General features: G+C 43.1%; 1 protein-coding gene across 4 annotated transcripts; it reads right to left on the reverse strand.

Moving 5' to 3' along the window:
* Positions 1-7,540: 7,540 nt before the first annotated feature.
* LOC141476606 (E3 ubiquitin-protein ligase KCMF1-like) lies at positions 7,541-59,522 on the reverse strand. 4 transcript variants are annotated; one of them, XM_074165364.1, is made up of 7 exons: positions 59,237-59,516; positions 36,366-36,533; positions 24,787-24,926; positions 21,048-21,149; positions 17,610-17,784; positions 10,604-10,883; positions 7,541-8,916 (listed from the first exon to the last, which is right to left on the reverse strand). In XM_074165364.1, exons 1-7 carry the CDS (start codon positions 59,250-59,252, stop codon positions 8,664-8,666), a joined length of 1,134 nt encoding a protein of 377 aa, XP_074021465.1. In that variant the 5' UTR covers positions 59,253-59,516; the 3' UTR covers positions 7,541-8,663. The 4 variants fall into 4 exon arrangements, with proteins under 4 accessions (XP_074021465.1, XP_074021468.1, XP_074021469.1 ...); XM_074165367.1 differs by having other exon boundaries at positions 59,151-59,516; XM_074165368.1 differs by having other exon boundaries at positions 7,542-8,916; positions 24,790-24,926; positions 59,151-59,522.
* Between the last annotated feature and the right edge of the window lie 12,567 nt (positions 59,523-72,089).

Here is a 72,089-nt window from a genome sequence, read left to right on the forward strand (position 1 = left end):
GTCGTCGATGCACTGTGGAAGTAGCAAGTGGTACCTGCTGTTCTTCAACCTTCAGCAATCCTACCACAGAAGGGTCATCTGAAAGGCCAGGTAAGGTAGACAGCTGTGTAACACCCTCAGTCTCTACAGCTGCTATACCAAAAGCCCACCGATACCCTTTCGGGTCTTTGAAATACCCTCTCTTGAGGTAGTCTATGCCAAGGATGCACGGAGCATCTGGACCAGTCACAATAGGATGCTTTTCCCATTTATTCTTATTCAAGCTCACTTCGGCCTCCAGTACAGTCAGTTCTTGAGATCCTCCTGTCACTCCTGCAATAGTGACTGATTCTGTCCCTTTATGGTTCGATGGCATTAGGGTACACTGTGCACCAGTGTCCACCAGGGCTCTATACTTTCGTGGCTCTAATGTGCCAGGCCATCGAATCCACACAGTCCAATAAACTCGGTTATCCCTCTCCTCCTCCTGGCTGGAGGCAGGGCAACCCTAATGCTGAGGACAGCATCTCCAATTGCAAGGTGAGTTCCTGTCTGGACAGGGGCAGTGCATATTCTGAACTGGAGCAGCCATATTCATGTAACCATCCTTTCTTCTGTTTGCTTTACCTTGCAACTCAAGCACTCGTGCCTGCAGGGCTGAAGTAGGTTTTTTATCCCATCTCCTCATGTCCTCTCCATTATTGCAGAGGCAAAGCCACAGGAAACCTCGAAGCGAGTCCTGTTTCCCTTTGGTTGGTCTCATAGGAGGGCGTTTTTTCTTAATGGCTGCAACTCTGGTCTTAACTGCAGCTTGGGTCTGAGCAGGCACCTCAGTCTGAGCTGCAACTTGGATCTGAGCAGGAGCTTGAGCCTGAGCTGCAACTTGAGCCTGAGCTGGAGAAGAGTAAGATTCTCTCCCAATCTCAGCAAGTTTTTCAAGCAGTTTGTGAAAAATTGTCTCGTTTTGCTCAACTATTGCCTTGGTCATTTTCTCTATTGTCTCATTCTGTGTCTTATTCTGTTCAGCCATCTTCTCAGTTTGTTCAGCCACTTTCTCAGTTTGTTCAGCCACTTTCTTAGTCAGGTTTTCTATTGCTGCAACACCGATGGGACGAGAGAGACTATCTTCATACTGTCGCACCCTATCAGCGACCTCATTTACAGTTGGGGTATCAGTATCAGATGTTCCCCAGACCATTGTTGACAAAGTGTGGGAATACACTGATGGTGCACTCTGCACAAACTTTTTCAACAAAGGTCGTTGACATGGCATTTCATCAGGATTTATAGTCACTTGCCAATCACCATAAATCACTTCTCGAATAGCCAGTTCTCTCAGGTATGTAATACCTTTCTCCATGCTGGTCCATTGCCTTGGACGGCATTGGATATCATCCTTAAAGGGATATCTGCTCTTTACAGCTGATAACAGTCGCCTCCAGAGACTGAGAATCTCTGCCTTATTCCCAATCGCTTTATCAATACCTCCCTCTTTGGCCAGATTTCCCAGCTGGCTGGCTTCTCTACCATCTAAGTCTATGGAATTAGCTCCACTGTCCCAGCATCGGAGCAACCAAGAGAGAAGTGGCTCCCCATCATGACGAGTAAAATCCTTCCTTAGATTTCGCAAATCCTTTAAGGACAAAGAGTTAATAATTACATCTACATCTGAGGCATCATCCTGTATTGAGGCTGGTTGAGAAGGACCCTCTCCCCTATCTACCTGAGAAGGGGCTGTTGACTGTGTTGTAAGAGGGTGCTTTCCTTTATCTGCACCAGACGGACCCTGTCCTGCATCTTCATCAGAGGAACCCTCGCCCGAGCTCTCTAGCTTGGGCATGTCCTTGTCGTAAGGGGCAGGGGACCGAGCCAACCTCTTTTTCTGCTTCCTGGTCACCGGAGCAACTTGTGCCGGTTCTGCTGGCGCTGGGGGAGCGGCAGTGCTCGGTTTGGGAGCTGGAGCAGTGACAGCGCTGGCTGTCGGGGCCGGAGCAGCCGGTGCAGCTGCGGGCGTAGGAGGGGCTGGCGACGGAGATGCGGGGGGTGCGGGCGGCGGAGCCACTTTTACCGCCGGCTGCGGAGTGACCGGGGCCGGGCCGGGCTGGGGCGCGGCTTGTGCCGAAGCCGGTGCCGGAGCCGGTGGGGGGGCGACCGCTGCCGCTGGGGCCGGTGTCGGCGGGGCCAGGGGCGTGGCTTTCGCCGGGGCCGGAGCCGGTGGGGGGGCGACCGCTGCCGCTGGGGCCGGTGTCGGCGTGGCCTTGGCCGGTGCCGCTGGTTTGGCTTGGGCCGGGGCCGGGGCTGGTTCTGTTTGTGTCTGCACTGAGACTTTCGCTGGGGCAGCAACTGTCTGCGTCCCTGCTGTGACTGTCGCTGGGGCTGGGGGGGCAACTGTTTGTGTTCCTGCTGTGACTGTCACCGGGGCTGGGGAAGTAACTGTTTGCGTCCCTGCTGTGACTCTCGCTGGGGCTGGAGGGGCAACTGTTTGTGTCCCTGCTGTGGCTGTCACCGGGGCTGGAGGGGCAACTGTTTGTGTTCCTGCTACGATTGTCGCTGGGGCTGGGGGAGCAACTGTTTGTGTCTCTGTTGTTTGAGTAGCGAGGTTGCCTGTCACACAATGCTCATTCTGATACTCCTCAAGTCTAATAAGATCTAACGCCTGCAGCACATTCAGTGTTATAAGTATCAAAATCAGGCCCACATGACAGAGACAATCATAACAATCATTCTCTGTCCAGCCCGTAGGTTTTTCACCCCCTAATTCCGTTGGTATCACTTTGGGATAATCACTAAGAGGCAAGGTAAACTTTCCCCAGCGAAAATCGAAAGTGTGATTAGCAACAGAATCCATCACATGATGCCCAAGATATGCAGGTAGCATAGCAATCCAACTGACCACATTATACATCTGGAGGCACATCCACACGAATACAGCACGCTTGACCCACCGCATCCAAACACAAAAAACAAATAAACCTTTCAATATATTCGGCCAGTTTAACACCACTGTGTCAATGAACTTCATACAAAGCTCTCTAAAAATACCATACACAATATTCTGTAAGTACAACATGGTGAAAGCTGTCGGTTCTCCCTGAGCAAACTGGAATTCAAACTATTCAGGCAATCTTATCAAACCACAGTCGTCGTGCCCCACGTTGGGCGCCAATAAATCTGTCGTGGTTTTGGCTGAATTTACCAAAACCGGACCGGCAGATGGCCCTTCCCCCCCCCTTCCCCCCCCTAAAAGAGGAGAGAGGAGGAGAAAGAGATAAGGAGATTCAGAAGTTTAGAATGAACTAAACTACTTTAATGAAAAATTAATATTAAAATAAAAATAAAGAAGAAAATAATGAAATAGATACAATATATACAAAACCGTATCAAGCTCCCAGGATGACAGTCACATCACCGGCAGGCACTGGGGAAGTCCCAGACTGGACTCAGTGACGAATGGGAACTGGATTCCAGCTCTGGAGTCAGGAACACACGGATCGGGATCAAAGGCAGATGAACAGACAGAGTCCTCTCTGGACGTCGGCCATCGCAGGAAAGGGGCTGACCCTTTGATCCCTCAGCCTTTATACTGAGCATGGGGCAGATGGGATGGAATACCCCAGTTGGTCAGGTTTGGGTCACCTGTCCTGTCCGCTCCTCCCCACCGATGTGACCCCTCTACGTTTTTTCCGTTTCCGACCCTCTAAGGGGGCAAATAACGAAATTGGCTGACCTTGGTTGTTATAGCAATAAGTATAAGCAAGGGCCTCCCTGCACACCATCCCTTGGCATGGAGCACAAACATTGGGCTTATCATTCTGAGAACGAGCAGTTTTCTCCACAATATGCCGTTAATTTCAGAGAGTTAGAGGAGGCCTAGCTAGGATGTAAAGTTACAGAACAGAAAATTGGTTCGGTTTTACTTCAAACCGGGACATGGAGGAAGCTAAACAGTTGTCTCCCTTGCCTGGTCTCTCGGAAGACCCTTCTGTTCTGAGGCTGTTGAGGGTCGAAGAACAACAGGTGCCGATCGCTACCACAACAGTGCATTGGCAGCAATATCGCACTAACCGAGACTGACTGATTCCCATCCAGAACCTGATTCGTCAACTAGAGACTCAAGGAGCGATCAGCAAGACCCACTCACCCTTTAATAGTCCCATATGGCCAGCACGAAAATCTAATGGAGAGCGGAGGCTAACAATGGACTATCGTGGCCTGAATGAAGTCACGCTACCGCTGAGCGCTGCCGTGCTGGATGTGCTAGAACTTCAATACGAACTAGAGTCAAAGGCAGCCAAGTGGTATGCCACAGCTGATATCGCTAATGCATTCTTCTCAATCCCTTTGGCAGCAGAGTGCAGGCCACAGTTGGCTTTCACTTGGAGGGGCATCCAGTACACCTGGAACCGACTGCCCCAGGGGTGGAAACACAGCCCTACTATTTGCCATGGACTGATCCAGACTGCACTGGAACAGGGTGAAGCTCCGGAACATCTGCAATACATTGACAACATCATTGTATGGGGCAACGCAGCAGAAGAGGTTTTTGAGAAAGGGAACAGAATAGTTCAAATCCTTCTGAGAGCCGGTTTTGCCATCAAACGAAGTAAGGTCAAGGGACCTGCACAGGAGATCCAGTTTTTAGGAATAAAATGGCAAGATGGACGCCGTCAGATCCCAATGGATGTGATCAACAAAATAGCAGCTATGTCTCCACCAACTAGGAAAAAGGAAACACAAGCTTTCTTAGGCGTTGTGGGTTTTTGGAGGATGCATATCCCAGATTACAGTCTGATTGTGAGCCCTCTGTATCAAGTAACCCAGAAAAAGAATGATTTTAAATGGGGCCCTGGGCAACGACAAGCCTTCAAACAAATTATGCAGGAAATAGTTCATGCAGTAGCCCTGGGGCCAGTCTGGGCGGGACAAGATGTTAAAAATGTGCTCTACACCACAGCTGGGGAGAATGGACCTACCTGGAGCCTCTGGCAGAAAGCACCAGGGGAGACTCAAAGTCGACCCCTAGGGTTTTGGAGTCGGGGATACAGAGGACCCAAAGCCCGCTATACTCTAAGTGAAAAAGAGATATTGGCAGCGTATGAAGGGGTTCGAGCTGCTTCGGAAGCGGTTGGTACAGAAGCACAGCTCCTCTTAGCACCTCGACTGCCAGTGCTGGTCTGGATGTTCAAAGAAAGGGTCCCTGCCACACATTGTGCAACTGATGCTACGTGGAATAAGTGGATTGCACTGATCACACAGCGAATTCAAATGGGCAACCCCAGTCACCCAGGAATTCTGGAAGTGATCATGGACTGGCCAGAAGGCAAAGATTTCCAAATATTGCCAGAGGATGAGGTGACGTGTGCGGAAGAGCCCCCACCGTATAATAAACTACCAGAAAATGAGAAGAAACATGCCCTGTTCACTGATGGGTCCTGCCGGATTGTGGCAAAGCATCGAAAGTGGAAGGCTGCTGTGTGGAGTCCTACACGACGAGTTGCAGAAGCTGCTGAAGGACAAGGTGAAAGCCAACCAGCTGGCTTTAGACATTGCCAAGCGAGATAAACAGCCAGTACTTTATCTCTATATCGATTCATGGATGGTGGCAAATGCCTTGTGGGGGTGGTTAGCAGAGCAACTGGAAGTGCAGAGGCAAACCCATCTGGGCTGCTGAACTGTGGCAAGATATTGCTGTCCGGCTAGAGAATCTGGTTGTGAAAGTATGTCACGTAGATGCCCATGTACCCAAGAGTCGGGCCACTGAGGAACATCAGTAGAACCAGCAGGTGGATCGGGCTGCTAAGATTGAGGTGGCTCAGGTGGATCTGGACTGGCAACATAAGGGTGAATTATCCATAGCTCGATGGGCCCGTGCAACATATAGATGGGCCCGTGACCGAGGGGTGGATTTGACCATGGACACTATTGCACAGGTTATCCATGAATGTGCACTGCAATCGAGCAAGCCAAGCGGTTAAAGCCTCTTTGGTATGGAGGATGATGGCTGAAATATCAATATGGGGAGGCCTGGCAGATTGATTATATCACACTCTCACAAACGCGCCAAGGCAAGCGCCATGTGCTCACAATGGTGGAAGCAACCACCCGATGGCTGGAAACATACCCCGTGTCCCATGCCACTGCCCGGAACACTATCCTGGGCCTTAAGTAAGTCCTGTGGCGACACGGCACCCCTGAGGGAATTGAGTGGGACAACAGAACTCATTTCTGAAACAGCCTCATAGACACCTGGGCCAAAGAGCATGGCATTGAGCGGGTATATCGCATCCCCCATCACGCACCAGCCTCCGGGAAAATAGAACAATACAACGGACTGTCAAAAACTACACTGAGAGCAATGGGTGATGGGACCTTAAAGCATTGGGATACACATTTAGCAAAGGCTACCTGACTAGTTAACACCAGGGGATCTACCAATCGAGCTGGCCCTGCCCAATCAAAACCTCCACGTGCTGTAAAAGGGGATAAAGTCCCTGTAGCGCACATGAAGAATATGTTAGGGAAGACAGCATGGGTTAGTCCCACCTCAGGCAAAGGCAAACCCATCTGCGGGATTGCTTGCACTCAAGGACCTGGATGCATTTGCTGGGTGATGAGGATGTCCAACATGTACTTCATGGGGATCTGATTTTGGGTGAGAATAGCCAATGAATCAAGTTGTATGATGTTAATTGCTAAATAACCCTGCCACTGTATGTTGTCATTACTACAATTGCCATCAGTTATACTACAGTAAGAATCACCCAAACTAACGACAGATGGACTTTGATGAAATGGAGTAAAGTGCAGCAGTGATGGGATCAGAACTGACCTCAGCAGCTGTCACCCAGCAACTTCCTCGAGATTGACATCTTCAACCTGCAGACCGTAGGCATAAGCCACACCGGATACACCAGCCGCAAGCTCCAAAATACAGCATGCAACAGTCCAGCACCACACACCACCTCGCCTGCCCTGAGAGACTGTTCTAACAGATGGAGCCCAAAGTCATGGATTAAACGAACTCAGTGGACATTTTGGAGGGATGGCCCGTAGACTAAAGGAATAATATCTCTATGTGTATATATGTACATATATATTTATAAAACAAAGACAGGAAAAAGTGGTGGTAATTAATTGGAAAGTGTAAGATCTGGGCATGACCTAGATGGTATAGAATAAGGGGTGGATAATGTCCTGGTTCTGGCAGAGATAGGGTTAATTTCCCCAAGGAGCTGGTACAGACACAGGTATTCCAATACCATGTAATGCCACGCCCAGTCTATAGCTGGGGAGCTGGCCAGGGGCAGGAAGTCACCGCTTGGAGCAGGCTGGGGCTTCCCTGGTCCAGTGGGTGAGTGGTGATACAGTAATTGTGTCTTGTACACTCCTCTGTCAGCATTATTGTTGCTGTTTTCCTCTTTTCTTCGCTGTTCTGTTAAACTGCCTTTATTTCAACCCATGAGTTTTGCCTTTTTCTTCCGATTCTCCCCCACAGCTGTGGGGGGGGGTTGAGCAAGTGGCCGCATGGTTCTTTGTTGGTGGCTAGAGCTAAACCACGACACTCAATTAAAAAGGCTTTATTTGTTTATATCAGAAATATAACCTAAAACCCCAATAAATAAAGGTTGATAGGAAGTTAGCATTAAGAATTCAATTGTAACATTTGGAGATATCTGGGAAGTCAAATCCTCAAGCTCTCCTGATACTAAGGAGTCTCTGCAAGCTATGAAGCAAATACATAAATAACTCAAAATGATAAGGACTGTGAAGGCTTAGAACTAAAACAACATAATCCAGGTTAACCACACCCCCACCCCGACTGTGAATATATACTTTATTTAGGTGTAAATGATTCATATTTAACACAAAAAGGAAAACTTTAAAGAAAGATGAACAAAATTTGGTTTTTCGGGCACACAGAAGCCCTTTGTGGTAGTTTCCAATAGTGGCCCTTGTTTTTTTGTCTCCTACAGATGAATACAAAGTTCAATTCCGCATGGATTTGATGTCTAGCAGGGCAACATAGTAGTCACAATATAGCAAAACGTCACACTCTGGAAGCAAAAATACAGCTCACCGTGGAGTCTGCATTAATACGTGGGGAGAGCACATAAAAAGATCATGTGTTACTCAAAGGCTACTTCACAGCCACAAACTTTAGTGAGCATTATTATTATTATTTTTTTTTTTGTCACATTACCTTTGAATAATGGGAAAGCTTTGGGGTTTTATAATTTTACTCCTTGTACTTACATTTTTTAAATGACAAGGTCACTAAAACTCATGCACGCTGCAAAAAATATCATGCAGTAGTTAAGGTAAACCATCCAAGCAATTTTTATTCATTAATATTCATAAATACACACAGCAGCTTCATTAGAGATTTTTCATTTTTTCCTCTACAGTTTGAATGTGGAGTATTAGGAGAGCTTTTTGCACGTCAAGCTACAGGACGCAGAGCTTTTTTTCTCCGCACTGCAACCTATATTTAACTGCTAAAAGTAAAAATTGGTTAAGTGGAAATGATTATCGTATATATCTTTTCTCTCTTCCTTTGAATGTACACAATGTAACAAGAGTGACAGACCTGAAATTACAATCACCAAAACAAACCCAAGATAGTTGTTGTCCACTTTCATTGGCAAATATAGCACAGAGGACATTGTCTGCAAAGTGGGATGCCATCAAAGAGGAGGCTCGTTTCCTTTATTATTCTCTTTTAAATTTAGGTTTTCTAAAGCAACATCTAGAGGCATAATATCTACACAGCCCATAGCACCAAAATCAGCAATCTCTCCCTGTTCATCCTCATCTGAGGAGGAACTTTCTTCCCGCATCAAAGTGGACAGTAGAAGCTCTTGAACAAACAAGCTGCGGTCTGCCCGTTCGCTTTCCTTTGACTGACGCTCTGCTTCTGACATCTTAGGATCATTCAACCTGCATAGCATCACAGAAAGAGAGAAGACAGGCTTAGCAGTATCATCAACAAAATGGGCTTTCACTAATTCAGCTGGACTGACGCATGCTGAATAACATCTTAAGGTTTGAGAAACAACCTAGGTACTCCTGCACTTCTTTTGACATGTACAGATCTGACAACACCTGGCACTCGTGATGCAAGAATACAGACATTCAACAAACTGTTATGGTTTGAAGAACCCACAACAATTTAGTGTCATTTAGACAACTATTCTATCACCCGATGACCCCTCTGCACCTGGGAAGGAGAATCAGGAAAAAACAAGGAAACCCTAGGGTTGAAATATAAACAGATTTAATAGAATAAGACTAAATAGTTAACATTAATAATACTCAAGAACCAATATTGATCCTGATACCAATATAAAATATCAGATGATTATACTCAGCCAATTATATCAGTAGGAAGCTGTGCACTCCCAGCAGTGGACAGCGAACGTCGGACACTGCGAGCGCTATGGCTTCGGGAGGAAGGGAAGGCCTCAGGGGTCCGGCACCCGGGCAAGAAGTTCTCAGGATCGCAGCCATTACAGAAGAGAAAAACTCCCCAGCAGACTTTCTAATTTATATTGAATATGACATTCATGGTATGAAATAATTCTGTTGGCCAGCTTGGGACAAGTGCCTGGGTCTCGCTCCTACTCATCCCTGCACCTGGCTAGCTCAAAAACACTGAGAACTTGAAACCCACATACCATAGCTGGCTATAAAGTAAATATTTTCACAACAGTATTTTCAGACACTAGAGTCTTCTAAAAACGCAGTTTTCCCAAGCATTAGAAGAGACCTTACTGAAAAGTAAAATTACTGAAAGATAAATTAATCCTGTGTTGCTCAAACCAGGACACAAACTCGTTCTTAGATGCTTCAAAAGACTTCATAGAAGTAGATTCTAAGGCCGAAGGAAAAAAAATGCGATTTCTGAAGTTTCTTTCCCTTCAGAGGGGTTTTGTTTTAAGGGGTGTTAAAATTATCTAGTCATCCCTTAAGTGCTCATTTTGGCCCCAGGACAACTTCTAAAGGCAAGCATGACACAAAATACATTACTACACACATAATGCCCAGAGATTCCCAAAGCACAGTACATCATTCGCTTCACTTATCAGTGCATGCACCATCACCTAGTAGAAGCAAGGAAATTCCTTGCTCCAGTTCTATCCTAGCTCACAAGATCAGTGATTGACATTTGCAGATAGGTATTTTCAAAAAGTTTTGGTTGAGATACTATCACAAGTTTTAATAAAAATCAGCAGGGCAGCAATAACTTGTCCCAACCCAGGTTTCTAGACACAGAAACTGTTTAAATGCCCGTGCTCTTTCTCAACATGTAATTGAAAAACACCCTCCCCCTTGAATCCAGAAAAATCAATATTCTAAACCTCCTAAAAGAGCTGGAATGAGAGTGGGCAACTCTTCTATAGCAGAATGGACTAGATGATCGTTGTAGGTCCCTTCCAAATGAACCATTCTATTCTACAGAACTCTAGAATCTAACTGTACTTTCTGAAATAGATATGTATTCTGCTTATTTATAACACATTCCTTATTTGCCTTTTTCATCCAAAATACTTCATATAGTAGTTTCACTGAACCATAACAGGACCAACAGAAATGGCAGAAGAGTTAAAACCACAGAACAAGTTACCTCGTGAGAAGGAACTGGGAATTCTGTAGAGTTTGCTGATTGTTTTCTGTGTTAGATGCATTGGTTGTTGCTATAGACTGTGTAAGAGTGGTGGGGATGCTGCTTGTGTTAGTGCGTCTAGTTGCATTGCGTGCAGTCTCCAGTTGTTGTCTTGCTGCCTGTGCATGCTGGCGCTCCAACTGCAGTTGCATCTGCAGCTGCTGTAACTGAGAAGCAGAAGGGCCAGAAGAATTGAGCTGCCCTGCAGAACGTCTCACGCCTGATAACTGAGATAAAAGCTCTGCCAGAAGAGAGAGAAGTTTCTACAGTGAAATCTGCTTAAATACATATCACACAACAGCATAAATATGTCCTGAATACCAGTATATCAATTCCTTTGCTTTTTAAAAGCTTTCATCAATTAAATTAATGAACAAATTGGATTGATTTGAAAAGCTTCATGGGCTATCCATTAAAAGCATCCCATGTCTCAAAACCCATAGGGTAAGGAAGATTAAGAATTGTCTAAAGTAAAGAACTGTGCATATAAGAGAGTCAAAGCTTAAAGCTTTTTAAACCAATAAGAGTCAACCTTTGGGAAATACCATATAAGCAGTATCCTGTGCAACAATTCTCTAAAAATTTATCTTCAATTCAGAATAGTTATTGACTAAGAAACCACTTCAATTGTGACTTCAATTGGTGGCTTTATATCCCCCCATGCACCTTCAATGCATATCCCAGAGGGAAACTGGACAGCAGAAGAAACAAATATTACAGCATCATTTTGGACATTTTTAGAAAATATTCAGTTCAGAAAGGTTTTTCAAATGTTGTATTATATGAAAAATATTTGAAAAATATATGAAAAATATAAAGCAGAGCTTTTTTGTGAGACTTTTGACCTCTGCTGGAAAAAGATAAATTCTAATGATAAAAAAATTTAAATAAAAGTCTAGCCTGCATTCCTTTCCTCCAAAGTTCAAGACTGACAAATTCTGTCCATGCTAAGCATTTCCCAAAATAAATGTTAATATTAAGTTATAATCTGTAGTCAAAATCACTGAGCAATATTCTACACAAAGCTGTGAGTACTACTTTGTTGTGTTTAATGCAAGGAGGGCAGTAGTAGATTATTTTTTTCCCCTATCCATCCAACCCCCATTAAAGCTGCAAGTTGTCATTACAGGTCATAAAAAAATTCTTTCCATCTTACTTTCAAGGCATAATCCTTCGAAACTAGGATTTTTCTTAGGGGAATAAAGCACAATGCAGTAGTAAAGAACAGGAACATCAGGAACACTTGAAATACCAACAGTAAATGCTCAAGTCACTTTTAATCAGCACAGCTAATCATATCAAGATTAACTACCAATAATATTTTATTTCACTAATTACTGATAACCACCACAAGGTGAAAAATAAATAAATAATATTTACAGGTCTGTTACAAGCACAAGTTCTAACTTCTGGTAGTATGTACTAATTATTACCCCAAATAAAAAGGAAGACTTATAACACTGCCAGGTAAGACAAATGTATTTATCCTCACTGATTATAAGATCACTTTAAGTACAGCTTAATAGAAGCCTAGTAGCAGATGCAAATTTGAGACACAGCCTTGGCATGACAGACACCCAGCCTGGCTGCACTACATTCTCTGAATGCAAAAAACCACATTGCTTCCACCCCCCGGGTGGGGGGGGGGGGGGGGGGAAGAGACTCAAAGGAACACCATTTTGTTACACATACTCCTAAATGGGAAGGCCTTGTGAGGCTGAAAAAAATCAAGGCAGCCACTTCACATTTAACTCAGCTGAACTAAAATCCACTATAACAGGAAGAGGAAGTCTTGCACTCCAGGACAAACATACTTCCCTTCTCACACCAACTCTAGTGCTTTACAGACCCATGACCTAACTTAACTCACTAAGATGACAAAGTTTTTCATCCTCTTTTGGTGGGTTATTTTTAGTAGTAGGAATGCAGCCAGCAGGTCCTGGGAAGTGATTCTTCCCCTCTATTTGGCACTGGCAAAGCCACATCTAGAGTGCTGTGTCCAGTTTTAGGCTCCCCAGGACAAGAGACACATGGACATAACGGAGTGGAGGGCCACCAAGATGATCAGGAGGCTGGAACACAATACATGAGGAAAGAGTGGGAGAATTGGGTTTGTTCAGTCTGAAAAAGAACACTTTGGAAGATATCTTATTGCTGTCCGAGTTAAATCACCTCACAGAGGGCCTGAAGAGCAGCCAGCACAATAGAGGCAAAGTAACTATGCTTATAGAAAGGGGGAGTGGGGTGTGGAGCTGCAGCTTTCTCTTTCAAAAGCAATGCACTCTTAAGTTGGTCCACTGCCTCTCAAGAAACCATAGCCTAACAATAAGAAGCTCATTCACACTCCTCCAGGATCTGAAGCAAACACAGATAATAGCAGGAACTTAAGTGCAGGAAGTTCTGAAGTTTCTCTGACACTTATCCTTCACTATGAGTCTTGATGTCTTAAGATTTTACATTAGGACAAATTATAGCTCTTTTAAAAATCAACTTCTTGGTAATTTTTTATTTTTATCTCTACAAAGAGAACTTATTCTTGAAAATCACAAAGCTGAAGAAATACTTGCAGATTTATATTTAAATCCTAAAAAAATACTTGTATGATTAAGTTAAAAGTGAGACATCTTCCCCTTGGAAATTCTCGTAAACCTGACCAAAATATAACTCAGAAATCAAAAAATAGTTTGGGTTGGAAGGGACCTTTAAAGATCATCTAAGTCCAACCCCCCTGCCATGAGCAGGGACATCTTTCACTAGATCAGGTTGCTCAAAGGCCCATCCAACCTGACCTTGAATGCTTCAAATGATGGGGCATCCATAACCTCCCTGGGCAAACTGCCCCAGTGTCTCAACATCCTCATCGTATAAAAATTTCTTCCTTGCATCCAATCTAAACCTACCCTCTTTCAGTTGCTCCTTGTCCTGTCGCTACAGGCCCTGATAAAAAGTCTCTCTCCATCTTTTTTTATAAGCCCTATTTATATATTGAAAGGCTACAATAAGGTCTCCCTGAAGCCTTTTCTTCTCCAAGCTGAACCATCCCAACTCTCTCAGCCTGTCCTCATAGGGGAGGTGTTCCATCCCTCTGATCATTTTTCTGGCCCTCCTCTGGACCCATTCTAACAGGTCCATGTCTGTCTTGTACTGGTGACCCCAGAGCTAGACACACACTGGATGCAGGACCTTGCACTTGGCTTTGTTGAACTTCATGAGGTTCCCCCGGGCCCACTCCTCAAACTTGTCAAGGTCCCTCTGGATGGCACCCCTTCCCTCTAAGTGATTCAACTGCTCCACTCAGCTTGGTATCATCTGCTAACTTGATAAGGGTATACTCAATCTCATTGTCTATGTCATTGATAAAGATATTTAATAGTATTAGTCCCAGTACAGACCCTTAAGAGACACCACTCGCTACTAGTTTCCACTTGAACATTGAGTCATTGACTGAAATTCTGTAGACACAGCCATCCAGACTTTTCAGACTATCCAACAGTACTTTCATTAAACCCATCTCTCTCCAGTTTACAGGCAAGACTGTTGTGAGGGACCATATCAAAGGCCTTACAGAAGTCCAGGCAGATGACATCCATAGCTCTTCCCTTGTCCACTGATGCAGTCCCTCCATCGTAGAAGTCCACTAGATTAGTCAGGCATTATCTGCCCTTGCTGAAGCCATCCTGGCTGTCTCTAATCACCTCCCTGCCTTCCATATACCTTGACACATCTTCCAGAAGAATCTGTTCTGTGATCTTCCCAGGCACAGAGGTGAGGCTGACAGGCTGGTAGTTCCCGGAGTCCTCATTTTGACCCTTTTTCAAAATGGGTGCAGTGTTTCCCTTTTTCCAGTCACTGGAGACTTCATCTGACTAACATGACTTTTCAAATATCATGGAGAGTGGCTTGGCAACTACAGCAGCCAATTCCCTCAGGGCTTCGGGATACATCTCATCAGGTCTCATAGACTTCTGTATGTTCAGGGGTTTTTTTCCCCCCTTATTTATTGGGACTGCGTACATCTTTTTATCTTTCTTTTCTGTCCAACATACCTGTAGAAGCCCTTATTATTCTTCGCACCCCTTGCCAAATTCAGCTCCAGCTGTGCCTTAACTTTCCTGGACCCATTTCTACACATCCAGGCAGCATCCCTATATTCTTCTCAGGATACACGTCCCTGGTTCCACTGCCTGTACATTTCCTTCATACACTTTAGTTTGACCAGGAATTCCTTACTCAGCCATGCTGGTCTCCTGCTTTCCTTACCTGGTTTCTTGCATATGGGAATTGAGAGCACTTGTGCTCTAAGAAAAATGTCCTTAAACATCTGCCAGCTCTCTTTTGCTCCTTTGTCCCTAAGGGCAGTTTCCCAAGAAGTCCCATCCACTAGTTCCTTAGACAACCGAAAGTTTGCTCTCCTAAAATTCAGGGTCCTTACTCTACTCTTTACCTGGCCCATTTCCCTCAAGATTGTGAATTCCACCAGGGCATAGATCACTGCAGCCCAGGCTGCCACCAATCTTGACCTGTGTTGGTAAGCAACAAGTCTAGTAATGCTTGATATTTCTCCTCTGGTCAGACTATCTATCATCTGGATTTTAAAGTTACCCAAATTTTCCAGTAGATGTCAGGGTGACTGAAGTCGCCCAGCAGGATCAGAGCCTGCAAGCATGCTTCCTGCAGTTGAAGCAAGAACACTTTGTCCACAGGCTCCCCTTGATCGGGTGGCCTGTAGTAAACACCAGCCACAAGGTTTTCTTTGTTGGCTTGGCTCCTAATTTTTACCCATATGCTCTTAACCTGTTCATCACTGTTTTTCAAAGGCAGCTGTGTGCAGTCTTTTTTTTTTTTTAAAAACCACACACAAATAGGATAGAGGGCAACCCCTCCTTCCTTGCCTTTCCCTTCTGAAGAGTTTATAGTCATTGATTGCAGCACTCCATTTGTACAATTTGTCCTACCATGTTTCAGCAATAGCTATTACATCATAGCTTTCTAGCTGCACAGTGGCTTCCAGCTCCTCCTCTTTGTGCATTGGTGTAGAGGCACTTCAGCTGGGCTATCAGCCTTGTCACCTTTTTAAAGGAACATACCCTAATTACTTTGAGGCTTTTCACAGACATTTTCCCTGTTGGTTCCTAATACATTAGCAACCCCTGGCTCCTGTCTGGTGCTCAAAACTCCATCCCCTTCCCCCACTAAATCTAATTAAAAGCTCTCCTTATAAGTCTGGCCAGCTTGTTGGTGAAGACCCTCTTGCCCCACTTAGGTGAATCCCATCAGCTCCCAAGAGACCCAGCTTCTCAAAGGTAGATCCATGGTCACAGAAACCAAAACCTTGAGTATGGCACCAGCCATGCAACCAGATATTCACCTGTTCGATTCGTTTCCTCCTTCCTGAACCCCTTTCCTCTGACCGGGAGGATGGAGAACACCACTTGTGCTCCAGATCCTTTTAAAATCACTCTGAGGGACAGATAGTCTCTTTTGACGGTTCTAAGTTGCCTCGTCACAGTATCATTAGACCCTACATAGAATAGTAGGAGTGGATTATAATCTGTAGGGTCCACCAGGCTCGGCAGCCTCTCAGTGACATCACAAATGCGAGCTCCTGGTAGGCAGCAAACTTCTCTAGAGAAACTGTCTGGATGGCAAATGGGTGCTTCTGTGACTCAGTAAGGAGTCTCCAATTACTAATACTTTATGTGCTTTTCTGGTGGCACTGGTTCTAATGCGGTTGGGTGGTTGGATCAACTTTGCATGGTCAGCTTTTCCTGGATCCTGTCTGTTACTCATGCTCTTCATTCTCCAACCCCAGAGCATCATATCTGTTACATAGAGGCATTTTAGGGGAAGATTCTTTCTTCTCCCCTGAGCAGAGACAAGAGTTCAGTCTCCTTCATCTTGTGAGTTACTTGTGTCAGTCAGCTCAAGGTTGAATTCAGGCTTACCTTGCCTCCTTACACAGCCTTAAGGCCAGGCTGTCGCTCAGCTCTATATAAAATGCTTATTAAAATAGTTATTTAAGAATTTTAAAAAAGGAGTTAAAAGACCTCCTAAAAATCAGCAAGCCTGTCATCCAAACTGTAATCTGAAAGTAAACTGAGCACATTTTAAATGTCAATCAGTAATCTTCCCATTGAATCATTTTAATGAAGTACAGCACTTGGTTTGTGCTAAAAAAAAAAATAATAAAAGATTCATCTCTAACCTCTATGCACACAGCAAATTAAAGTGAGATGCACTGAAGTAGGTAATAGTGGTTAGAAACAATTACATTAAAAAATATATACATACATACCATATGAGGAGAGGCTAAGAGACCTGGGACTCCAGCCTGGAAAAGAAAAGGCTCAAGGGGGAGGAATCTTATCAGTGTATATAAATACCTGATGGGAGGGAACGAAGGAAAGGGAGCCAGACTCTTCTCTGTACTGCCCACTGACAGGGCAAGAGGCAATGGGCACAAATTAAAACAAATGAAATCCATCTGAACACAAGAAAACACTTTTTACTGTGAGGGTGGTCAAACAGGTTGCCCAGAGAGGTTTTGGAGTCCATCCATGGAGATACTAAAAATCTGACTGGACATGGTCCTGGGCAACCTGCTCTAAATAGCCCTGCTTTGGGGGGTAGTGTTGGACTAGATGATCTTGAGATGTCCCTTCCAACCTCAACCATTCTTTGATACCACCTGTGGACAAGCCAGTCATGGAAATGATCCTAGAAGCCTCTAAATTTAAAAGCACAAGCTAAAGGGACAGTTTTTTTCATTTCAGAAGTTCCAGGTTCAGTCCCTGTAGGCAACCCAATTAAGGATACTTTTAATCAGTAAACACCCATCAATTATGACATTAGGAAGTTGGTTTTTTTCAAAACACAGAAAAACAAGGCAACTATTATCATCTTGGATTTTGTTTCAAAGTCTATTTAAGGACTCTGAGCTAAACTCATTCGTGGTTACAGCTCTTACCAGCTATAGGATCCATGGTTTCTCTATTGCTTGGAGAATATGAACTCTGAGAAGATGAAAGTCCACCAGTGGAACTGCTAGTAAAGTGCATGTTTGATCTACGTGCACGGGGGCCTCCCAAACCCCGGCCTGGGTGAAACATTCTACGTACGTGCCGAACACCACTAGATTCATCGTAACCAAGCAGTTAAGAAAAGTCTTTTGCTATCAAGTAATTAAACAGCAAAAACATTTACTAAGTGGAATAATCAGGCAACACACTACTCATTCATAAAACAGTGATTCAACTTTATAAGCGTTAATCATAGCTATGGTGCCAGTCAGACCCATAGATCTGAACCTAAGGCACCCAGGGCTGCTTGCACCAAATTCATCTTTCCTAGCCTTTTTATCATGTCTAAAAAAACGTCAGGATGGGTTTCCTGCCTTCTGGATCAAAGTTCTCTACTAGGTAATTTAAACTGATGATGTATATTCAGCAGAATACATTAATCAGACATAAGGATTTTAACATCAAAATTGGGAAAGAAGGGTATTTAAATACTGAAAATAATCTACAAAGTTTTATTGCCATTCTTACTAAGAACACACAGTAATTATTGCATTTTATACTTTTATCCAAGGAAATTTCACCCACTCCAGTCTTCAAGGAATTGCAGGTCAACAGAGGATTCAGCACTTCTCTCATATCCCTTTACTTCATCTGCCCTCTCTTTCTCCATGCAAATTCCATTTGCTCCAACTACAAGTGAAATGGCTTGGTTTTGTATTTCCCACATTTCTTAGATGTCTATAAAAGCTATGATATAAAATATAAGCTTTCATACATACTGAGACTATCAGAAAATCATTTAAAGATGATCTTTTCCAGAACAGTGTTAATATGAGTTCTCCCAAGACAGTCTTGCTAAAGCTTCCTTTTATCTTAAGAAGCACTAGTGCAATTAACTACTAAACTAGGAAATAATGTACTTGGACATATCTTATTTTTCCAGTTTTTAATTAGTAGCTTTAGCTCACATTATCTCCAATTTTCTTATTTTAAAAAATACGATGTTTATCACTTATATAAAATCTATTATTTGTGTCAGACTGGTGCCTAATGTACTTATTCCACAACGTACAATTATGGTGCAGAATTCCTTTCCTCATGATATCACTGAATTGAGAAATTTAAGACTGAAAAATTATTAGACTTCTTTCAAATCCATTATGCTTAAAGCATAAAACATTTCACTTGCAGAGTTTAGGAGGGGGGAAAATTTCTCCTTTGGGACAGAATATAGGTGTCTAGCATAGATTGGTTAGTTCCTCCTTTGAATCTATTGATATTGGATACTGGTAGCAACAGTGTTCTGTCACTAATATTTTACTGATTGACTACTGCTCTCATGCAGTTTGGGAAGCTTTCCATAGCTACATCTGACAGAAAAATGCCCCCGTTCTGGGATTGCTTTTAAAGTAAACTTGGGAAATAACATAACTGGAACACCCTTAATATAAATCCTTTGAAAAATTCCAGCCTTGGTCTCGTTTAGAAGAGAATCTTAGTAGCTTACTAACTACACCTTTCAAAGTGTTTTTAAGATAAACAACATTATTTAAATACTAGTTAAGAGTATATTGATATCTCACACAACTGTGCTGGGGTTAAAAAAGCATTTGGAAATCAAACTCATTGCAAATATATACTGAAAACAACCAAGCTAGAATCATTTACATGGTCAAGACTAAAGTCATGTTTTAAACAGTAAAACAGTTGAAAATTGTTTAAGAAAAACTGGAATTTAAAGAGCTGTCCAGAGTCTCCAGGGATAAAGGTGATATCTTGCAGCATCTGTCATCTCGTCATTGGCCAATCCGGCCCAAACCACAACATGGCTACACAGGATTCTTCACAAGAAATACGTGCAGCCATTTAAAACAGCTTAAGAAAACCCTTCTAACTGCTACACAGAAGACAATATCCTTTCCCAAACTGCTAGCAACTGGGCGGGGAGAAATCTCTCCCCCTTTTTCTTCTTTTTAGTCTTAGCTTTTAGAAGACAAAATAGCACCCAACGTGGAACAGCTAGTCCAGAAAAATTTTCTCTATCAAGTTTTGTGCACTTGGCAACACTGATTGCTAAAGCAACGCTGTACAGAAACTTCCACATACATTTTCTATAATTATTTATAACATGATCCAATTTATAAAGCTTCCCCCCATCACTTTTGTGATGACTGACACTGTCGCCTTACTCAGTAACTGAAGAGATTATTCTGATTTCTCTAGCTCTTATGTAGCTAGTAATAACTTCTAATTGGGAAATGTGTGTTTATCTGACATCACTGATGTGGGAGGGGGAAGAACAGCTCCAGAAGCACGAATTCTAATCCAACACCTCATCCACTTCAATAGGAAGTTAATTTCACTGTGTAATTGGGACTGACAATTTAAATGCTAACAAATTTAAATGTAAATACAGATCACAACCAAAGTGAAACCATTTTCTCTAATGTCGCTAGCAGTAGATATAATGAATTTGTTAGGCCTTTTTTTTTTTTCCTTCTTCTAAGAAGTCTTGAACAAAGAAGCCACTATCAAATTACACTAGGGGAATATTTTTTTAAAATAAGATACAGAAAGATAAATAATTTATAGAGATCTTCTAATGAGAGTTCTGCATGATGGTCTGTACTTCATGGAAGCAAGAGTACCTTCTGAAACGTTGTAGGTATTTGTACAGCAAAAAACAAGCCACATTACTATTCCTAAGACCAAGTAACACAAAAGAAAACTGAACTTAAAGTGCAAAGAAACTGACAGTTTGAGCTCTTCAGTCATCGAGAGTAGTTACATCACTACAATCTGCAGATAACTGAAAGACAGCCCTAATCCCTAGGAAGTCTTCTGATAGCTCTTCTAGTTATAACTTTAAAAAAAGGCAATAAATAACAGACTGAAAACACCCTATTGAAATACAGTGATAAAACTAATCAAACACTTAAAATCACTCAAAGTCCAAAGCATTCTAACAGGTTTGCTTCTGGTGAAATTTACTGCTTTCAGTCTTGTAATTATAGATAATACACTATTACATCTGGATTGCTGCTTTCCCATACACAAAATGGCATCAGAACTAATGACCAAGAAGGGTAAAAACTGCAGTGCTGAAAGAAGCAGCTGGGCATCAAAAACATCTTTAAAAGATTTTGCTATCAGGAATAAAACACTCCCCCACATTGTCAAGTTACACCTAAAGCCCATTAACAGTCTGATAAATATATAATATATAAATATAAAAAATTCAGACCTACAGACCCCCTATAAATAAACATCAATTCTAAAAAGTAAGCAAAACTGATGTAGCCACTTGACTATAGAAGTCAAAACAAGCAGTTACAGCTATCATAAGGAACAGTCTGTCTCTTTTCCCACAACTTCAGAAAGGATATTAAATCTCTAGGAGCTCTGTGTTCCAGTGTAAGATGAGCTGCAAAGTCATCTGTGACATGATTAGGATCCCCTCCAGGTAATGCTGCACATATTGGACAGATCTGAAACAAAGCGGAAAAAAAAACCAAACACAACCAACTTCACACAAATCGCAAAACACAGAATTCAGAGTTGATTGCTTGACATGGACTCTTATACTTTAAATATCACGTTCTAATCCTATATCTAAACATCCACAGGTTTAAAACAGTGTGTTCAAATGAAGCTGTTAATTACAAAGAAAAGTAGGTCTTAAAAAAGATACTGAAATTATGCTTTTAATACTACCATGGAAACAAAAAAGTAAAATGAAATCCAAGAGATGATTAAAAAGCCTTAAGCCAGTTCAGCTCCAATCATCACAGTTGACTCGACAGTTTCTAGATCTGTTCTCTTATTACCACCATTTATACAAGTATACTGGCTTTGGCTGGGATAGAGTTAAATTTCTTCATAGCAGCCCATATAGTGCTATGCTTTGGTTTTGTGTCCAAAAGAGCATCAATAACACACCAACATTTTAGCTACTGCTGAACAGCTCTCACACAGCATCGAGACCTCTTCTGTCTCTCACACTACCACAACAGCAGATAGACTGGGGATATACAAGAAGTTCAGAGGGGACGCAGCTGGGACAGCTGATCCCAATTTGCCAAAGGGATATTCCATACCATATGCCATTGTGCTCAGCAATAAAAAAATACAAGGAAGAAAGAAGGGGGGGGGAGGAAATGTTCAGAGTTATGGTGTTTGTCTTCTTAAGTAACCACTACACTTGGAGCCCTGCTTTCCTGGAGATGGCTGAAAATCTGCCTGCCAATGGGAAGGAGTGAATGAATTCCTTATTTTGCTTTGCTTGCATAGGCAGCTTTTGCTTTCCTCATGAAACTGTCGTTATCTCAACCCACAAGGTTTTGCACTTTTACCCTTCTTATTCTCCTCCCCATCCCACTAGGGGCAGGGGGGAAGTGAGCAAGCAGCTGTGTGGTGCTTAGTTGCCAGCTGGGGTCAAACCACAACCAGCATTTTTGGCACTCAATGCAGGACTCAAAGGGTTTGAGACAATGACCAATTTGATCAGAGCCTATTATAGGGAATATATAATTATTGTAGCTGTTTAACCATTGCTGACCACAATATTAACTTATCTGTTCTTAATATTATTTTATCTGATCTGTGCCATGCTCCCTTTTTTGCTGTACATGTTAAAGACTTTTTGGCTTGAAAAAACACCAGAAGCTGCCCCCATGGCCAACAGAGCCAGTTCCAATCAGCTCCAAGACAGATCTGTCCTGGCCAAAGTTGAGCTAATTTGTGATGGTGGTAGTGCCTCTGAGATAACAAATTTAAGAAAGGGCGAAAAAGCTGCACAGCAGCAGCTATGATAGAGGAGTGAGGAAATGTGAGAAAAACAACCCTGCCTACGCCAAGGTCAGTGAAGGAGGGGAAAGAGGTACTCCAGAAAACAGCAGAGATTCCCCTGCAGCCTGTGGAGAAAGACCATGGTGACAGAGGTTGCCCTCCTGCAGCCCATGGAGGACCACATCAGAGCACATATCCACACTGCAGTCCGTGGAGGACCCCACACCAGAGGATGTAGATGTACCCTGAAGGAAGCTGCAGCCCACAGAGAGGAGCCCATACAGGAGCAGATTTTCTGGCAGGAACTGTGACCCCATGGGGGACGCACACAGAAGCAGTTTATTACTGAAGAACTGCAGCCTGTGGGAAGGACCCATGCTGGAGCAGTTAATGAAGGACTGTATCCCATGGGAGGGACCTCACACTGGAGCAAGAAAAGAGTGTGAGGAGGAAGGAGTGGTAGAGACAACATGTGATGAACTGACCACAACCCCCATTCCCCTGTACTGCTCAGTGAGAGAGAAGGAAGTAGAAGAGATGGGAGTGAAGTTGAGCCTTGGAAGAATGGAGGGGTGGGGGAAAAGTGTTTTTAGATTTGTTCTTCTTTCTCATTCTCCTACTCTGTTTAATGGGCAGTAAATTAAACTAATTTCCTCAAGTCACATCTGTTTTGCCCATGATGGTAATTGCTGAGTAACATCTCCATCCTTATCTCGACTTATGAGCTTTTCGCCATATCTTCTACCCATCCTGTTGCTGGGGAGGGAGGTGAGATAGAGCAGCTTGGTCAGTCTAGTTGCTGCCTTACTAAATACAGAATGTATCCGCTAATTGTGATTAAGTAGCAGAAAACTGATGCCTTCATTCTGAAGCTTGATTCAAGTATGAAATGCAATGGCACTTCTTAGTTTTCTCAGCTGCAATTCTAGAAAACTTCTACCTGAATGCTGTATTTTATGTTAATCACTCCACCCTACTGAAACCTAATAGCAACAGTAACAATCATCATAATGCCAGCCACATCCATCTGCACTTGCCCTCTAATGCTGACCATTATCCTTGATCATTTAACAGAGAAATAATAATTACTGAGTTTTTAGTTCTAAAAATAAATAAATATACGCCAATAGTTCATACATTCTTAGGGAAGAACAGAACACCTTTGAGTCTCAAAACAGGTTGACCAATTTTACCTCCTCTGCTACTCCTTCACATAAGGCCCTTAGCAGGCTCTAAGGAAAGAGATTCTCCTTCTCCCACATAACTTCTCAAAAAGTGAAGAGAGCTTAAAGGTCAGAACAAACAAGTTCAAAATCATGAGTCATTTCTCCACAATTTAAGATTTTAATAATTTTCCTCAAGCATGCACATTTTTATAGGAATCTACAGCAAAAAAGAACTAGACAACAGTTCCCCAAATGTCCTCCTATAATCATATATTCCTCAGGCATAAACAGTATTCACACACAAACATGAATATATTCCCCACTGCTGGAAAGATACCCAAACTTCTTGGTCAAAAATTTAACACACAACCGTTGAATTAGTGAAGTGGGCTTTAAAAATAAATACAAAACATACCCCTGCACCATAAAGGGAAATCTAAAAACAGGGCTACAGACTTTTCTGAAAAGAAAGTCTGAACACTAAGCAGTGCAAGCATGTAGTTTCTCAACATTGTAATGAAGGTTAAGAACAAACCATTTCTAATACTATCAAAATCCAAGTTAGTTATTTTATCATTTACATAGCAGTTACCTCGCATTTCAGAAAAATTTCAGATGATCTGATACAAGCAACAGTAACATCTGGATATAAAAACTTGAGGAGATCAGAATGCTTACTGACAAAACCAAAAGCAAAACAATTGTTCCATTAGTCTATTATACAGTGTATAATTGCTCTACTATACAGTAGTACTGTTGAAATCATCAGGAAAATCAAGTGGTAAAGGGAAACAGCAAGGGCCACTTTTTATAAAGTAAAAATAAATAGCTTTTAAAATATATTGACAAGTGTTTAACCCTCTCTGTAACACCAAGATTTAGTGGTCTGCGTACCAAGGATCCAGCTGCATAACCTTGACTCAGACTGCTGAGAGTGCACTGTGAGAAAGTCTGTAGAGGGGTAAAGGTGGATGTAGGATCGTTGAATTGTGGACTGTTAGTAGCTCAAGGAGTCAAGAAGGAAAACACCAGCATAGTGTGTACGTATGTATGGTATGTATCTTCCTAATCAGCATTTAAATAAACACATATTTCAAGAAAAAATAATACTCATTTTCTGGCAATTTTCATATACTTTCATTGAAAAAAAACAAACGCTGAAGTGGCTTACCACCTCTGTTGATGTTTCTGCATGTTCAGAAGCAACATGTTCTTGAAGAGATGTTTCCGTGTAACCCATCTTTCCACAATAAGGACAAGTAAAGGACTGTGGCTGCTCTACAGAGAAAGCTTCTCCACCATAATACAAATCTGTAGAGAGATGATATTTTAGGAGGGATTATTTTCAAGCAGCATAGCTCCTTATTTATATAACCTCTTTATATATATATGCCTATGCACATATAATCACTGTCAAATTCATTAGTTAATCAAAATAAACATTTTAATTCTGCACAAAGCGCATATGCCAGTATTCTGAAGTTGTTCAATGACTCAACTTCCAAAAGAATAGACAGACAATTTTCACTAGCAAACAACATAACTTTCTAATATTCAGAAAGAGCAAAGTCTAATGGTGCTGCTGAATCATCACTTTTCCCCCCCATCCTTGTTTTTACCATAGGTGAGCCTGTACTACAGATAAGATCACTGTAGATGCACTGTGCTCTCATAGCCATACTCACAGCAAAACTATGTTAAATATTGTAATTTAAAATGCCTCAGTGACACCAGCACTCCATGTGTTGATATTGGTGCCATAGCTGAACCAGCGTTTAACAATAAGGGGAAATTTTAGTGAAGCAAAAGGAGACGTTACTTACCAGTTTAAATACTGCAGCACTTCTTGACTACCAGAGTAGCAGCCTCTCTTAAACTGCTAATTTAGCAATTAACATGAGCCAAACCGATCATGAAAATTTAACAAACCGTGCTAAATTCATACTAAATTGCATCACTCCAGGAAAAGTTCCCTTCACTGCTTGTAGAGGAAGAGCACCAAGATGATGCTTCGGCTCAGAACGCTCTCTAAAAGGGACTTGATGGCATACTAAATCAGATTTCAAGCCTAAGGGTATTTGAAAACTATAGTATTTCCTAAAGAAAATGGCTTTAGGACATCTGATGATCTCAGTGCTTCATTGACCACAGAACTAGCACATTCTTCTCTCTGATTGCAAACCTCCTGGCACTCATTCAGAAAAAACACTAGCATTCCTCAGAAAAAAACCCCAGTATTTCAAGGAGCTGATTCAGAACTAAAAGTAACAATTTACCCTTATAGACCGAGGAGACATATTACTTTAAGAAGGTACACAGAAGACAGAGGAATTTTAACAACACTAATTTACATACAAGTACTACATAAATTGAAATTAACTAAAAATGTTGACATCATACAAGTAATATGCTGATTTCACACTAATATTTGAACTAAAAAGTTGAAGAAACTGAATGCTGACAAGCTTTTTGCCCCCCCCCTTTTTTTTTTTTTTTTGAGGTGGTACTTCAACACCAATATTTAAGCTTCATTATTCAGAACAGTATTACCCTTAAAGCTACTGCATCTTCCATTTTGCTTCACATTTTCTAACTAAAAAGCTTCCCAAGCCCTCTGACTAGGCATCCTGCCAAAAGCATAGAGAAACAACGCATACTACTTTACATCTCCCCCCCTTTGTAAATACTCAGATAAAGACATATAATAATATAACTACATCATTCATATAGACTCTAGCATTTTGTCAAACACCATCTTTTGTCCTGCTTTACTGAATGGAGCAATCCAATCCCAACAATTAGAATTTCTATTCACCTTATTTAGAACTCCAACAGAAACCTCCCTCCTTCAACAGACAGGCAGCACAAGAGCCATGTTTGCTAGAGTAAAATGAAAGTTTCTCAGAGTCTGAAAAAAGTTGCTGATTACTTCCATATAGCACATCAATATTTCAACCTTTTTGAAATATCTCAGCGTATACCCATGTCCAGTAGCAAGAAACAGCATGTTCTCTGCTTTTCTTCATACAAATTCATCTGTTTCCCAGTGTTCAGCTACAGAGCTAAGTAGTGCTTGTTGGGCTAACTACTTGAGAATAAGAAACACTATGCTGGGTCTGACAGAAACGCCATTGCAGGGATTCAGTTAATTCATCCAGCAGTAGCTGGACATTCTGTTGTTGATACCACATACCAAAGCCATGAACACACACAGGTGATGATGCAGATTACAAAGGATTTGATGCCCAGTTGTCAACATCTAACACCGTCAACACAGCTGTCACTACTTGACTTAGCAAGACACACAAGACTAAATGGATCATCTTCTAATAGTTTAAGCCTGGTAAAGCCCCAAGCTGAATTCTAGTCAACCTATCCAGACCTCAGACTCTGTATTTTAAAGCTTAACTTCATGTAAGAAGCTCATGTTTTTGCAAAAGGTAGCTGGAAGGTTTTGATCTTGTACCCTATAAGCACCTGAGCTGAACTTACAACTGGGGACTTAAACAGAAGCAACACAATTATAAGTTCTTAATACAATTTTCCAGGAAAATCACATTACTCACTTTGCCTAGTCTAACCCCTTGAAAATGGCAGGGATAGCAAGGAAACAACATGCTTCCACACAATACAAATCATAAAGCATCCTAACAGCTTAAAATTTTAGAGTTTGTGGCTCACTGCCAGCAATTCTTTTTCAGGAACACCAAAACTAGAAAGTCTACTCTGAACTTCTATCCTGTTCTAGCAAAACATATAATTTCTGAGATATGCACATCACTATTCTTTAAATAGACTTATTGCAATGCTTTCTGTCCTTTGCTATGACGGCATACCAATGTTTGCACCCATTCAGCATTTTAAAGTTTATGTCTAACAAGCATCTTTTTCCCAGCATCACTCTAGGAACTGAAGAACAATACAACTTTCACTGTTCAGAATTCCACCTTCCTCATTCAGAAGAAACACTAGATGGTACATTGACTTACAAAAGTGAGCCAACTAGGCTCATAAACACAAGCACAGGTGAAGCTGGAAGTCACTAGTGCTTCTTATTCATTTCTAACAGTCTCACATGAGTTCCTATACTGGTCCAAGTCTCTGGAAATTCAAGGCCATGACTAAAGCTCCTCCAAGAACCTCTCATTATTATTATTTCACAGCATTTTAAGGCTCCTAAGCACTATAATAATTGACCAGGTGTGGCAGGTTGACCTTGGCTGGCCACCAAGTGCCCACCAAGCCACTCTCACTCTCCCCCTTAACAGCACATGGGGAAGAAATAAGATGGAAAAGCTCGTGGGTTGAGATAAAGACAGGGAGATTGCTTACCAGTTATTGTCATGGGCAAAACAGACTCTTACATGGGGAAAATTAAGTTAAATTAATTGCCAATCAAAAATAGAGTAGGATGGTAAGGAACAAAGACAAAACAAAAAACACATTACCCACCCCCCCCCCAGCCCAACTTCACTCATGATTCTTGTAGCTCCTTCCCCCTAAGCAGCACAGCGGGGTAGGGAATGGGGGGCTGCAGTCAGTTCATAACACTTCATCTCTGCCATAATTCCTGCTCACGCTCTTCCCCTGCTTCAATGTGGGGTCCCCTCCCACAGGATTCAGTCCTTCACCAACTGCTCCAACATAGGTCCTTTTCCACAGGGTACAGTCCTTCAGGAACAGACTGCTGCGGCATAGGTCCCCCATGGGCCACAAATCCTGCCAGAAAAACCTGCTCCTACATAAGCTCTTCTCCACAGGCTGTAGTTCCTGCCAGGAGTCTGCTCCAATGTGTGGTCCTCCACAGGCTGCAGGGGAACCTCTGCTCTGGAGGCCTGGAGTGCTTCATCTCCTGCCTTCTTCACCAATCTTGGTGTCTGCAGGGTTGTTTCTCTCACATTTTTCTCACTCTTCTCTCACAGCTGCTGCACAGTGTTTTTTACTCTTTCTTAAATATGTTATCACAGAGGCACCACTGGCACTGCTGGATTGGCTCAGCTTTGACCAGTGGTGGGTCTGTCTTGGAGCCAGCTGGAACTGACTCTATCCTACATAGAGGCAGCTTCTGGTGTCTTGTCACAGAAGTCACATCTGCAGCCACAGACAGCCTGCCCCCCTCCCCCCGCTACCAAATCCTGGTGTATTGAGTTTACATGGCAAGTATTCTTACAGAGTTATACAACTGCACACTAATTTCATTAGATGTCCAAGCTATCCTTGACACCTAGGAGAATCTACTTGGTTCGTTGCCCCATCACAATCCAGAACTTGAACAAGGTTTCAAGCACAGATTACCACCACGTGTTTCTATATAGAAACAATGCTGCCTACTGGGTAACATGCTGAATGGAAGTAGATACTTAGGTCCTTCCCTTAGGTCCATCTTCATCATCAACTACAGATGGATCTTGAACAATCATTCTTGTGACACATCTTTCTCCCCCCCTCTTTAAGGGGGGGGAAGGGGATATTGACCTCCTCTGAACTTTCAGTTTTGCGATTAAAATAAATAGTCTCCTGCCTCCCTCTTTACCACAAAAACTAAAGTGTTCATCATCTTGCCTACTGTCCACTCCCAAACTTCATCAACTAGTGACAACCACAATGCGTTTATGCCCATTAAAACAGTCTTCACGCGTGCACAACCCTGCATCTCTTATTCAAATCTGACTGAAAGCAATAATTCTGAACTTTGTCAATGGAAAGGTATTCTAGTAGTTATACATCTACCTCCATTAACAGTCTTCCATTCTATGTTTTTACTTCAGGTGTTTCCCTCCCAGTGTTCTTTATTCTTACGTTTCCCACTCATACTTCCATAGACAGCAAATGACATCTCCATCCAGTTCCATCTTCTTTCCATTTAGTTTTATACTGCTGATGTTTCCTTTCAGGATGTTTTCTTTTAACCTTCTTGTACATCTTTGCTTCACAATTTTTAGTTTCACTGGAACAGCTAACCTGACAACTCTGAAACAAGTTTAAACTAACTCCAGCATTAATTATACTTTTTCCTTATCTAGTAAATCCCTCTATGTTCGTCTAAGTCACATAATCTCTTTATTTATAAGATGCCCCTTAAAAAAGTTACTACACTTTCTCTAGGCATCTGATTTTTAACCACACTGTACATACTCTCTTACCTTACATTCCATACAGAACTGTAACACAAGACAAATATTTTCAGAATGAAGTCATAACCCTTCCTAAAACCTAAGCAGAAAGATATTTAAACATTCTTTATTTTACTCTGCTGCATAAATCAACAGGGTGACTTGTACTATGGCGTTCTCTGCCATTAGCCCTTGTTGCGATTCAGAAAACAGTGACATGCTTTCCCCTCATCCTGTTCCAGGTTTAATAAAACAAAAAGTCTTATTGAAGGGCCAAGCTTCAGCATTTTATTCTCCTCTTAGTAACACTGGTTTCTAAGGGAACAGTATTCAAGTATTAAGCCACACTAGAATATATTTTTAATTTTTCTTACTTAAAGAAGCTATAGAAACAGAAGTGTCTCCTATGCTCCATAGAAATGAAACAATTTGGAAGTAGTAATTTTGGATTGGTCCCTCTCCCTACTTCACCACAAAGTTTCCTCCACCTTTCTGGCTTGATTCTTCGTGCAGATTTAAAATAGAATAGACTATTTCAGTTGGAAAGGACCTACAACGATCATCTAGTCCAACTGTTTGACCAATTCAGGGATGACCAAGTTAAAGCATATTATTAAGGGCATTGTTCAAATGCCTCATAAACACTGATAGGCTTGGGGCATTGACTACCTCTCTAGGAAGCCTGTTCCAGTGTTTGACCACCCTCTCGGTAAAGAAATCCTAATGTCCAGTCTAAATCTCCCCTGGCGCAGCTTTGAATCATTCCCACATGTCCTATCACTGGATACCAGGGAGAAGGGATCAGCACCTCCCTCTCTACTTCCCCTCCTCAGGAAGCTATAGAGAGCAATGAGGTCGCCCCTCAGCCTCCTTTTCTCCAAACTAGACAAACCCAGCATCCTTGGCTTTGTTGCCCTCCTCTGGACACATTCAAGTACCTTAACATCCTTCTTAAACTGTGGGGCCCAGAACTGCACATAATACTAAAGGTGAGGCCACACCAATGCTAAATACAACAGGATAATCTCCTCTTTTGACCAACTGGTTATACTGCGTTTGATGTACCCCAGGATACAGTTTGCCCTCTTGGCTGCCAGGGCACACTGCTGACTCATATTGAGCCTGTTGGCGACCAGCACCCCCAGCTCCCTTTCTGCAGGGCTGCTCTCCAACCACTCCTCTCCCAACACTTGTGCCCAGCATTACTCTGTCCCAGATGCAGAATCTGGCATTTGGACTTGTTAAATTTCATCCCATTAATCATTGCCCAATGCTCCAAATCTATCTAGATCCCTCTGCAAGTCCTCTCGTCCCTCAAGAGAGTCAACAGCACTTCCCAGTTGGTATCAAACTTGCATTGCACTACAACCCTTTGAGCCCTGCCATTCAGCCAGTTCTTCACCCAGCACACTGTGAAGTCGCTCATTCCACAGTTGGGCAACTTGTCCAGAAGGATGCTGTGAGGGACAGTATCAAAAGCCTTACTAAAAATCCAGAAAAACTACATCCACTGCCTTCCCTTCATCCACTAGGTGGTTGACCTTATCATAGAAGGAAATCAAATTAGTTTAACAGGACTTTCTCTTTGTGAACCAATGCTGACTGTGCCTGATGATCGCATTATTCTTTAAATGCCTTTCAATAGTACCCAGTATGATCTTCATAATTTTTCCAGAAACTGAGGTTACACTAATAGGTCCGTAGTTTCCTGGGTCTTCCCTCACACCCTTTTTTTGTAAAGTAAAATAACACTGGCTAGCTTCCAGTCAGGCGGCACCTCCCCAGACTCCCAAAACCTTTGGCAGATGTCGAGAGGGGTCTTGCTGTAAGATCCGCTAGCTCCTTCAGTACTCTGGGATGAATCCCATCAGGCCCCATGGACCTGTGAACATTCAGCTGATATAATTGGTCCCTTACAATTTCAGTGTCCACAAATGGAAAGTCACTGCTCCCACATTCATAGCCTCAGACTCAGGGGACTGGGCAGCCCAAGGTCTATCAGTATTATTAAAAACTGAGGCAAAAAATGCACCGAATGCCTCTACTTTTTCTTCATTCCTATATTAGTCAAGTGACCATCTTCATCAAGTATCAGTCCAATGTTTTCTTTAGACCTCCTCTTGCTATTAATTCACTTTTTAAAAGCCCTTCTTGTTGCTTGACACAACACTAGCCAGTTTCAACTCTAATTGAGCTTTGGCCTTTTGTGTCTTCTCTCTGCATAAACAAACTACAGATCTGTACTCTTCCTGTGAAGCCTGGCCTCGCTTCCAGAGGCCATACAATTGCTTTTTCCTCTTGAACTCCACGAGGAGTTCCCTGTTCAGCCAAGCTGGTCTTCTGCCCCATTTGCTTGACTTTCAACACAATGGAATTGGCTGCTCCTGTGCTTTTAAAAGGCAGTTCTTAACTGACCAGCACTCAAGGACTCCTAAGCCCTCAAAAGCAGATTCCCAGGGGACACTGCTAAATAGCTCCCTGAATAGCTTAAAGTTCGCTCTCCTGAAGTCCAGGGCAGCAACTCTGCTGACCTTTTTTCTCATTACACTGAAAATTTTTAAACTCAACCATTTCACAATCACTGTGGCCAAGACAGCCACCTACCATTACATCCCCCACGAGTCCTTCTCTATTCACAAATAGCAAGTCTAGGAAGGCATCTTTCCTAGTTGGTCACTAAGTACTTGTGACAAGTAGTTATCCTCCACAAACTTCAAGAATTCCCAAGACCTGCTCATCACAGCAATACAATATTTCCAGTTCATGTCTGGGAAGTTGAAATCTCTATAAGGACAAGGACTACCAATGCAGAGATTTCTCCTAATTGCCTATAGAATAACTTTATCAGTGCTTGCATCCTGGCCAGGCAATTGATAGTAGACACCCACTACAACACCTGTTTTGTTTCCATCCCCCTAGTCCTTACCCAGAGGCTTTCAACCACAACACCACTATCTAACAATCAAAACTCTCTCGTGTATAGCGTGACGCCTCCACCTTGCCTGCCCAGCCTGTAGCCCTCCATCCCAGCACTCCAACTGTGGGATTCATTGTGAGGACCCGACAGAAAAACAGCATGTCTCAAAGGTGGCTTGCTGCAAGATATCTGCCACCTGTGTACATGATATGACAACAAAGGAGGTACGTCCTTGGTTCTCAAAACAACTATATCTTGTTTACCCCCAAAAAACTCATTTGCCATGCAGGGCACAGCACTGCCCAGGGGGGCTCACACAGCAACTGTGTCAGACAATAATTGGATGAGCACAGGTAACTGTCACATTGATTAGTCAAACTATGAGTTGACAGGGACTATAAATTACCGTTGCCCCCCACTGCAAATGGGACCCCTCACCACCATCGACCCTTGCCATTGTCACAACTTGAGAATCACTGATCAATGGGACGCTGTTGACTCCAGAGGACCATCAGGATGTTGCACGGACCTAACATCTTGTTGGTGGTGACTATTCTTGCTGCACTCCATAATACTGCTTCTCTTTTCCTTCTTTCCTATACCTCTGCCTTTGTTCTATCGCCATCTAGTGTTATTTTCAGGTAACAATAGTAAAACTATAATAAACAGCATCTGACCTTGTTTGTGTCTTAATCGCACCCTCAGAATCATTACGAGCCCCTCACGGACCAATCATCAGACCAGGACCTAACACCCATTCCACCAAGTCTCACTAATACTAATGACATCATAGCTCTGGGAACTGACCAACACTTCTAGTTCATTCTGTTTGTTTCTCATACTGTGTGGATTGGTGTACAAGCATTTCAGATACACTCCTGAGCCCTTGGTGCTCCCAGGAGCAGCATAAGCATTCCCACTAGCATTACCACACTCAGGCAGTGCCATGCCAACCCTTGGCTTACCTACCACAATTCTGTTGGTATCCCCTTCCCCCATAAATTCTAGTTTAAAGCTCTCGATCAGCCCCACCAGCTTACACCCAAAGACCCATTTTCCCCACAGGGACAGGTGCATCCCATCAGGCCCCAGCATACTTTGTGCCTCGAAGGCTCTTCTATGGTTTAAAAACCCACAGTTTTGGCACAGGCTCCAGTCCTGAAGCCAGGTATTGATATCCAGGGCTTACCTGTTTCTTCCAAAGTCTCCCCCCATTACTGGGAAGATTGAGGAAAATACTACCTGAGCTTCCAAGATTTTTAGCATTCTTCCCAGGGCCCTGAAGTCTTTCAGTTGACCTCAGGCTTTTTGTTGTGACATCATTTGCACCCATGTGAAAGACCAGGAATGGATAGTACTCTGATGGTTGAACTAGGCTCTTCAGACTTGTAGTGACATTCCTAATTTGGGCCCCAGGGAGGCAGCAAGCTTCCCTGAAAAGAGGGTCCAGTCTGCAAACGGGTACTTCCATTCCACACAGGAGGGAATCACCAATGACCATAACTTGCCATTGTTTCTTCTCGGCACTGGTCTTAATGCAGGTTTTGTTGCGAGGGGTTGGTCTCTCTGATCTTCTCAAGACTGCTTGTGCAGGTTCCTCCTCCTTCTCATTATGCTCTTCATCTATTACCCTTACAGAACAGGTATGAGGGCCTGGGTGTATCTTAGAGGGTAAGGAGGGGTTTTCTCTTACCACTCCATGTCATAACCTTCTTCCGCTCCTCCTTATCACTTGTGACACTGCCTTCCTCCTGGCACAAAGCAGATCCAGGACCTGCCTCTGTAACGGCCACAGAGTTGGCTTCTATGCATCACAGATGCCAGAGTACGGCTCCATTGATCAATCTCCTCCTCAGACTCTCAAATACCCCTCAGTCTGCTCACCTCCTCCTGCAGCTCAGCCACCAAGCAGAGCAGTTCATCAATCTGGTCACACCTCCCACAGGCTTGCTTGCAATTACTTTCCACTTCTAGGAATATCCCTTCACACATCCCACAGCCAGAAACCTGGGTGGTCACATGCTTAAACAGGAGCTCTGTGCGGCCACACTGGTTTTACCAGGTACCAGAAGCTCAGGAGAAGCAAAGAACACTGCTTTTTGCTGGGTGGTCACCATGCACCTGCCTGCTGGGAATATATATGCTTGTCCATTGCAATCAGCTGGGCTGATTGTTTTTGCCTGCTGAAGTCTCCCATGCTGCCAGGTGCAGGCTCCACCCCTTGCTGTCTCTTCCAATCAGCAGGTTCAGGGTCAGTTGCTTGGGGAACGCCCCCTGTTCAGACAAGCCTTTACTTGTCCACTTGTATCCCTCATGGGGTTTTTAAAATTATGTAACACACCCTAATCCAAAGGTATATTTACTTAGAGGCTTTCAAAGAAAAGTATTGAGGTTTCCAGGAAACAAAGTGTTTTCTAGATGCACAGAACATTCACGAGATTGGTTGTAAGTCATTTATCTTCTTAAAAATCCTCCCAATAAATTTTCCCATTGTATTAACATTCAGTGCTAACAGTCTGAAGGTAACTAATGGCTCCATAGCAAGCATACATCAGTCCTCTTTTCCCTATGAATCATGTACCCTTAATGTTTTATGATGCTGCTGCCATTTAACCCTATATGTAATATACAAGAATAACTGTCATCGGGGACAAATAAGTTTGAACCATATATCTCAAATAGCGACTAGAACAAATATTTTTACCTCATGAGTAAGCAAAAAAGTGAAGCCCAAGAAGAACTATCAAGAAACTTAAGTGACATGATTTTCAAAAATATATTTGTATATTTAAAATTGTCTTTCCAAACTCTGGATTCTCAGAGCACAAATTTCAAAGTCATTACAAGTCAGGCTTAGGGCAAGCAGCTACTTGTGAATTACACATGAATGGAATGCTTCTCTGCTCAAAGAGAGCTCCAAGAAAGAAGCTGTATATTGGTATATTCAGCTGTTCTGAGCTTTAAATGCATATAGGAACTTACATACTTTTTTTTTTTTTAAATCGAAAAAGTAAAAAAAAAAAAAAAAAAGACTAAGAGCTAAAAAGTTCAAAAACAATACAATCACTACAGTTTTTACTAAAACATTAGCCTTGTGGGCTATAAAAAGAAATAAGCATCCAATGGCAACATCATCTTAATGCAAATATCTGCTATGGAAGTATCTCCTGAATTACAACACTGGTGTTATAAATGTGATAGAAATTACTCAGGGAAGAGAAAACAGCAACTAAGAGGACTATTTCCTAGCCCTTGCCACTAGTCTTCCACATTCAATATAGCCTACCACCCCTACTGCATTAACATCCCATGATGTAACTAGAAAACAACATTTTCCCCAAACTCTCACCATTATTTCTCCTCTTCACCATGGTACTTTCTGGTGCAAGATACTGGGGGAAGGAGGGTGGGGGAGGGGGGGATGTGCATGTAGTTTTGTTGCACCTTTTGAATTGGAAGTTAATTTAAGAGTAATACTTTTTTATCAGATATATATTTAATAGTCTGATAACTTGTCATGTGCCAAAACACTTAACCCAAAAGAGTCAAGCAGATTTCATATGTTAGAACCAAAGAGAAAATAAGCTTTTTATCACAGAGATAGGAGCTTGCTATAATTTTCAGCATACTATTTGGGGAAAAAAAGGTTTTAAGTAGTGAAACAAAAATACAAGTTAAGCTACTGCAAAAAGCTCTAATATGAATTAAATTATTACTTACCGAAATCTACTCTTGTTAGTATGCACTGCATTGGATGGTCAGTTGTATGTCTTGTTGTTGTTGCACCACTTTCATAACAAGTTGCACACAAATCGTAATCGTAGCAAATTAAACACTTGTATCTGCGACCTCGAAAATTTCCTTTTAAACATGCATCACAGCTGACACCTGTGAACAAAGAAAATTGCTTGAAAACAACAATAATTTCACATTGTTTTAATGGCACAGATTTGTTGCTATTGCAACAAAAGGAATTAAGCCGAGAAGCTTTTATGCAGCTGATGCACAATAAGACCCAATTTTAAGCATATTTATATCGTTAAAAAGACAATAATCATCCAAAGTGAAAGTCTAACTCAAAGTAAAATAAAACCAGTCAAGCACTCAAAATGATAACTGGTTAGGCTATAAATTCTTTTTAATTGCTTTCTTCCCCTGTTCAGAAGCTTGGTTCAAAACACTCTCAAGATTAAATAGTACAGTGGTTGATCTGGAAGTTTTGTGAAAACAAGCAAACAAAGAAAAAGCCCACAGCAGACCATCCTACAAACCACACACACACACCCCACCACCACCACATAACACCCTCCCTTCCTGGCTTTTGTGTTTATTTTTATACTTTCTAATAGTTCAATTCTGAAGAATGCCACAACAGTTTTTCACAACGTATACATATCTGGGAGCAGAAATTTGGGTCTTCTATTTTGAAGTACAGAAGAACTTTAAATACATTTGAATTTTATGTTGCATCAGCTCTTCAGCTTCTTTTTGGAAGTTCAATCTTTGCACTGTAAAGCAGTCACACTGCCTGTGTGAGGAAAAGGCTTCATTATCTTCTAAAGGTTTTTGCAATTTTTTTTGTCATTTCAGCTCTCTGCTGTTAATTTAGATAAGGGCAAAGGAAGCATCATCATCTTTTCACGCATCAAGGCCCACAAAAACTTCTTTCACTTGCAGTAGGGCCTTCACAAAAATAACTAGTGTGTACAACACATGCGATATTTTGATCTAAGTCCTCTTTCAGGATCAATTTAAACAAGCTTTTCATACTTCAGTACAAATGCAGAAAACATTATAGAAACAATGTTATTGGAAGAAAGTACTGGCATTGACTCCAAGAGAATTAGCAGAGGAAGATCAACAAGGTCTCAAAACTGCAAATATCCCAATGATCGTTTCCTAACTATAACTTCTATGATCAAATAAAAATCTAGTATTAACACAAGTCACCACTACTACTTGCAATGTGAGGTTGAGGACAAAATTAAATTACATAGAGAGAATTCTCTCAACATCTCTCCAACCTAGTATTTCTTCATATCACTCTAAATTACCATGTTTCAATTTGATAACCTGACAGCAGGTGACAAAACACACTGCTTCCATATCCTTTAATGTAACAGGAGAGGAAAGTGCCAAGAAAAATAAAAGCCACATAAGTTCAGCTCTCTTCTTTTTAACCCACACACGCACCGTTAATTACAATTGTAGAAGTCTGCCTCTCTGCTCCTTAAAAAAAGGCACAAACCAAACCAACAATCCCACACTGAAAGATAACAATGCCAAATTGAACTAGATGCATCCATATTAATCTCAGGTTCTGAGGAAAAACACACACTCAGGAAGGGTTCCATTATAAGCATGGAACAAAAAGAGCAAAAAAATAAACAAGTTGTGAGAAGAATTCAGATTCATCACAAAGTTCTGATTTACATGACGCGTTAGTGACTTTTTAAAAGCTTTTCAAATTTACTCCTATTCCATGGAAACTGTTCTCCTGCATCTTCTCCAGAACGACCTTATGGAAATGATCACAGAAGAGAAATAATCCGGTTTATTTTTTAAATAAAGGTTTTTGATGCATTTTACCTTACAGACTAGCAAGGAGACTTTTTCAGTTTTTCTACTGTCAATTATCAATACAGAAATGCACATGTAGACTGATAAACCGGCCCAAATAATCACAGAAATATAGAATGGCTTGGGTTGGAAGGGACCTTAAAGATCATCTAGTTCCAACCTTCCTGCCATGGGCAGGGACACCTTCCACCAGACCAGGTTCCTCAAACCCCCATCTAACCTGGCCTTGAACACCTCTTCCAGGGATGGGGCATCCACAACTTCTCTGAGCTCTAGTGCCTCACCATCCTCACAGTAAAGAATTTCTTCCTAATACCTAATCTAAGTCTACCCTCTTTCAGTTTAAAGCCATTACCCCTTCGCCCTATCACTACATTCCCTGATAAAGGGAAAGATGGGGAGTGACTCTAAGTACTAGAAGACCACAATAAGGTCTCCCCGGAGCCTTCTCTTCTCCAGGCTGAACGACCCCAACTCTCTCAGCCTGTCCTCACAGGAGAGATGCTCCAAACCTCTGACCATCTTTGTGGCCCTCCGCTGGACTCGTTCCAACAGGTCCATGTCCTTCTTATATTGGGGGCCCCAGAGCTGGACACAGTACTCCAGGTGGGGTCTCACCAGGGCAGAGTAGAGGAGTAGAATCACCTCCCGTGACCTGCTGGCTACACTTCTTTTGATGTGGCCCAGGACGTGGTTGGCTTTCTGGGCTGCAAACACACATTACCAGCTCATGTCAAGCTTCTCACCAACCAACACCCTCAAGACCTTCTCCTCAGGGCTTCTCTCAAACCATTCTCTGCCCAGACTGTATTTGTGCATAGCAATTCCCCAACCCATGTGCAGGACTTTGCACTTGGTCACGTTGACCTTCATGAGGCTCACACAGGCACACTTCTCAAGCCTGTCCAGGTCCCTCTGGATGGCATCCCTTCCCTCCAGCATGTCGACTGCTCCACACAGCTTGGTGTCATCAGCGAACTTGCTGAGGTTGCACTCAGTCCCACTGTCCATGTCACCAACAAAGATATTTGTCCTTGTTTGAGGTAAAATAGAACCAACTTTCTGTTCAGTAATTTTACATCCTAGCTAGGCCTCTTCTAACTCTCTGAAATTAACAGCATATTGTGGGGAAAGGTGTTCGTTCTCAGAATGTTAAGACCTATGTTTATACTTCATGCCAAGAAATGGTATGCAGAGAGGCTCTTGCTTATACTTATTGCTATAACAACCAAGGTCAGCTAATTTCATTATTTGCCCCATTGGAGGGTCGGAAACAGAAAAGTGTAGAGGGGTCCCACCTGCAGGTAGGAGGGGACAGGACAGGTGACCCAGAACTGACCAACTGGGGTATTCCATCCCATCTGCCCCATGCTCAGTATAAGAGTATCAAAGGGTCAGCTCTCTTTCTTCAACAGCTGACATCCGAAGAGGACCCTATCTGTTCATTTGCCTTTGATCCTCATATCTGTGTGTTCCTGACTCCAGAGCTGGAATCCAGTTCCTTTTCATCACTGATTCCAGTCTGGGATTTCCCCAATGCCTGCTGGTGATGACATCCTGGGAGCTTGATACAACATATACAAAAATCATTATCTATTGTCATTATTTCCTTTTTGGTTTATTATTAATATTTTATTAAAGTAGTTTAGTTCCTTCTAAACTCGTAAGTCTCTTTCTCTCTCCTCCTCCTCTCCTGGGAGGGAGAGGTGGGGGGGGAGAGCATCCATCACCTGTAATTGACCAATTTGGCCTAAACCCCAACAATGTTGAACAGCACCAGTCCCAATACCAATCCCCGAGGAACACCATTCATCACTGGTCTCCACTTGGACATCAAGCCACTGACCATAAGCTCTTTGAGTGCAACCATCCAGTCAATTCCTTATCCACCGAGTGGTCCATCCGTCAAATCCATATCTCTCCAATTTAGAGACAAGGAAGTCATATGGGACAGTGTCAAATGCTTCGCACAAGTCCAGGTAAATCATGTCATTATGTCATTGATGTCATTAAACTGACATTTATACCATGTACCCTCTCCTCACAATCAGAATAACTGGGGCTACCAGGTCTATTTAAAAAAATTCGTTGCTCATGGACAAAAACATGCTCGCTTTTTAATGCGACAGTATTCCATTAAAGGATAGCATTGAACTAAAAACCTAAAGATTTTTAACTCGTTATACCTTTTAGTGATCAAATCGCACTCCTAAAGGCATCTTCAAGGGTATTTCCTTCTTGGTAATATCAATTTTTACAGATAAGCATTTTGAATTTATGGACAAATCAAGAGATGCATAACAACCCCATGAATAGAAAGAAAGGGAAAAAAAAAAAAAGTTGTTTAACACATTGGACTCACTATTCTGGTATGTCAAGTTAACCACACATGCATGGTGTGCCTTACTCTTATGCCAGTAGTGAGTACACCTGTGGGAGGTGCACCCAGATAGAGGAACTCCTCAGCTTAGCAACAGAGCTCTGGGAGAAGGTAAGTTGAGGAACATCAGGGAGTCACAGAGAGATAGACTACTGGAACCGCACCCTACCATCCCTGGGACAGGCCTGTCAGGCAGACAGAACACACGATACAGAGGATTCCCTATCCTCTCTCCACCCAGCAGAATGCAGTGACTTAAGGGATGGGGGGGAAAATGGTGAAAAGTTCCTGCCCAGCACAGCAGGCACATCTCCATGACTACCTCACCTTCCCAGGTGCCCTTGCATAATAGGTACGAGGCTCTGCAAGCAGAACCAAACAATGAAGACGACAATGGTTTATCTAGGTTGGAGGCATCTCCAAAGTTAAGTCAGCCTATGCACTGTGTCAAAACCACATTTATAAAGTAAAAGAGATGAGTTATTGTCATAGGAGACTCTCTTCTGAGTGGAACAGAAGGTCCAATTGCTTAGGGAAGCCTTGCTGCCTCCCTGGGGCCCAGGTTGAAGATGTGACAAGGAAACTTCCTACCCTGGTACAGCCCTCGGATTATTATCTATTATTGCTTTTTCATATAGGCAGCAATGAAGTTGCAACAAGAAGTCCAAGGGCAATCAAAAGAGACATCAGGGCCTCGGGACAACTGGTTAAGGGATCAGGAGCACAAGTAGTGTTCTCCTCTATCCTTCCAGTTGCAGGGAATGATGAGGGAAGAAACAGGAAGAGCCAGAAGATCAATAACTGGCTCCAAGACTAGTGTCACTGGCAAAATTTTGGGTTTTTTTGATCATAGGTCAGTCTAAATGACACCAGGCCTGCTAACAACAGATGGGGTACACCTGTCTCAAGGGGGGGAAAAGGATCTTTGTGCAGGAATTAACAGGGCTCATTGAAAGAGCTTTAAACTAGATTTGAAGGGGGCAAGGGACAAAACCAGGCTTGCTAGAGATAAGCCTGGGGGCAGCATGCCAATGTTTGAAGGACAGTGTGCCAGCGAGGTCCTTCAGTATGCTCCATGATGTGCTGAGTACACTGGAGCACATTTGAAATGTCTCTGTACTAATGCATCCAGCACCCTAGCCATCTCAGTGGAGGCAGGGGATGGAGATCCACATGACAGCAAAGATGCAAGGATTGTTCATGTGTTAGAAACCATAGAAGCGCCTGAGAAGAGTCACACAGAAATTAGGGCTTCTCCCCCAAAAAAGGTGGCAGGATAAATATCCCATCTGAAGTGCATCTACACTAATGCATGCAGCATGGACAACAACTAGGAGGAGCTGGAAGCTATTGTGCTAGAAAGCTATGATATAGTTGCAATCACAGAAACACAGTGGGATGACTCGCACAACTGGAATGCTGCAATGGATGGCTATAAACTCTTCAGAAGGAATAGGCAAGGAATGAGAGGCAGTGGGGTAGCCCTGTATGTTAAGAAGTGTTTTGACAGTCTGGAGCTTGATGATGGTGATGAAAGGGTTGAGTGTTTATGGGCAAGAATCGGGGGAAGGACAACAAGGCTGATATCATGGTGGGAGTCTGTTATAGACCACCCAACCAGGATGAAAAGGCAGATGAAATATTCTACAAGCAACTGGGAGAAGTCTCACAATCACTAGCAAAAAAAATCCATCGTGGCATCCCTCCAAGCCAGAACTCAGAGTTCTGTATCCTCAACTAATTATTATTTCAAAGTTGTATTTTTACATATGATTCTCAACAATCTTATCAGAGATGAGTTCCTTATTCAGCTTTCTGGTCATGCTGCTTAAATCACTCCTGTTTCCAGGCTACAAGAAACAAGCTCTATATTACAAGGAACCAGTATGTGAAAACACCATTTAAATATGATTTCTTTAATATGCTGCTGTGTGTTAAGCCTAGTAACTTGTGCTCTGCAGATTCCCTGTTCCTTCAGACAGCTATCTGGAATAACATCTATAGCAACACCTATCACTACTAGTTTGACCCATGAGGGAACTACTCTAAGAACATCCTTTACTTATAAAGCGCTGATCTGCTTGACAAACCTGATCTCCTTCTATAAGGTGACCCGCTTAGTGGATGAGGGAAAGTCCAGGTAAACAACATCCACAGCCTTTAGTAAAGCCTTTGACACTGTTTCCCACAGCATTCTCTGGGAGAAACTGACTGCTCATGGCTTGGACAGGTGTACACTTCACTGGGTAAAAAACTGGCTGGATGGCTGGGCCCAAAGAGTTCTGGTAAACAGAGTTAAATCCAGTTGGTGTCTGGTCATGAGTGGCATTCCCCAGGTCTCAGTACTGGGGCCAGTTCTCTTCAGTATCTTTATCAGTGATCTGGATAAGGGGATTGAGTGCACCCTCAGTAAGTTTGCAGACAACACCAAGTTGGGTGGGACTGTTGATCTGCTTGAGGGCAGGAAGGCTCTACAGAGGGATCAGGACAGGTTGGATCAATGGGCCGAGGCCAATGGTATGAAGTTCAACAAGGCCAAGTGCTGGGTCCTCCACTTGGGTCACGACAACCCCACACAGCACTACAGGCTTGGGGAAGAGTGCCTGGAGAGCTGCCCAGCTGAAAAGGACCCGGGGGGTGTTGATTGAATGCTGGCTGAATGAGCCAGCCATGTGCCCAGGTGACCAATAGCATCCTGGCTTGTATGAGAAATAGTGTGGCCAGCAGGACTAGGGAAGTGGTTGTACCTCTGTATTCAGCACTGGTGAGGCCCCACCTTGAGTACTGTGTTCGGTTTTGGGCCCCTCACTACAAGACAGACATTGAGATTCTGTAGCGTGTCCAAAGAAGAGCAATGAAGGTGATGAAGGGTCTCGAGCACAAGTCTTATGAGGAGTAGCTGAGGGAACTGGGGTTGTTTAGTTTGGAGAAAAGGAGGCTGAAGGGAGACCTTATACTTCTCCACATCTACCTAAAAGGAGGTTGTAGCAAGGTGGGTGTGAGTCTCTTTTCCCAGGTAAAAAGCAACAGGACAAGAGTAAACAGCCTCAAGTTGCACCAGGGTAGGTTTAGATTGGATATTAGGAAAAAAATGTCTTCACTTAAAGGGTTGTCAAGCATTGGAACAGGCTGCCCAGGGAGATTCCTTGGCAATGTTCAAGACCAGGCTGGATGGGGCTTTGAGCAACCTGGTCTAGTGGGAGGTGTCCCCGCCCATGGCAGGGGGGTTGGAACTCAATGATCTTTAAGGTCCTTTCAAACCCAAACCATTCTATGATTTTATGGTTGAGTCACCATCTCTGGAGGTATTTAAAAAAAAAAAAAATATGTAGATGTGACACTGAAGGACATAGTTAATGGTTGGACATGGCAGTGTTAGGTTTATGGTTGGACTTGATCTTAAGGGTCTTTTCCAACCTAAATGATTCTATTTCAATTGGCATGACTTAAAGCAGCCACGTGATGAATATTTTCAAACCACATGAAAGATGTCTCAAAGATCAATTGTTATCTAGAGTGAAAAGCTCAAGATCTAAGCTGCCAAAACTATAGAGCAGTGCTAACTTCACTCTTCAATAGACTAAGTCAGGACTAGAACTCAATAGCTAGTTTTCTTATGAAGAATGCATGTCATGGGGAATCATACAGTGAAACTGAAATATTCAGTTGCTTCTTGCTGTGCCTCAAACATTCTGAAGCATTGCACATTTAGCAATATTCTGGGATATTTAACTTTTAGAAATACCAGAAGGAGAAAAAATTATCCCCTAATCACTATAAGATCTACTTCAAATGGACATGAAACCTGCATCTGAGGTATTCAAGTAGAAAATATTCCTGGCTAAGAAAGCTCAATGAGGACAGCAAGATTTAGCTGTGGATACAGTACCTCAAGGTTAGAAAAACAACTTAGACTAAAACCTTTTAGTTATAGCAGGACACTGAAGCAATGTGATGTTTGTGGGTAGTTCCACTAATATAACATTCCAATTAAGTGTTCAAGAACTAGCCTTCCAGCCTGTAACTTGATTACAGTCCTTCATTAATACACAAAGTAAGGATTACCAAATCCTTTCTGTATCCTATGTACATACAAAACTAGCCTAACAACAATCTCTTCTCCACAAGAAGAGTGCCAGTTACCTAAACTTTTCTCCCTAACTTATACAGAGTGCTAAGCAGGTTGATCCTTCTCAAAGGCTAATGGAATTACATGCAAGAATACCACTGAATTTCAACATGCAACATCACCATACAGCAGCATGAAAAAGGAACCAGACTAGAGTGTTTCCAAAATTAATTGGTTGGACTGAGGCTGCAGTCAAAGGCAAGGTAGATTTGTAGTTGAATAGAAAGGAGGAAGAAAACCAGGCCTATAGTAGGCCAGAATGGCAGAAGAGTTATTGTTCTCCAAATGAGATGCCTCTTCTCTCCTCCACTCCAACCTGGAGTAGAAGCAGATCCTCAGATCTTGTTCTGTTATCAACAAACTTGTTGAGTCCACTGCTACAGCATCTGATACTTGTCTGACCCTATTCTAAAAATATGAGCACCACCCAGTGCTGCTGAGTTTCAGCTCTGCTCATAACACATATGGGTATAAACACAACATTAAAAAGAGTTGTTTCACTTTGCTTTCCCACCCCAGATTCTAGAAGTCGCATAAAAAAGTGCAAGTCATCTAGAAAAGGGGGGGGAAGGAAAATCACCTCCCTTGACCTGCTGGCCATGTTTCTTTTTATGCAGCCCAGGATACGTTTGGCTTTCTGGGCTGCAATCACACATTACTAGCTCATGGCCAATTTTTTATCCGCCAGTACCCTCAAGTCCTTCTCTGCAGGGCTGCTCTCAATCCATTCATCCCCAGTCTGTACTGATATTGGGGATTGCCCTCACCCACATCCAGGACCTTGCACTTGGCCTTGTTGAACTTCATGAGGTTCCCATGGGCCCACCTCTCAAGCCTGCCAACGTCCCTCTGGATTGCATCCCTTCCCTCTACCAAATCAACTACACCATTCAGCTTGGTGTCATCTGCAAACTTGCAGAGAGTGCACTCAATCCCGCTGTCTACATTGTTGATGAAGGTATTAAACAGTACTGGTCCCAGTATGGCTCCCTGAGGGACACCACCTGTTATTGGTTTCCACTCGGACATTAAGCCATTGACTAGAACTCTTTGGACACAGCCATCCAGCCAATTCCTTATCTCTTTAACAGTCCATCTGACAAACCAACCTCTGTCCAGTTTAGAGTCAGGACTGTTGTGAGGGACCATATCAAAGGCCTTACAGAAGTCCAGGCAGATGACATCCATAGCTCTTCCCTTGTCCACTGATGCAGTCCCTCCATCATAGAAGGCCACTAGGTTGGTCAGGCGCAATTTGCTCTTGCCAGAGCCACGTTGGCTGTCTCTAATCACCTCTCTGCCTTCCATATACCTTGACACATCTTCCAGGAGGATCTGTTCCATGATCCTCCCCATCTGGCATACTGTGTCTGGTTCTGGGCTTCCCAGTTCAAGGACAGGCAACTGCTGGAGAGGGTACAACAGAGGGCTAAAAACACGATTAGGGGCCTGGACCATCTCTCTTACGAGGAGAGGCTGAGGGACTTGGGTCTTTTAAGTCTGGAGAAGAGAAGACTGAGGGGGGATCTGATCAACACCTATAAATACTTAAAGGGAGGGTGTCAAGAGGATGGGGCCGGTCTTTTTTCAGTGGTGCCCAGTGACAGGACAAGAGGAAATGGGCACAAACTTGAACATAAGAAGTTCCACCTAAACATGAGGAGGAACTTCTTTACTTTGAGGGTGGCAGAGCACTGGAATAGGCTGCCCAGGGAGGTGGTGGAGTCTCCTTCTCTGGAGACATTCACAACCCTCCTGGACATGTTCCTGTGCAACCTGCTCTAGGTGGACCTGCTTTGGCAGGGGGGTTGGACTAGATGATCTCCAGAGGTCCCTTCCAACCCCATATGACTCTGTGACTCTGATCTTACCAGGCACAGAGGTAAGGCTGACTGGTCAGTAGTTACTAGGGTCCTCCTTATTACCCTTTTTTAAAATGGGTATGATGTTTCCCTTTTCTCCAGTCACTAGGCACTTTACCGCCATGACTTTTCAAATATGATAGAGTGACTTGGCAACTCTATCAGTCAATTCCCTTGTGATCCTGGGATACAACCCATCAGGTCTCATGGACTTCTGTGTTTTCAGATTCCTCAGGTGGTCTCAAACTTGATCTTTTCTTGTGATGTGAGGGTCTTTGTTCCCCATCTCTGCTTTGAGATTCAAGGGTTTGAGAGATGTGGGAAGGGATATCACCAGTGAGAACCGAGGCAAAAAATAAATTGTTGACTACCTCTTGAGTACACCTATCATACCAGGAGAGGGCATGCCACAACTAACACCAATGCTACAAGCCTAAGAGTAACCTTGCAACCCAAGTATAAACACCAAATGCTTAATTTTTCCCTTTTATATCACTGAAACAGTTTCACTGCCACGTTAGGTGGAACAGTCTGTTGGCCAAGGTTATTTTCTTACAATTCTAGCCAAATGTCATAACATAGATTACTAGTAGATCCAGGGAATGCAGTTTATTTTTAAAACGTATTCAATACAAGGTTGCATTCAAACAAGTGATCAAGTTCACTGAACTTTCTGCCCCCCACCTCCACAAATCACTAAGCTACTGATGTTATCAAGTTGATTATCACAAGAACCAAGCCACTGAGAGGATACAAGTACTTCTACAGGATAAAATATAAACATTATCCATTTATACTGAAGTAGACCAGAATAGGTCAAAACACTCTAGATATAACTCGAATCAGTTTCTGCTATTATTAAACATATACTCTTTCTCAATATGCCAAGAAGATAAATCAGTTCTAAGGATTTACATGCTAATCTGCAGATACTTTCAGCTTTTCAAGTATAACTCTAGAACACCAAGCACATGAATCAGACTCCTCTAGTTAGACGCTTTCGAAAACTGGACCTGCTCTCTACACAGCATTTGACACACACCCCTCCCTCCCCCCAAATCATTATGTGGCCTAGAGTCTAATACAACTATCTTCCTGACCAGCCATGATGAACACTTCCCAGTCTCAGCTCTAGTGAAGAGCAAACCTTTATCCGCTTTCAAGAGAAAACACAGACAAAAGAATTGGACACCCTTATGCCAAATTCAGAAAGCAACCATGGACAAGATGACAATTCTAATATGCTTATAGGACTCCCAGGCAACTCATCTAGATAAGATAAAACAACTGCAGAAAACTCTCTTCATTTCAAGAATGCTTTAGTTTCAGCAACATGCAATTGTTTAATTCACATTATTGGAGAAGAACTGTTATTGCTGAAACTTCCAAGAACAACACATTTTTTAGCTAGCTTTACAACTTCCAGGAAGCACTGCAAGAGAGACAAACCACGTTTTCCACAAAGAACTTCACACTAGTAATACTGACCATCCAAAATGTATTCTTTATACCTGATGCTCTAATCAGTCTCTTTATGATTATAGTCTACTGTTCTCTTAGTTAAAAAGCTATTAATAAAGCACTTCCCTCCTACAGCACACAGATATGCCTGTATTCAGACTACTATGGACCTTTGCATCTCAGAAAAAAGTTAGATATCTTTTCAAAATATTACATTTAACATATTTAAACATTTAGAAGATAACAGAAGTCATAAGCTGCAAGCAAAACTTATTTACAATAAAAGGGGTTTTTCATACCTGATAAGTTTTTGTAATTCTATTTTATAAAGTTAACAGACAATGCAAGGACTTGTAATCAGACTGTTTTAATTAAATATCTGATGTTGTCTCTCAGTAGCCTTATCTTTCAATTAAGATCATTTAGTCTTCAAACACCATCACAACATGAAAGCTTGCTTAACTACTACAAATACAGTAATTTAATTAAACAGCAATGCATTATATCAGCACAGAAAGACTTATGTGGCAGCATAAGAATTGGCACTGTGCGTGGTCTTACTTTTCTGTTTGTTTGGAAATTGGTAAGCAGCACATGAATTTTATGAACAGAGAATACTTGAACCAAGGAGAGGTCTAAACAGTAACAAGTGCAAGAAAATATTAAATAGCAGCACCCTAACCTTGCACTCATTAAAATCAATGGTAAAGTTTCTCATTTAATAGCATGAGGATCAAGGTCCTGAAGTTTTTGTAGTTGTGAAAAGGACAATAAAGATTCAGCTTGGGAGAACACAGGCTGAAGGGGAAGAAGGAATCACCTGAAAATTAGTTTTATAGTTAGAATAAGTGTGAAAAGAAGGAACACAGAAAATCCTAAGAGTAGACAAAACAAATTAAGAACTGACATTTCTCTGTTAAGTCCTGCAAAGCTTAGAGGTTGTCTTCTTGAAGAAAAGCTTTGAAGGTTTTTAAGAACTTGCCTTAACACACAACACACAGAGTGACAAAGAAAGAAGAAAACAAACAATGGGAACAAGTGATATACCTGACTAGGCTTTAGAGAACTAAGTAGTATGGGCTCAGTTGAGGAGACAGACTGCCTTCACCTTAACTCATAATTTTATAGACTTAACCAAGCTTTTTCTTTCAGCCACTGATTATTTACCACATCTGGCAACAGTACAACTCAATTTTCCTTGTAAACTCTTACCTTCACACAAGGCTAGGTGGAAATTTGTTATTCTATTTAAAAGGTACACTCTGTTAGGAGGTGCTGAAGCTGGTAGCTCAATAAAGGCAATGCTACCACAGTGCCATACCCCCAGGTCCAAAGAGTGCATGAGCATATATTTCCAATAGGCACATGTGCACACAATACATACACACAAAGCCAGCCACACAGATCAACACTGACAGAAAGATACAGCAGCACTCACAAACAGCACCAATATCCTGTTCCTCTGTCTCACTGATCAGGATGAAAGCCCATTAATGGAAAATACATACGTATCTACAATATGAATCCCTCCAGTAGCTGGCCCCTAGATCCCTAGTCTCACCCATTCCTGGCAACTAGGCATGTGAACTCCCAAGGCCTGCAGCCCCACTCCAGCTGCTGGTACTCAGACCTCATGCATGCACACATACTGTGGATTCCTCTAGTAACTGGCCTTAGATAATCAGTCTATCCAGTAGCTGGCCCCTAGATCCCCTGATATTCCAGTTGCCTCACATAAAGACAGTTGCTGGAACCTCAGGCTCATGAGCCCCTATAATTCCATGGCCCCTTCTCTAGTTGCTGACATTTAGACCTCCATACATACACATGCATGCAAAATAGAGAACCACCTCAGCTAGGAAAAATAGTTAGGGAGTTTAATAAGACAGGACAGACTGCATTGATCAGGCACAGGGCATGGCCAGACAAGCATACTGATCAGCAACCTGTTTACATGTGACTGGGCCTTTTATCCCCTTATCCCTCTATTTTCCCATGCTTATTCCTCTCCAATCCACCCTGATACCTCCCCTCCCTTTGGGCCTTTCCCTAAATACCCCATACTGTCTTGCACAATCCCAAAATGCTCTTCCCCTGCATCCTACATCCCGGAAGGCAGAATACACACACCCCCATCCCCCCAGAGTCTTCTTGACTCCTCTCAGCAGGTCTCACACCCAGACAATGGGCTAACTTGCAAAAATAAGGGTTTCTTTGAACCCAAATTAATACAAGTGTACTGAAAAAAATTATAGTAGAACATTAAAAAAAACAAACTATGCTGGATCATTTTAATATTACCCGTGTTCTACCTTGAGGAATTCTCAAACATTTCTTAAAATGGAAACATAACAGAGAATGGCTTCACAACCACTCCCACTCACCATCACAGAGAATCTCTTCAGTCAGATAACACACCCACAGAAACTACAATTGCTTAGAAGGAAAAGCAATACTAGGAAAGTACTGTCTTTAATATGGGAATTGTACAGTCTCTATAATAAAAAGCCTCAAGAACTTTCATACCTACTTTAGTCAAGCTTTAAACATGTTCTGTTCCTCACCCCCCCCTTCTTTCATTCACCACTGCACATGCTTCTTAGCTATTAGCTTGTACTTTCCCCAAATACACAACCCAAACAAGTATCTGCCATACCACACATCCATCTTGCTTTCTCATGGTCTCATAAGCAAGGGTCACACCATTAGCTTCACGATTCAAAGCTTCCAATTTCTCTCCTGTTGGCATACACAGGAAGTATCCAAAATATACCACAATATGCTCCCCTTCTAGTCTCACATCATTTTTACATGCTTCAGACCTATTTCTCAACATAAAGTGCCTAAACATTCTTCCCTAACAGTACACAAACACAAGGAAAGAAGAGACAAATGACAAAACTTTACATATACCAATAAAGTCTTTAAGAGCCATCACTGACCTATGGATCACAGTCGATGCAATCACAGAATAACTTATGTGGGAAGGGACTTCTGAAGGTTTCTGATCTAACCCCCTATTCAAAGTAGAGCCAATGAGAGCAGATCGTGCAGGGCCTTGACTAGTTGAGGTTTGAATACCTCCAAGGATGAAGATATCGCCACCTCTCTGGGACCCTGTTCCAGCAGTTAACCACCCTCATGGGAAAAAAGGATTTTCCTTATATCTAATCAGAATTTCTCATGTTCCAACTTGTTGCCCATTTCCTCTTGTCCTATCTTTGCACACCTCTGAGAAGAGACTGGCTCCATCTTCTCTACTCTCTCCCATTAGGTAGTTTTAGACAGCAATAAGATCTCCCTAAGCCTTCTCTTCAAGACATCTGGGTTTGTTCTGCCTCTCTTCACATATCCCATGTTCCAGTCCCCAACTACTCAGTGGCCCCCACTGGACTCACTCCAATGTCATAAAATGGTTTAGGATTGGAAGGGACCTTTACAGATCATCTAGTCCAACAACCCCCCCCCCAATGAGAAGGGACATCTTCAACTAGGGTAGGTTGCTCAGAGCCCCGTCCAACCTGACCTTGAATGTTTCCAGGGATGAGGCATCTACCACCTCTCTGGGCAACCTCTTCCAGTGTTTCACCACCCTCATCGTAAAAATTTCTTCCTTGTATCTCGTCTAAATCTACCCTCTTTTAGGTTAAAACAATTATCCCTTGCCCTATTGCAACAGGGCCTACTAAAAAGTCACTCTCCATCTTTCTTATAAGCCCCCTTTAAGTACTGAAATAAGGTCTCCCCAGGGCCATCTCTTCTCCAGGCTGAAAAACCCCAACTCTCTCAGCCTGTCCTCATAGGAGAGGTGTTCCATCGCTCTGATCATTTTTGTGGCTCTCCTCTGGACCCATTCTAACAGATCCATGTCTTGTACTGAAGATTCCAGAGTTGGATGCAGTACTCCAGGTGGAGTCTCACCAGAGGGGAGGATAGGGGCAGTATCATCTCCCTTTACCTGCTGGCCATGCTTCTTTTGATGCAGCCCAGGATACAATTGGCTTTCTGGGTTGTGAGCACACATTGTCGGCTCATGTCCAGCTTTTCATCCACCAGTACTCCCAAGTCCTTCTCAGCAGGGCTGCTCCCCCAGCCCATATTGATACTGGGGGTTGCCCCCAACCCAGGTGCAGGACCCTGCACTTGGCTTTGTTGAATTTCATGAGGTTCACATGGACCCACTTCTTAAGCTTGTTCAGGTCCCTCTGGATGGCATCCCATCCCTCAGGCATGTCAACTGTAGCACATCTGTGTCAGTCTTATACTACAGAGCCCAGAATAGGACATACAAGATCACACCTGGAGTCCCAAGTGCTGAAGAAAAATGAAAGAATCTCTTCCCTCGACCCGCTATTACACTCTTGCTAACACAGCCTGGTATTTGGTTGGCCTTCACTACAAGGGCATACTGTTGTCTCATATTCAACTTGTCCACCAGGACCCTCATGTCCTTTTCTGCAAAGCTGCTTTCTAGCCAGTGTTCAGCCTGATCTGGTGTGGGGTGTTATACCTCCCCAGGTGCAGAATTTGGCATTTGTCCTTGTTGAAACTGCATGAGGTGCCTGCCAGCCTGTTTTTCCAGCCTGTTGAGGTCCCTCTGAATAACAGCCCAGCCTTATAACATATTGACTGCTCCTCACAATTTGGTCTTATCTGCAAGCTTGCAGAGATAGGACAAGTTGCATTATCCAGTTGTTAATAGACATTAAACAGTATTGGTCCAAATATCCATCTCTAAGAGATGCCACTAGAAACTGGCCACCAGTTGGACTTTGCAATGCTGATCACAAGCAAGTCCAGCAGTCTAGCTAATTTTCCACCCACCTTATCATCCACTTCACCAGATTTGTGATATATGGAGACCACATCAAAAGCCTTTCTGAAGTCAACATCCACCATTTTCCCCATAGCCAGTCATCAGAGAAGGCAATCAGGCACAATTTACCCTTAGTAAATCCATGCTGGCTGCTCACAATCACCTTCTTGCACTTCATGTTCTCAGACGTGACTTCCAGGAGGATTTGTTCCTTAACTTTTCCAAGGACTGAGGCAAGACTAACCAGCCTGTAGTTTCCCCAGATCCCCTTCTTGAAAATGGGAGTAGCGTTTGTTTTTTTTCCTCCTCAAGTCATCAGGAAACTCTTCCAATCACCATGGCCTTTCAAAGATGACAGAGCAGGCTCACAATAACACAAGCCAGTTCCCTCAGCACCCTCAGATGCATCCCATCTGGCTGCATGGACTTGTGAATCTGCAATTGGCTTAAGGGATCCCTAACTTAATCTTTGTCTACTGTGGGCAACACTTCACTCCCACAGACTGTCAATAGGCTCTGGGACCTGAAAGGCCAGAAGGCAGACATTACCAGTGAAAACCAAGACAGTGTCATCTAGTACCTAAGCCTTTCCATGTTCATTGAGCAGAAAACTGAGCCTTTTGTTGACAACATAACCCTTCCTGCTGTCCTCCACATCCCTCTCTAGTTGTGACTCCAGCTGGTCTGGGGCTTTCTTAACTTCATCCCCGCATGCTCAGACAGTGTCCTGGGCTCCCTACACCTCTATAAAAAACCTCTTGATACACTCAAGATCACTCTAGCATTATCATCAGTGCCCACATGCATGAGCAAAAAAGGGGTAATATTCCAAGGGCCAGATGAGTCTCTACTTTCTGCAACTGCCCCAATCCAAGCCCCTGGTAAGCAACAAGCCTCCCAATACTGCAAGTCAGTTTTACAGATGGGCACCTCAATCCCCCACAAGAAGCCTCTAACTATCATCACCTACCACTTCCTCTTAGTGAGGAATCTTTCATAATTCAGTTTTTCACTTAACACTTCAGTGAAACTGCTATGCTTTTTAAATTAGAATATGTGCAAAAACCCATCCTCTGAAAATAAAAATCTGTTCCACAACAAAAACATTATGCAGCTTCATTTTTAGTCTAATGCAGCTAGGAGACAAGACATCACTGACTAGAGTTGGGAAAAAGCAAATTCATATTTCTGTCAACACCAGATAGCAACAGATCAACATACTGTAGAGAACAAATAAGAAATACAAGTTTATCAGCCTCACTATTACAGTGCCATACAATCCAAATCACATTAGGAAATTTCATGACGAGAGAATTCACTTTTGTTTCTACAAAACAGAAGCACATACAATTTAAAAAAAATAATCTATTTCTGCACATTTAGAAATTAAAAACACATTAAGATCATCATTTAGAGCATTTATTTTTTATTTGGGGACAATGACTCCAAAGCAGTTCCCTTAAAATAGTCACTGTGGGTTTACATAAACCCCTTTCAAAAAGCTTAGTACAGGATCTCAAATTTAGTAATTGACTAACTGAACAAGACAAACACCAAGATAAGATTGAGATAGGTATACAGACATCATCACTAATAAAGCAGTTTAGAGCATGACTATCCAGTTGGATACCTCCAAGACACTTATGTCCAGACCCCAAATAATACTGAAGGCTTTTAGCACACTTGCACATGCCCATATATTTATTCAGAGGCTACCACCAATTTCCTGCCACACTACCATAATTCTATAGAGCAACTCGAATATTTTGCAGAGGTAGAGAAAACAGCTTTAGTTTAAACAACAAACCTAGTCACTTGTCAAGGTACCTTGAGGGTTTTATTTATGTTAAAAAGGGCTCCAACCTTGAACCAAAGACTGCAAAAGTTATGAGTCAAGCAAGTGCTTGTACTCACTTCTGAGATTCAGTTCTGAACTCTATGAATGAAGAGCACTTATGCAAGTGATAAGAAGAGTTGAAGGCACTTCTATGAGGGGAAAAAATATTTTATCTTTGTAGAGGTCTCACTTTTAGGCTCTAGACAGTTGTTGAGCTTACACAAAATAAAGCTTCATGAAATAGTTCAAAAACAAAAAAATAATTTACACATACTGGAAACCAGTGAAACAACTGAGCATGTCACTATACTCTGCACTGAAAGAAATTCAAAATTACCTTATTTCATTGTTACTTAATTATGATAACACTGTAATAAACTTTGAAACAAATGTGTTGTGGTGAGTTAACCTCAGCTGGCTACCAGATAGCCACCCAGACACTCTCACTCCCCCCTCCTCAAGAGGACAAGGGGTGGGGGGGTGGAATAGGATGGAAAAGCTCATGGGTAGAGATAAAGATAGGGAGATCACTTACCAATTACTTTCAGAGGCGAAACAGACTCGACTTTGGCAATAAATTAATTTTCCCCATTAAGAACAAATTAGGATGGCAAGAAACAAACCTAGAAAATTAAAACACCTTCCCTCCCTTCCCCCAGGCTCTACTTCATTCCTTCATTCCTAACTCTTCTATTTCCTCCCCCCAAACCAAGAGGGGCAGGAGGGATGTGAAATTGGGGGTTACAGTCAGTTCATAACAGTTTGTCTCTGCCGCTCCTTCTCCTCACACTTTTCCCCTGCTCCAGCACAGGTCCTCTCTATGGACTACAGTCCTTCAGGAAAAGACTGCTCCAGCACCGGGAGCACCTCCCCCTCCTTTTTTCTGACCTCCCTGTTTGCAAGATTGTTTCTTACACTTCCCCTCCCCCCCTTCTTATACACACACCGCTGCACAGCATTTTCACCCTTTCTTAAATTTGTTTTCAGAGGTGCCATTGGCTTCAATGACTGGCTCAGCTTTGGCCAGCAGCGGGTCCTTTACAGAGCCAGCAAAACCAACTCTGTCCAGCACATGGGCAGCCCCATGTCTCTTCTCACTGAGGCTACCCCTGCAGCCCCCTGCCACCCAAACCCAATACATGTCAATGACATTAAGAATCATATTTACATAAGAACATCAGAATTAGCATGAGTTCAGAACAGAGATTCAGCTGATTATTCATGGAAAGTTGTAGGAACATCACAGAATATCAGACATAAGATTCTCTACAACAACCTTTTAGTCTCAAATAGTTAAGAGACATGAAATACAAAGTTTGAGACAGAATCCAAAGTTTTAATCCTTCAAACTGGAAACCAGGTGTTATAATTTTTTCTGTGAAAGAGTATTGCACAGTCTAGTTACACACTGTGTGAAAATGCACTTCTATTAATCAGTTTTGAATCATCTGCCTCTTTAATTTTATAACCTCCTATTCTTGTATTATAAAAAAAAAAGTTTAGGCACTCTTCATCTATATTATTTAAGCTATTCCTTCTTTTTAGATTCTCTTTGACAACCTCAAAGATAAAGATTTTTTCAGTCTCTATTAATGCAAGAGTCCTTTGTCTCCTTTCCTTTCCCTTCCCCCCCGATTCACATTGCTTCTTGAGTTCTTTGGAGGGGATTCAAGCTGCATACAATAGTTTATAACACTCATATACTGAAATCTGACAGTGCTGCCTGAATTTAACTGTTTGTTGGTCTTCTCCTTATGACTCATTTTCACAGCCTTTAACTACCACATTTGTCCACCTAGTTAAAGTTCCCTAGGCCAAGAATGCATTCTGTTTGTAAGTTTCAGCCAAAACATTTCCAAGAACTACAATAGGAAAAAAGCCACTAATTTGCAGGTATTAGAGTTGCAGCTGTGAATGCCCAAAGTTTTCAGTTGGGCCTTCATGAAACAAGAAACACACAGATAGTAGCCACCTGTAAACTCTTATCCAAATGATTTGCCTGGCACTTCCTAAGAAGCCTGTAGAAGAGGCAGGATTGAATCCAGCTTTCCACAACAAAATTCAACTATCAACATCACAAAAATACTTTCTTTCTATAATGCCTCATCTGGTCCTCCCCTACATACAACAACATCCTTCCCTATACACCCTTGACAAGGCAGAGTACAACAGAGAAGAAAATATACGGCTACGTAATTTCACAGTACATGTACTCAAAGAGTGCTGACTTAGGTTTCTCCACACAAGCTAGTTCTGGCACTAGTCAACAGTGTAACATCTTCTAATAAACTGTTGATGGTAATAACTCCCTTCATTTTTAAAAACATGCAACTTCAAAGAACATTGATATACCCATTTCCAATTTTTAACAAAACCACGCTTAATGTTATTTCCATACTTCGATTTCTGCTGATGAATAGAAAGACTGAGAAAAAACATTTTTCTCCATACTACAAACAAAACCTAACATCCACTAGAAAAACCTCAAAACATAACCTCTATCAGTCAGAAACACATTTAAAAAAATGTTTTGATAATTCTTCTCCTTTATTAAAGCATTGCAACACTGAACAACACATCATACAATTTTTGTAGCTTTAACCAGTGCAATCTAAGAAGTCTGCATCCTACTACCCTGCTTTAAATAGCATACCATAGTGCTCTGTAAACTGCTGCTGTGATACCTTTCTCCAAAGCCACAAACAAGAAGGTTTTATTAACCCTTATTTTACTCACTGTTGTTAGTATTTGCCTCATTATCTGCATCCTATGAAGATAATCCAAGAACCCCACCCAACCTCTTTGGAGAAAAAAAACCACAAAACCAAACAACACACCACAAAAACCAAACAACCCCAAACCAAACCAACTCCTCCTCTTCCCAAAAAACCAAACACATACAAAACCACAAAAACCCCCTCAAAATCAGAAAAGAACCAAGAGGATTTGGTACCTTTACTAGGAAAAAAAAAAAAAAGCATTAGTAGATTCAGGCAAGCACACACAGTAACAAAATGTAGCTATACACTGAATAGCCATCATACTTTAGTTCAGCATCAAGCTATCAACCCTCCACCTAGAAGTCAGTATTATTACTCCCAAACACTGAAGTCTTCTAGCACATTGCTTTCAAAACATTAAGATTAAATAAAGATATCTCCATTCCTTTTAAATAGATTATTTTCACAGTTCTAGGAGAATCAAAGTTATGTATGGAGACAGGTGCTAAATTTAGTTCCTAACAAAGAAAAAAATTATCCTTTCAAGATACAAGGCAGAATTTCTACAGAATGTTTTATATTAGTGCAACTACCAGTAAGAAGAGGTAGAGAACTAAGCAAGTTTCTTTACAAATAACACACACAACTTCTCTCTACATAAGTTCCCTTCTTCCCTGTTTTCCTCACCATTCTTCTCACTTTTTTTATTAATCCTTAACTATTCACTTCACTTACCCATAGCAACAACAAAAAAAAAAATAATACAAAAAATAGAAGAACAAGGACAAACACAGAAAATAATTGTACGATGACCTCTCTACAAAAGCTGCTACTACATCGGCATGTTTCCTCTTTTAAAATACAAACCTGAAAAAGAATATATTACTTCTCAACCTGCCAAAGCTACCAAAATGCAAACTACAACTGAACAAGACCATGAAGACTGCATAAACTCTTTCTCCCAATCCCAACACCACAGCCAATGAGTTCCTTCTACACCTGCCGTGCAACCCCTGACCCCCATCATTATACCAAAGCAGACTACATCCCAATTCACTTCCCCTGGATGCCACCACCCTCCTTGTATTGCCTCCTTTCAAACACTATTCTCCCCGTGCCTCGTACCCCACAGTCCCTTCTCCTCCTCCCTACCCTAAGAAACCTGAGGGTACTTCCCCTCACAGAGAGCCAAGCCTGCCTCCCCTATCCCTCCCACACCCCTTCTCCCTTCACATCATGCCATTCACAACTCCCGGGACACATCAGCAAGCCACCCTGACACACATCTCCCACCTCCCTTATACCTTCCTCCATTCCCCAAAACAGATTCCCTCAGGCCCACCCTTCAAACAGTGAAGTAAGAGAAGTGAAAATAAACAGCTCTCCTGTCTCCTCCCCTCTATTATCTGCCTCGGACGCACTCCTTGTCCGGGGCGAGGCAAGGCCTGAGTCGCAGGCTAGTGAGGGGTGACAGAGACCAGGCCCACTTCAAGCTGCAGCAGCCCCTTCAACCTCAGCGAGCACAGGCCTGGCGTGCGTGCTTAGCGGCAAGAGAAAAGGGGCTGGGGACCCACCCGTAACGAACACGGCCACCACTTCCCCTCCCGCGACACTGCAAAGCGAGGCCTGGCCTCCGCCTTCCTCCTCCCACCATGGCCACTTTCCGCGACAGACTCCACAAGGCCCCGCTCTCGGCGACGGCGCCGCCATGTTGACCCACCTCACACAGCGGCATACAAGGCCCTAACGCCGTACAGGGCTCAAGGACATCTCTTCCCCCCAGCCCCGCGGCGTTGGGTCTCTCACCTTCATGTCGGGACATCCTAATTTTGAGGCTGCAGCCCAGGCCTGTCCCTAGGCTCCCGCTTGGCTGCTCGAGCGTCGCTTTAGCCTAGGTCCCTCCCGCCTTACGCACTGACTCCCAAGCGCGAAGCGAACAAGCAACAAAAAAAGGAAAGAAATGGAGAGGGTAAAGCAAAGAGGTATCTGTTCCAACAGCCCCGGCCGGCCGGCCGGCCGGCCTGCCTGCCTGCTTGCTTGCTTGCTTGCCTGCCTGCCTCACTCTCTCTCTCTCTCTCCCTCCCTCAGGGGGGGCGGATCCACTAGCAGCGACTTCCCAGGCACCGCGATACAGTGAATCTTAGGCCCCTCTTCCTCTTCCGCCGCTTTAATCTACACCCCGCTTCCTGAGTCCCCACCTCTGTTCCCTCTTCTGTTGTTCCTGTAAGAACACTGACTCTTTCTTGCACCCTTCAGCTCTTTCCCGTCATAAGTTCAAGGTCTCCCAGTTTCTTTCCTTCTCCATCTGTTTTGGGTTTTTTTAATTCTTTCTCTCTTTTTTTTTTTACTTCATTCCTTCTCTGACCAATAGCCGCTACTACTGCACACAGGAAGGAAGAGGAAATACACAGCCAATGGAAAGGAGGATCGGCACCACCCAACTCAGGGAGAGCTGCGGGGTTGAGCGTATCTTACATGTACTGCATGGGGTTCTCCCCTTCTTCCTCCAAACTAGGAAAGACTGCTGTCTCCAGGCATTGATCAGAGAGACAGCTTCCTCCACCATTTCAGCCTAGGACAATTGTCCGCGTGCCGCGGGAGGCAGGGAGAAGAGGCCCCCGCTCGCCCCTGTTGTAGAACACACTGCTGTAGCGGTGGGGCTATGCCTTTGTAGGTGCACGGAGATCTCGTCCCCTAGTAAGGACGCCAGAGAGCGAGGAATGGCAGCAATCCGACAGCATCCTTGAGGAAGGGGACAAGTTCAGCGAGGTGGTTCATGGTACTTCCCATTCCCTCTCCTTTCCAGTGTGGCTTGCAAAACCCTCTCTGTAATTCGGGGAGGTGGAGCGAGCAGTGATGAATCTGACACATGCCCTGATCCTTCCTGCCCCATCCTGGTTGCCTGACTCCTGCAATGCTGAGGGTGCTCGGGTAACTTCTTAATCAGCTGAGAAAGGTAAACGCTACCCTGTCTGCAACAGGTGCCATATTGCACACGTGTGGGTTTTACCTAGTCTTGATAATTCTCGGTGTTTCTGCTTAGGCTGCGAAGTGCTGAGAGGGCAACCTTGCAGTCACAGTAACATACTGATTTGTCATAGGTGACCTAAGCCATTTTAGTGGGATATTCCCATACTTTTCTGTGCATTTTTTTTTTCATTCTGCCTCTTACTAGTGTTAGACTCCAATGGATAGGGATGTGTGTTTCAGAATGGGAAGGGGGAGCTCCAAACATTGCACAGCTCCTGACTGCTGCAGGAGCTTTCCCATAAGAGGTTTAAGATAGCAGCAGCATGCCTGATTACTGTGACAGACAGTGTCTCAAGAAGTGAGAGCCACATAGTTGGGAAGGGGGAGGCAGAACCTTATAAAGAATGATGAAAAAGCAAAAAGTTTGTGACTTGCAGAATTTTATTTGCTTTCCCTGCATCTTTTTGTATTTTGCAAAAAGACATTAGTCTAGAGAAGAAATTGTAAAGGTAAAACACCTATTATGGGAGGGGATAGGGAGACGGGGAAAAATGGATCGGATGGGGGAGGGGTGGTAGGGGGAAGGAAGGAAGGGGAGAAGGGGGGAGGAGTAAGAAGGAGAGGAAAATGGGGAGGGGGACAGGAAGTGAGAGGGAGGTATAGGGAGGGGGGAAGAAGGGAGAGTAGGTAAGGGGAGGGGGAGAGAGAGGGGAGGAGACACAGGGACCCATAGTGGAGTTGAAGGGAAGGGGAAGAGGGGAAAGTAGGGAGAGAGGGGGTTGTGGGGGAGGGGGAGAGGAGAAGGGTATTGGAGGTTAGGGGGAGGGACTGTGAGGAGGGGGAAAGAAGGAGGGGGAGAGGGCAGAAGAGGATTGGGGGATAGGGATTCAGGAGTAGAGAGGGAGGAGAGTGTTTTGCACCAGGAGGTGCTGCTTCATGATGATCCCAGTAAGAAACATGCTTACGCTCTGTAATGTATCATTTAAAATGCTATTTATTAGAGCTAACACTATAAAGAAGGAGAGGATAGTATAGATAATGTTACATCCCTTCAGATGCTAGGAACCCTGAGTTGTGCAGCATTGAATGGGCCTCTGATCAGGGTGCAGCACATCATGCAAACCCTGTCTGTAGATAGGGTTACCCCATTTTGGTCATTTGAGCTCTTACGGGGTTTTCTTACAAGAAAACAACTGTTCATTTCTACTGTCAATCAGAAAGGATGTTTAAATGAGAACTCACTTCTTTTAGATCAAGGCAAGGAAATGCAGGTGGTATAATCGCTGGTACCAGGTGGGAGCTGCCTGCAGGCTCCTCTGTTACAAAAAGCTGGCTAAGTTTATCCTGTGGCTAAGGGATATGTGCAACACAATGCAGGCCTGGGCTTACTTAAGTTAATTGTTGTGTGGATCACTAACTCTTCGATGTAAATTGTCTTCTAGTTAGGATCACTACATCACCATACACACGTTCTTTTGAAGTTGCATTTTGTTCTGGGTTTCCATTTTAGTGGACAGTGTTGCCTGTCTCTTGCTGCACAGCACAAACCCTAAAGGCTGCCTCAGTAATGCTGCATCGTTCATGGTTTAACCCCAGCTGGCAACTAAGCACCACATGGCTGCTTGCTCACTCCACGCCAGCGGGATGGGGGGCACGCCAGCAGGATGGGGGGAGAGAATTGGAAGGGTAAAAGTGAGAAAATTCGTGGGTTGGGATAAAAACAATTTAATAATTGAAATAAAATAATAATAATAATAAATTGTAATGAAAAGGAAAATAAACAAGAGAGAGGAATAAAACCCAAGAAAGACAAGTGATGCAAATGAAAACAATTGCTCACCACTGACCAACGCCCAGCCATTCCACAAGCAGTGGCCACCTACCAACCTCCCTGCTAGTTTTATTGCTGAGCATGATGTCATATGGGATGGAATATCCCTTTGGTCAGTTGGGGTCAGCTGTCCCAACTGTGTCCCCTCCCAACTTCTTGTGCACCCCCAGCCTACTCGCTGGCAGGGCAGCATGAGGAGCAGAAAAGGACTTGACTCTGTGTGTCAGAAATAACTCAGACTCTCTGTGCTCAGAAATAACACGCTGATGTTTTCGTTATCAACACTGTTTCCAGAACAGATCTAAAATATAGCCCCTTACCAGCTACTGTGAAGAAAATTAATTCTATCCCAGACAAAATCAGCACAGTCTCCACCCCTTATTCCATACCATTTATATAATGCTCAGGTCCTACACTATCCAATATATCCTCATTAACCACCAACCCCATTCCCATTCTTTGATATAATATGCAGATATCATTCCATTAGTCTATGGAGCACCCCTGTAAAATGTCCACAAAATGTCCATTGAGTTAATTTAGTCCATGACTTGGGCTCCATCTGTTATAGTAGTCACTCAGGACAGGAGAGGTGGTGTGTTGCATGGAGTTATTGGGCACCAAAGCCAGCTCAGGTCAGGTCACTGCTGCACTTGCACTGCTTCTTATAAGGCTTGTCATCCATTGATTCAGGTGGTTCCTGCTATAGTAATTCCTATAACATGCAATTCAAGTAATGGGTTACAACAATTTAAAGGTGTATCCATTACATTCCCCACCCTGTTCCCTTTGGACTAGGCCTTACGTTTTAACATTGCAATGAATTCCTCCTCTTGCCTCTAGCTTGGTGAGAGGTTCCTGCTATAATACCTTTGACATATGGCAGCCACAGCAGTGGTGACATACAGTATCACACAATACTGCCACTGTACAACTCAAATAATGGATTATTTTCACCCAGGATTAAAACACCTTGAGGTACACATTGGACTCCCCAATACTTTTGCATTACCCACCAAGTGCACCCAGGTCCTTGAGCAAAAACAATCCCATGAATAAGTTTGCCCTTTCCTGAGGAAGGAATAATCCAGACTTTTTCCCAACCAGTTCCTTATATGTACTACGGGGATCTTATCTCCTTCCACAGTGCACAGGGATTTCGATTGGGCAGGGCCAGGTCAACTGGAAGGTCCTCTAGTGTTAACTAGCCAAGTGGCTTCTGCTAAATGTGTATCCCAATGCTTGAATGTCCCAGCACCCATTGCTCTCAGTGTCATTTTTAACAGTCCATTGTATTGTTCAGTTTTCCCAGAGGCTGGTGCATGATAAGGGATGTGATACACCCAGTCAAATGCCATGCTCCTTGGCCCAGCTGTTTATGAGTTTTTTTCAGAAATGAGTCCCGGTGTCTGATTCCATTCTTTCAGGGGTGCCGTGTTGCCATAAAACTTGCTTTTTAAGGCCCAAGATGGTATTCTGGGCAGTGGGATGGGTCACAGGGCATTTTTCCAACCATCCAGTAAGCACATGGTGCTTGCTGTGGCGGGTTCATGGTAGTGTGATATAATCAATCTGCCAGGTTTCCCCATATTGATATTTCAGCCTTCGTTCTCTATACCAAAAAGACTTTAGCCGCTTGGCTTGTTTTATTATGGTGCACATTTTACATTCATGGATAATCTGTGCAATGGCATCAATAATCAAGTCCACCCCTTGATCACGAGTCCATTTGTATGTTGCATACCTTCCTAAATGTCCTGATGTGTCATGGGTCCATAAGCTATAGATAGTTCACCCTTATGTTCCCAGTCCAGATCCACCTGAGCCACTTCAATTCTAGCAGCCTGGTCCACCTCCTCGTTGTTTTGATGTTCTTCAGTGGCACAACTCTTGGGTATGTGAGCATCTATGTGATGTACTTTTACAACCAGGTTCTCTACCTGGACATCAATATCTTGCCACAATGCAGCAGCCCAGCTGGGTTTACCTCTGTGCTGCCATTTGGTCTGCTTCCATTGCTGTAGCCACCCTGTCGTAGTTTGGGCCAGATTGGCCAATGATGAGATGACAGATGCTCTCCCCCACCTCTCGCTCCAAAGAGAGGAGGGAGAGAGATAAAGAGATGTATGAGTTTAGAAGGAACTAAACTACTTTAATGAAAATATTAATAATAAAATAGAAAGGAAATAATGAAATAGATACAATATATACAAAACCGTATCAAGCTCCCAGGATGACAATCACGTCACCAGCAGGCACTGGAGAAGTCCCAGACTTTACTCAGCGACAGACAGGAACTGGATTTTGGATCTGGATTCAGGAATGCATGGATCAGGATTGAAGTCAGATGAACAGAGAGAGTCCTCCTCGGACACTGGCCACTGAAGAAAGAGGGCTGACCCTTTGATCCCTCAGCTTTTATAATGAGCATGATGCAGATGGGATGGAATATCCCGTTGGTCAGTTTTGAGTCACCTCTCATGTCTGCTCCTCCCCACAGGCGTGACCCTTCTACGCTTTTCCGCTTCTGACCTTCCAACAGGGCAAATAACAAAGTTAGCTGACCTTGGTTGTTATAGCAATAAGTATAAGCAAGAGCCTCTCTTCATACCATTCCTTGGTGTGGGAGACTGGCTAGCTGAGAAGGGTCTCGTAGACATGGTCCAGCTGGCTGAGCAGGAGCTTGGGAAACATCGGACTCAGCTCCTGTAACTGCTGAGCTGGCAAGGACACCCTGTCCTTGACTGTAACTGTTGTACGATAACAGGGAGATTGCAGCTGCTCAGGCATGGGAAAAGAGGATGAAAGTAACTGTAAAGAAGGAACTAAGGGCGGGGTTGAAGTTTGGAGGACAGGCCAATCAGAAAGATGTATTGCAGAATATGTATTAGCTAATTATAACGAAGCATAAAAGACGGCTGTACTATTCAATAAACGAAGCTTGCTGATCACTCATATTGAGTGACCCTGTCTTCCCTCCGTCGCGACAAATGGCGCCCGAAACAGGGACCCTAGAGAGGGCTGAACCTGCGAGCCATGAGTCGACGGAGCCTGGGTACCGGTCCTGAAAGCAGCGCAGGAGGCGAAAGGGATTAAGGGATTGATCCCCGCGCCCGGGAGCACCTATAGAGGGTCCCGCCGGCCACGCGCCACCGAGGTCTTGCAAAGGCTGCAACAGCACTGACGAAGGTATGAATAGACAAGCGGCGTATGATTTGCTCAAATGCTTTTTAGAAAAGCGGAGCATTCAGGGTATAGATTGTAAAAGGGAGTTGCCTGGGTTATCAGCATATGGAGTAGCGAGAGGTTGCTTTGATAATCCAGATACGGTTTTTGAACACGAGGAATGGCGTAAATATGGGGATAATTTGTTTGACGAAGTTATATGCGATAATAAAACAGCCAAAAAGTTGATAAAGCTGTGGCGGGCAGTCGCTAACGCCCTGTTGCAACACCGGGCTGAGCAAAGAGCCGCTGCCACAGCCTCCGAAAGGTTGGGAGTGTCGACCGGGGCTACAGCTGTCCCGCAGCAGGGAGACTCTGGCTCTCCCTCAGGCTGCCCATTGCCTCCCTCAGTGCATACGCTAACGGTTCCACAGGGAGTGGCGGGGACGTGGCACCACCCGCCTTTCCCACCGCCCCCTCCGGAGCCCTCTGCCCCCCTGTTAGGGGATGAGGAGGCAGGCGAGGGAATGGAGTATAAAAATCCAGTGGAGAGTAGGGAAGGTACGAATCCCTTTACGGAGGGTCTGCAAGTCGCCCAAGAAAGGCAGAAAACGTGGCGGCAGATAGCAGAGAGTGCTATGCTTGAGGGTGACCGAGAGTTTGCCGCGAGTGTTATACATGAAGCCTTCCCGGCCACGTACTCGCAGCCAGATGCACGAGGGAACGTCACGGTTTCGATTACGAACTTGGATTGGAAACTATTAACTCAGCTGCGAGCCACGGTGAATGAGTCGGGACTGAAAGAGGAACCTACAAGGCAAATGTTAGACTATATTTGGGGTACTAATATCTTACTCCCGAGCGATATACGTAGTATAATGAGGCTGATCCTGACCCAACATCAGCAGCTATTATTTAACGCCCACTGGCAGGCTGCCTGTCAGGAGTCAGTAGCGGTGGTTAGAGCACCAGGGGACCCGCTACACGGGGTCACTCTCCAGGAGTTGATGGGTCTAGGGCCTTATTTTCGAATAGAAGCACAAGCGTTGATGGGGCCAGATAAGGCAAAGGAAGCAATGAAATTAGCTAGACAAGCTCTCGACCGCATAAGAGAGCCCGGAGGAATCCCTTCATATATGGGTATTAAGCAAGGAAGAGAAGAGCCATTTGGTTTGTTTATCGATCGAGTAGCAAACGCCATACAGGTGGCCGGGGTGCCCGATTATCTCAAAGGCACTATACTAAAGCAGTGTGCTATACAAAATAGTAATCCGGCCACGCGTAACATCTTGGCTACATTGCCAGGGACATGGACCATTGAGGAAGGACTAGAAAGAATGGCACAGGTACCGGTGGGGCCACAGGCAATGTTAGTTGAGGCAGTAAAGGAGCTAGGGAATAGTTTAAAGGAACACGCGCAGGCTACGCAGAGTCAGGTTTTAGCAGCCCTTGCTCCTTTGCAAACCTTCGCTGGGCGGTCAAATGCCCGCAGCCCACCTCGTTTGTGGTGCTTCCGTTGCGGCGTCGCCGGACACATGAGGCGGGACTGCAATGCCAGCTCTGTGTGGTGCAAGAACTGTCGATCAGACACTCACAACAAAGCTGCCTGTCGTCGAGCTGGATCGGGAAACAGATGACCCAGCGGGAAAAGCCGCCCCGCGCCGACACAAAAAGCGGCTGCCTACCCAGCAGCGCACAACCCCTTCCTCTCCGGCCAGCCACAAGCGGAAGCTTCGGACTGGACCTGGCAACAGCAGTAGATTGCACCCTACTGGGCTCGAAACCTGTCAGAATTGCTACCGGCACACAGGGACCAATCTGTATTAATGGACAAGCGGTCGGAGCGCTACTTATAGGGCGTTCATCTGCCACTATGCTGGGACTTAATGTTTTGGTGGGACTGATTGATAAGGACTTTTACGGACAGATTCAAATTATGGCTCAGACGCTGTTCCCACCACTTTTCGTAGCTAAAGGCACTAAGGTGGCACAGTTGATTCCCCTGCCACATCTTGCGGGGGCCCTTCAACCGCTGCAGGAGCAACCTCGAGGGCAAGGTGGTTTTGGATCTACGGGACAAATAGCCTTGCTAACTATCGACCTGCGCCAACGGCCACGATGATCGGTTATGGTGCAGTACGGCGACCAAACCATCTCACTTGTCGCACTTTTGGATACTGGTGCCGATGTTTCTATAATCAGTACACGGAAATGGCTGGCTCAATGGCCAACATACCCGACCAATGCCACAGTTGCGGGAGTAGGGGGATTGACTCTTGCTCGCAAGTCACCCCTTTTGCGATGGACTATAACGGACAAGGTGGTTTACGTAGGACATGGTTATGTCTGTGTTTCTACTGCTACAGGTACCATCTGGGTTCCTAGCTGATGGGTGAGACCTGCTGTTGAGCACACCGGCGACCACACCTGAAGAGCTTTTGGAGGCCCCTGCTATCTGGGCCAACTAACACTGCTTGCTCCAGATATACATACCCTCAGAAATCATACTAGAAATAGACGATCTCTTTCTACCCTAGGTTCTTTATACTGATTTTGATAGCAGCACGTGTAGTACTGGGATGTGTAGTTAAGAAAGTTGAACAAGTCACCGAAAAGGTATTGCTTGCCCAAAATAAAAATGGGGGGATTGTGGGAGACTGGCTAGCTGAGAAGGGTCTCGTAGACATGGTCCAGCTGGCTGAGTGGGAGCTTGGGAAACATCGGACTCAGCTCCTGTAACTGCTGAGCTGGCAAGGACACCCTGTCCTTGACTGTAACTGTTGTACGATAACAGGGAGATTGCAGCTGCTCAGGCATGGGAAAAGAGGATGAAAGTAACTGTAAAGAAGGAACTAAGGGCGGGGTTGAAGTTTGGAGGACAGGCCAATCAGAAAGATGTATTGCAGAATATGTATTAGCTAATTATAACGAAGCATAAAAGACGGCTGTACTATTCAATAAACAAAGTTTGCTGATCACTCATATTGAGTGTCTCTGTCTTCCCTCCGTCGTGACACCTTGGTATTCACTGTAAACATAGGTCTTATCACTCTGAGAACAAACAGTTTCTACACAATATACTGTTAATTTGAGAGAGTTAGAAAAGGCTTAGCTGCAAAGTAAAATAACTGAACAGAAATTTGGTTCTGTTTTGCCTCAAACCAGGACACACCCCCACAGAGCATTTACCACCATCCATGAGTAAGTATAAAGTACTGGCCATTTTTCTCATTCAGCAATATCTAAAGTCAGCTGGATGGCTTTCATTTCTGCAAACTGACTCGATTCTCCCTTTCCTTCAGCAGTATCTGTGACTTGTCATGTAGGACTCCACACAGCAGCTTTCCAATGTTTTCCCAATGCATCTAACACAGAAAACAATCAGCAAACTCTACAGAATTCCCAGTTCCTTCTCACGAGGTAACTTGTTCTGTGGTTTTAACTCTTCTGCCATTTCTGTTGGTCCTGTTATGGTTCAGTGAAACTACTATATGAAGTATTTTGGATGAAAAAGGCAAATAAGGAATGTGTTATAAATAAGCAGAATACATATCTATTTCAGAAAGTACAGTTAGATTCTAGAGTTCTGTAGAATAGAATGGTTCATTTGGAAGGGACCTACAACGATCATCTAGTCCATTCTGCTATAGAAGAGTTGCCCACTCTCATTCCAGCTCTTTTAGGAGGTTTAGAATATTGATTTTTCTGGATTCAAGGGGGAGGGTGTTTTTCAATTACATGTTGAGAAAGAGCACGGGCATTTAAACAGTTTCTGTGTCTAGAAACCTGGGTTGGGACAAGTTATTGCTGCCCTGCTGATTTTTATTAAAACTTGTGATAGTATCTCAACCAAAACTTTTTGAAAATACCTATCTGCAAATGTCAATCACTGATCTTGTGAGCTAGGATAGAACTGGAGCAAGGAATTTCCTTGCTTCTACTAGGTGATGGTGCATGCACTGATAAGTGAAGCGAATGATGTACTGTGCTTTGGGAATCTCTGGGCATTATGTGTGTAGTAATGTATTTTGTGTCATGCTTGCCTTTAGAAGTTGTCCTGGGGCCAAAATGAGCACTTAAGGGATGACTAGATAATTTTAACACCCCTTAAAACAAAACCCCTCTGAAGGGAAAGAAACTTCAGAAATCGCATTTTTTTTCCTTCGGCCTTAGAATCTACTTCTATGAAGTCTTTTGAAGCATCTAAGAACGAGTTTGTGTCCTGGTTTGAGCAACACAGGATTAATTTATCTTTCAGTAATTTTACTTTTCAGTAAGGTCTCTTCTAATGCTTGGGAAAACTGCGTTTTTAGAAGACTCTAGTGTCTGAAAATACTGTTGTGAAAATATTTACTTTATAGCCAGCTATGGTATGTGGGTTTCAAGTTCTCAGTGTTTTTGAGCTAGCCAGGTGCAGGGATGAGTAGGAGCGAGACCCAGGCACTTGTCCCAAGCTGGCCAACAGAATTATTTCATACCATGAATGTCATATTCAATATAAATTAGAAAGTCTGCTGGGGAGTTTTTCTCTTCTGTAATGGCTGCGATCCTGAGAACTTCTTGCCCGGGTGCCGGACCCCTGAGGCCTTCCCTTCCTCCCGAAGCCATAGCGCTCGCAGTGTCCGACGTTCGCTGTCCACTGCTGGGAGTGCACAGCTTCCTACTGATATAATTGGCTGAGTATAATCATCTGATATTTTATATTGGTATCAGGATCAATATTGGTTCTTGAGTATTATTAATGTTAACTATTTAGTCTTATTCTATTAAATCTGTTTATATTTCAACCCTAGGGTTTCCTTGTTTTTTCCTGATTCTCCTTCCCAGGTGCAGAGGGGTCATCGGGTGATAGAATAGTTGTCTAAATGACACTAAATTGTTGTGGGTTCTTCAAACCATAACAGTTTGTTGAATGTCTGTATTCTTGCATCACGAGTGCCAGGTGTTGTCAGATCTGTACATGTCAAAAGAAGTGCAGGAGTACCTAGGTTGTTTCTCAAACCTTAAGATGTTATTCAGCATGCGTCAGTCCAGCTGAATTAGTGAAAGCCCATTTTGTTGATGATACTGCTAAGCCTGTCTTCTCTCTTTCTGTGATGCTATGCAGGTTGAATGATCCTAAGATGTCAGAAGCAGAGCGTCAGTCAAAGGAAAGCGAACGGGCAGACCGCAGCTTGTTTGTTCAAGAGCTTCTACTGTCCACTTTGATGCGGGAAGAAAGTTCCTCCTCAGATGAGGATGAACAGGGAGAGATTGCTGATTTTGGTGCTATGGGCTGTGTAGATATTATGCCTCTAGATGTTGCTTTAGAAAACCTAAATTTAAAAGAGAATAATAAAGGAAACGAGCCTCCTCTTTGATGGCATCCCACTTTGCAGACAATGTCCTCTGTGCTATATTTGCCAATGAAAGTGGACAACAACTATCTTGGGTTTGTTTTGGTGATTGTAATTTCAGGTCTGTCACTCTTGTTACATTGTGTACATTCAAAGGAAGAGAGAAAAGATATATACGATAATCATTTCCACTTAACCAATTTTTACTTTTAGCAGTTAAATATAGGTTGCAGTGCGGAGAAAAAAAGCTCTGCGTCCTGTAGCTTGACGTGCAAAAAGCTCTCCTAATACTCCACATTCAAACTGTAGAGGAAAAAATGAAAAATCTCTAATGAAGCTGCTGTGTGTATTTATGAATATTAATGAATAAAAATTGCTTGGATGGTTTACCTTAACTACTGCATGATATTTTTTGCAGCGTGCATGAGTTTTAGTGACCTTGTCATTTAAAAAATGTAAGTACAAGGAGTAAAATTATAAAACCCCAAAGCTTTCCCATTATTCAAAGGTAATGTGACAAAAAAAAAAATAATAATAATAATGCTCACTAAAGTTTGTGGCTGTGAAGTAGCCTTTGAGTAACACATGATCTTTTTATGTGCTCTCCCCACGTATTAATGCAGACTCCACGGTGAGCTGTATTTTTGCTTCCAGAGTGTGACGTTTTGCTATATTGTGACTACTATGTTGCCCTGCTAGACATCAAATCCATGCGGAATTGAACTTTGTATTCATCTGTAGGAGACAAAAAAACAAGGGCCACTATTGGAAACTACCACAAAGGGCTTCTGTGTGCCCGAAAAACCAAATTTTGTTCATCTTTCTTTAAAGTTTTCCTTTTTGTGTTAAATATGAATCATTTACACCTAAATAAAGTATATATTCACAGTCGGGGTGGGGGTGTGGTTAACCTGGATTATGTTGTTTTAGTTCTAAGCCTTCACAGTCCTTATCATTTTGAGTTATTTATGTATTTGCTTCATAGCTTGCAGAGACTCCTTAGTATCAGGAGAGCTTGAGGATTTGACTTCCCAGATATCTCCAAATGTTACAATTGAATTCTTAATGCTAACTTCCTATCAACCTTTATTTATTGGGGTTTTAGGTTATATTTCTGATATAAACAAATAAAGCCTTTTTAATTGAGTGTCGTGGTTTAGCTCTAGCCACCAACAAAGAACCATGCGGCCACTTGCTCAACCCCCCCCCACAGCTGTGGGGGAGAATCGGAAGAAAAAGGCAAAACTCATGGGTTGAAATAAAGGCAGTTTAACAGAACAGCGAAGAAAAGAGGAAAACAGCAACAATAATGCTGACAGAGGAGTGTACAAGACACAATTACTGTATCACCACTCAC

This window comes from Numenius arquata, chromosome W (assembly GCF_964106895.1).
Source record: "Numenius arquata chromosome W, bNumArq3.hap1.1, whole genome shotgun sequence".
NCBI lineage: Eukaryota > Metazoa > Chordata > Aves > Charadriiformes > Scolopacidae > Numenius > Numenius arquata.

Excerpts from the sequence above, each read along its gene's own strand:
- LOC141476606 (XM_074165364.1), bottom strand. Across the intron at positions 21,150-24,786 it reads CAGAAACATCAACAGAGGTG|ATCTGTCCAATATGTGCAGC; the intron begins GTAAGCCACTTC and ends GCTTTGTTTCAG. Across the intron at positions 17,785-21,047 it reads ACAGAGCTCCTAGAGATTTA|GATGAATCTAGTGGTGTTCG; the intron begins ATATCCTTTCTG and ends CTGCTTGGTTAC.